The 72,089-nt window shown below is 36.3% G+C and overlaps 1 long non-coding RNA gene across 1 annotated transcript; it reads left to right on the forward strand.

Annotated features, from left to right (window-relative positions):
• The first annotated feature begins 6,095 nt into the window (after nt 1-6,095).
• Nucleotides 6,096-20,446, forward strand: LOC129038437 (uncharacterized). Its single transcript, XR_008503151.1, has 3 exons — nt 6,096-6,166; nt 9,003-9,078; nt 20,301-20,446. It is a non-coding gene; the product is annotated as an uncharacterized LOC129038437 (long non-coding RNA).
• The last annotated feature ends 51,643 nt before the right edge of the window (nt 20,447-72,089 follow it).

Below are 72,089 nucleotides of genomic sequence, written 5' to 3' on the forward strand. Positions count from 1 at the left end.
AGGGATCAATTCAACAAGAAGAGCTAACTATCCTAAATATATATGCCCCCAATACAGGAGCACCCAGATTCAAAAAGCAAGTCCTTAGAAACTACAAAGAGACTTAGACTCCCACACAATAATAATGGGAGTCTTTAACACCCCACTGTCAATATTAGACAGATCGAGACAGAAGGTTAACAAGGATATCCAGGACTTGAACTCAGCTCTGCACCAAGTGGACCTAATAGACATTGACAGAACTCTCCACCCCAAATCAACAGAATATACATTCTTTTCAGCACCACATCGCACTTATTCTAAAATAGACCACAAAATTGGCAGTAAAGCACACCTCAGCAAATGTAAAAGAAAAGAAATCACAACAAACTGTCTTTCAGACCACAGTGCAATCAAATTAGAATTCTGGATTAAGAAACTCACTCAAAACTGCACAACTACATGGAAACTGAACAACCTTCTCCTGAATGGCTACTGGGTAAATAACGAAATGAAGGCAGAAATAAAGATGTTCTTTCAAACCAGTGTGAACAAAGACACAATGTACGATAATCTCTGGGACACATTTAAGCAGTGTGTAGAGGGAAATTTATAGCACTAAATGCCCACAAGAGAAAGCAGGAAAGATCTAAAATTGACACCCTAACAGCACAATTAAAAGAACTAGAGAAGCAAGAGCAAACATATTCAAAAGCTAGCAGAAGACAAGAAATAACAAAGATCAGAGCAGAACTGAAGGAGACAGACAAAAAAACCCTTCAAAAAATCAATGAATCCAGGAGCTGGTTTTCTGAAAAGATCAACGAAATTGATAGACTGCTAGCAAGACTAACAAAGAAGAAAACAGAGGAGAATCAAATAGATGCAATAAAAAATGATAAAGGGGATATCACCACCGATCCCACAGAAATACAAACTACCATCAGAGAATACTATAAACACTTCTATGCAAATAAACTAGAAAATCTAGAAGAAATGGATAAATTCCTGGACTTTTTTTGGTTGGTAGGCTATTAATTATTGCCTCAATTTCAGAGCCTGTTATTGGTCTATTCAGAGATTCAGCTGCTTCCTGGTTTAGTCTTGGGAGGGTGTATGTGTCCAGGAATTTATCCAGATGGATTCACAGCTGAATTCTACTAGAGGTACAAGGAGGAGCTGGTACCGTTCCTTCTGAAACTATTCCAGTCAATAGAAAAAGAAGGAATCCTCCCTAACTCATTTTATGAGGCCAGCATCATCCTGATACCAAAGCCTCCAGAGACTCAACAAAAAAAGAGGATTTTAGACCAAAAGCCCTGATGAACATTGATGCGAAAATCCTCAATAAAATACTGGCAAACTGAATCCAGCAGCACATCAAAAAGCTTATCCACCACAATCAGGCTGGCTTCATCCCTGGGATGCAAGACTGGTTCAACATATGCAAATCAATACATGTAATCCGTCACATAAACAGAACCAATGACAAAAACCACATGATTATCTCAATAGATGCAGAAAAGGCCTTCGACAAAATTAAACAACCCTTCATGCTAAAAACTCTCAATAAACAAGGTATCGATGGAACGTATCTCAAAATAATAAGAGCTATTTATGACAAACCCACAGCCAATACCATACTGAATGGGCAAAAACTGGAAGTATTCCTTTTGAAAACTGGCACAAGACAGGGATGCTCTCTCTCACCACTCCTATTCAACGTAGTGTTGGAAGTTCTGGCCAGGGCAATCAGGCAGGAGAAAGAAATAAAGGGTATTCAATTAGGAAAAGAGGAAGTCAAACTGTCCCTGTTTGGAGATGACATGATTGTATATTTAGAAAACCCCCATTGTCTCAGCCCCAAATCTCCTTAAGCTGATAAGCAACTTCAGCAAAGTCTCAGGATACAAAATCAATGTGCAAAAATCACACGCATTCCTATACACCAATAACAGACAAACAGAGAGCCAAATCATGAGTGAACTCCCATTCACAATTGCTAGAAAGAGAATAAAATACTAGGAATCCAACTTACCAGGGAGGTGAAGAACCTCTTCAAGGAGAACTACAAACTACTGCTCAACGAAATAAAAGAGGACACAAACAAATGGAAGAACATTCCGTGCTCATGGATAGGAAGAATCAATATCGTGAAAATGAAAATGGCCATACTGCCCAAGGTAATTTATAGATTCAATGCCATCCCCATCAAGCTACCAATGACTCTCTTCACAGAATTGGAAAAAACTACTTTAAAGTGCATATGGAACCAAAAAAGAGCCCACATTTCCAAGACAATCCTAAGCAAAAAGAACAGAGCTGGAAGCATCATGCTACCTTACTTCAAACTATACTACAAAGCTACAGTAACCAAAACAGCATGGTACTGGTACCAAAACAGATATATAGACTAATGGAACACAACAGAGGCCTCAGAAATAACACTACACAACTACAACCATCTGATCTTTGACAAACCTGACAAAAACAAGAAATGGCAAAAGGATTCCCTATTTAATAAATGGTGCTAGGAAAACTGGCTAGCTATATGTAGAAAGCTGAAACTGGATCCCTTCCTTACACCTTACACAAAAATTAATTCAAGATAGATTAAAGACTTAAATGTTAGACCTAAAACCATAAAAACCCTAGAAGAAAAGTTAGGCAATACCATTCAGGACATAGGAATGGGCAAGGAATTTATGACTAAAACACCAAAAGCAGTGACAACAAAAGCCAAAATAGACAAATGGGATCTAATGAAACTAAAGAGCTTCTGCACTGCAAAAGAAACTACCGTCAGAGTGAACAGGCAACCTACACAATGGGAGAAGATTTTTGCAATCTACCCATCTGATAAAGGGCTAATATCCAAAATCTACAAAGAACTTAAACAAATTTACAAGAAAAAAACAAACAACCCCATCAAAAAGTGAGCAAAGGATATAAACAGACACTTCTCAAAAGAAGACATTTGTGCAGCCAACAGACACATGAAAAAATGCTCATCATCACTGGCCATCAGAGAAATGCAAAACAAAACCACAATGAGCTACCATCTCATGCCAGTTAGAATGGCAATCATTAACAAGTCAGGAAACAACAGATGCTGGAGAGGATGTGGAGAAATAGGAATGCTTTTACACTGTAGGTGGGAGGGTAAATTAGTTCAACCACTGTGGAAGATAGTGTGGCGATTCCTCAATGATCTAGAGCTAGAAATACCATTTGACCCAGCCATCCCATTACTGGGTATATACCCAAAGGATTATAAATCATGCTAATATAAAGAGATATGCACATGTATGTGTATTGCGGCACTATTCACAATAGCAAAGACTTGGAACCAACCCAAATGTCCATCAATGATAGACTGGATTAAGAAAATGTGGCACATATACACCATGGAATACTATGCAGCCATAAAAAAGGATGAGTTCATGTCCTTTGCAGGGACATGGATGAAGCTGGAAACCATCATTCTCAGCAAAGTGTCACAAGGACAGAAAACCAAACACTGCATGTTCTCACTCATAGGTGGGAATTGAACAATGAGGACACTTGGACACAGGGCAGGGAACATCACACACCGTGGCCTGTCAGGGAGTGGGGGTCTGGGGGAGGGATAGCATTAGGAGAAATACTTAATGTAAATGATGAGTTGATGGGTGCAGCAAACCAACATGGCATATGTATACCTATGTAACAAACATGCACGTTGTGCACATGTACCCTATAACAAAGTATAATTTAAAAAGCTCAAACTAAAATCCATTTCTTCTTCTCAACTATTTTTTTAAAAAAGATCTACTTCATTGGAAGAAAGATTGATATGTCTATCATCTCAAAGAAAATTACATAAAGATTGTTAGGTAATGGGACAGTAAAAGTATATAAAGGTAAAACATGTAGAAAAAAAGTGTTACAGAGATATATTAGACAGTTAATTTGAGATATATTAGACAGTTAATTATGAAACCATTCTAGTTTTTATTACAGTATCTTTGATTAATTTTAGTTTCTAAATTTTCTTTCATAACTACTTTTGTGTTTTTAAATTTTTCTAAAATTTCCTGTTTTAAAAAACTCAGATATATGCAAAGTTGCAAGTAGTGCACAAATAACTTATTTTTCCTGAATCCTTTGAGTTATTGACATTATGCTACATTATCCTCAAATACTTTCATATGTATTTCTTACATAAGAAAACGTTTTCCTACATAGTCATGATGTAATGGTCAAAATCAGAAAATTAACATCAATGCATTACTACCATCTAATCTTCAAACTTCACTTACTTTTACCCATTATCCCAATAATGACTTTGACAGCAAAAGGATCTAGTTTAGGATTATGTTTCATTTATTTATCATATGTCTTTCAATCTCCTTCAATCTGTAATAATTGCTCATCTTTTGGTTTTCATAATTTTATTTTTAATTTAAGAATCTTGGCACTTTTGAAAATCATAAAGCATCCATTTTGTAGAATGTTACTCAAGTTACATTTGTCTGATGTTTCTTTGTAATTACATTGTGACCAAGAGTTCTTGACAGCGATGTCACAGTAGTGACCTTACTCTCATTGGGTACTGTCACGCAGGCACAATTGTATTTTGTGTCATTACTGATGATATTAATGTTGATTACTTAAGATAGTGTCTGCCAGGGTCCTTCATGTAAAGTTAATCTTTTCTCTTTGTAATGAATAAATATTTTTGAAGAGATAATTTAAGACCCATTCCTCATCAATATTTCAATTAATTTGTTTAAGCTATATGGACTCATGCTTTTTCATGCAATTGGTTATATTCCTATATTATTATTATTTGTTTTGGTGCTTGAATTGCCCAATATCTGGCCAGTGAGAGCCACGTTTCACTAGCTTCTTTTCTTCTTTCTTGTGTCCTCATTATTCTTTGAGCACTTGTTTAGTTTCTTGTACAATGAGATATTCCAGGTTCATTTTCTATTTTTTCCCTGCCTTATTAGCTTATAATTATCCATTTCTTTCTTTCTTTCTTTTTTTTTTTTTTTTTTGAGATGGAGTCGGCTCAGGCTGGAGTGGAGTGGCATGGTCTCAGCTCACTACAACCTCTGCCTCCCAGGTTCAAGCTATTCTCCTGCCTCACTCTCCCAAGTAGCTGGGACTACAGGTGCGTGCCACCATGCCCTGCTAATTTTAATGTATTTTTAGTAGAGACAGCGTTTTGCCATGTTGGCCAGGCTGGTCTTGAACTCCTGGCCTCAGGTGATCCACACTTCTTGGCCTCCCAAAGTGCTGGGATTACAGGCATGAGCCACCGCTCCCAGCCTCCATTTCTTTAAGGAGCCCTGACTCCTTATTGTGGAAAAAAATATTTAGAAACTAATGTCTCTGCACTAGATGTGCTCATTGCTTTTGAGTATTACTATTACCTTTCTTCCTACTCTACTCTTCTTGTGCATAATCTTTTACCTTGCTCAGCTCCACCTAATGATTTAGACAAAATTGTTCAGGAAAGGCAGGTAAGAGGATAAGAAACAGAAGAGGAAGAGCCACCAGTTCGAATTATTTTTCTTAAAGAGGTTTTCCAAAATTGTATAATCTTCAGGCACCCCAAAGTTTATTTTACTATTTTACCGTATAAATTATTCTTAGTCTTTCTTGTTTGTTTCTTTTCTCGCTAGCATATCACTTCTAAGAGTGCAAGGATTATTACCTTTTTTGTTCCCTAATCTGTTCCAAAGAGATTTATAGTGAAAGGACAGCATTTGCTTCTTCTTGGTGACCAAAAGGGACCTTAGCAACTTACAGTTATGGAGAAAAAAAGCAAATAAAAGTAACATACAAATTATCTTGGGGTAGAGAGTGATTTTTTTCAAGATTAGAAAAAAATGAATTCTTCAATCTTGATTGGCATGGTGTATTTACCCCTTTTCTGCGTAAGGAATTTTTGCCCTTTTTTTCCTTCGATGATTTATAAAGATTGTCAGAAAAATTTGTATTAGTCATCTAGGGATGAATTTTTATTTTATTATGAAATTATTTTCACCATATATCCTAAAAACCAGCATTGGACTTATCTGATCCAATGATCTAGTCTTGGTTTCATTTGCCTAATTATCTTATAGCAGGAGAATGGCAACACATGAAGAGTAGGCTGTTCAAGAAGAAAGGCCCTGAAAAAAAGTGAAGATGAAAGGTAATTGATCAAACAGAAATGATACATTGTGAGTTACAGTTAATCAAAAGCTGAAGTAATTATGGTACATTATTGTTACAAAATTAGTATAGTAGTTAGGAGTCATTATTGGGATTACAATAGATACTCATTCAAGAAGCATTTATTGAAAACTTGCTTTGTTTTGAGCATTGTTCTAGAAGCTGGAAACGTGTAGGCAGATTAGATATAAACTCTACATGCAAAGACATCTAATCCAGAAGGGAACTCAGTCTATATATGAATAATTACTGGCAGGATTATAAATACTTGTAGAAAGGTGTCAGAATGCTGAGGGAAATCAAGACCAATTCATCCTCTCAACATATTGGGGTTATATTTAGCTTGGAGAAAAAATATACAGGTGCTCCAGGGTTTTATCTTGTCATCACTGCTATTGAGTAGAAAGAAATGTTTCTTTTATGATACTACCAGCATTTTAATGTCTATGGTTTATATGCAAATATCAGGCTATACTGGAGGTTGATTTTAGGGATATGGTTGAAGATTTTGGCCAATATATGAAGGTAATGAAGTAGTCAAAACCAGAATAAGTTAGAACTCATAGCAAGCTTTGGAAGAATCTGCAGTCATACAAAGCATATTCAGCATGAATACTTCAGAGTGGCATTTCTCCCATCCTTGCATATATGAAAAACCTGTCACAATCACAGTATTTCTAGTGAAAAATACTATATAATAACATGGTGTCACTCATTGGATAAATTTTGGAAGATTTTCCTGTTTTAAAGGATTTTATTTTATTTATAAATTTATACAAAGAAGCAGTTTCTTCACTTTCTTATAATTCTTAGGGATAAAATATATTCGGCAAGTAAATTATGTCTAAATTTGGGTTCACTGGGTGGAAATAAAAAAGGAAGCAGCTTATCTTTGTTACAGCAATTTTTCAAATGATAGTATCTTTTTACCTTACCAGTTTGTAGAATTACCTCAGTAAAAGAAAAGGTCTATGCCAAACATTTTTCTGCAATCTGGACCAAATGTCTGAGATGAATTAAAATAAGAGAGGTTGGAAATAAGGGTGGAATAGCAAATTTTGGATGTTTTTGTGCATACTTGTTTTTGAGATCGTGTAATATATGATAAAAAATACAAATACCCATTTTTATAAAATCAAGTTGAACTTAACTCAAAAATAATACATATTTGGGGGCAGATATTCAGCTTTGCCAATATTTAAAAATTTTTCATTCACTCGTGTGTTGAATTTAGCAATTGTCATTGTGTTTAGAACTAGGAATACAATGAAAAACCAGATAGACATGGTTATCTGACCATGGAGTTCAAAGTCTAGCAGGTAAGACAAACAAACTTGAAATTGAAATAAGTGTAATAAATGCCTTGATGGGGAGTGACAGAGGCGTCATGGGCGGGAGGACATAGAAGGAGATCAAGTCTTGTGTGTGTGTGTGTGTGTGTGTGTGCACGCCTGTTTGGTGTGTGTGTGTATCTGTGTACCTATGGAGATGTGCAGGTGTGTGTGAAAACTTTCCAGGAGAAATGATGGTTATGCTGGTATCTTAAAAATAAACACAAAATACAATAAATAGAATATAGTCTCCATCATCCATAATGCTAGGGGGAATTCAGAACAATAAAAGAAATAATGCCTTTGAAAGCAGTAATTGCTTGTGTGTCCTTAGGTAAGTAATTTAACAGATTAGATGTAATTTAAATATCTTTTTAACTTGAAATTCAATGACTTTATTAAATTAATTCTGAATGGTTAATTTTTTTTCTGCTTTGCAAATTTTATGACTGCAGATTATCTAGATACTTCATAGCTACAACTTATCCATTTTAATTCTGAAGACTGTCCAACACGTTAAAAAAACAACAACTCTATCTAGGGGAAATTGTGAATTCCGACTGAGCATAAAGCTAGAAATTCAATAGAAGGAGAGTTTTGACTTTTGAAAGATGTGTTGGCTGAAAAAATATACTCTGTCGTTTAGATTTCCTTTGTGCAGTGGAATAAATAGAGGGCATGAATTCTAGGATGATAGATGAAATGCAGTTTCTTTCAAGGTCTGAGGTGGAGAAAAGTTCAGTAAGAGAGCAAGCAACGGTGATATTATAGTGAATTCTGATCACTGAGGTAAACCAACTGGCAGGGCATTTATTTCTGTCATGTTATGAGAAGCATATCTAGGAAAAGAGGAAAAATATTAGAATGTATACTTTCATTCAATATTTGTTCCACAAATATTTACCGAGTATTTTCTGTTGGACAGATACCATGCTAGCCAAATAAGAAGCTCAAAGTCTACTGGAACTGACAAATATGAAAAATCAATTATTTCTTTAATAGTAATAGTAATAGTTAATGATAAACAAGGGCCTACTAGGTGCAAGACACTGTGCTAAGTCCCTCACATGGCTGCTCTGATTTAATAGTCACAAAAGTATTATAGATACTTTTTTATGGGTACATTTGCTATTTTTAATCTGGTTTTATAGAAAAGTAAACAGGCTAGAGAAATAAGGTCAGTAGCGTACCCCAGGTGATTCAAGTAGTATGGTAATTGCTATGAGAGATGTAAATGCAGTCTTTTTTTCTGTGAATATTTTAAATAAATATTTTGTTTTGAAATACATTTAGATAATACAAAGATAGTACAGACAGTTCCCATATATTGCTCACGAGTTTTAGGTATGAAATCTCCTTATGTTACCATCTTATGTTTCCATGGTACATTTGTCAAAACCAGGAAACACACACTGGTACATTGCTATTAACTAAACTCCAAACTTTTTTTGAATTTTAGTATTTCTTTTCTTTTTTCTGTTTCAGGATCCAATCCAGGATACCATATTATTTCATGCTATGTCTGAAGTCCTAAAACAGAGCACAAAGAAGGCTCACTAAGGTAGGACGGGTGTGGTAGGAAGAACAACATGGGGAAAGGATAGACAAATATATACAAAGAGGAGGTGATGCTTGCACTTGGTCTTAAACATTCAGGTGAAATCATTAAGGAAAAAGTAAGAGAAGGGCATTAAAGACAAGGAGAAAAATATGTTAAAATATAGTGTAAATGGATAAATTGCAAGTGGTTCAAAAGGACTAAATCATATATTTAGAAAAATGGCATGAGGCAGGACTAGGGAGTTAGGCCAGCAAGAAAACTTAAGGGCCCTGATACCATGTTTAAGAATGTTCCCTTTATGTTAAAGTTGTCAAAGCCATTGAAAGATTTAGGCAGAAGAATAACAGTCAGATTATGTTTGAAACTGAATTTGATAGCATTATGGAAGTATAGATGTTGAATGGACAAAGAGATTATTTAGAATCTATTATCATAGTCTGGATAAGAAATAACAGAAATAATGAAGTACTGAACAAAATCTATGCCAGTAGATATGGAGGAGTTATACAAAATGTGAATGAGTTTAAATTAATATCACTGGAGAGAGATTGAGGATTCAAGTTTAACCATTTGGTTGTTTGATGAATGGTTGTGCTATCCACTAAAATGGGAGATGAAGAAAGATAAATAGAAATTGGAATACAATTGTAAGTTCAATTTTTGACATCTTTTTTCTGAAAAGCCTTTGGTACCACCATTAGCAGGAGTCCAAAACACAATTAAAAACAAAAATATTGCAATCATATCTGAGATGATCATATAGATTTTAATCTCTTTGCATCACATCCATAATGCTAAAGCTAAGCACTGTAAGATTATAGGGTGACAGTAACAGAATCTAAGAACAACAAGGGATTCTATCATGGAAAAATCAGACTAAAGTGAAAAGGCAATACTGATAATGGACTGATGTGAAAGAGGGAGAAAGCTGCAATAAATGATGACAGAGAAGACAGAAGAGAAAAGAATTTCAAAAGGGAAATGTGGTCGACTTTGTCAAATGTTTTATAGTTGTTGAACAAAATAAGTGAAAATGAGGCACTTTTTGCTTTAGGTCCAACATGTGAGTCATCATCCCCATTCTTAAAACAAGAAAAAGGCTGAACAAAATGAAAGCACCAACTTTCTTGAACTAATTTTTGCGTGAAGTTTACAGGGCAAAAATTGTCACCCCAAAAGCTGGAGAGTTAGGTGAATACAGAAAGTGAAAGCTGCTCTATTACCTGAAGCAGAACCCACTGGAGCCATAATCTGGTAGGGAGACTTAAATGGGAAATTTGACAAATTGAGGAAGCTGAGTGGACCAGCCTGAGAGTAAGAAACTCCTGGGTTATCACATTTCCCTGGTTTCCTCTAGAAATGTCACCAGCTTCTCAAGGTAAAGAGTCAAAATAAATTCCTTCATGACTCTGGCAGGAGAGGGGAAAAGTAACCATTGTGAAATAAGCTCAGAGTATTTTTTGTAATAAAGGCCTACTCCATAAAAAACAAAAAAAAACAAAAACAGAACTCTATCCTACCTGAGGAAGAGGCATTTCCCAGATTCTATACCCTCTAGCCTTTTTTTGGTCTCAAATAGTGGTGAAAAACTAAGAAAAATTTGTGAAAGTAACAGCTAATATTTAATTTTAAGATAATATTTAATAATAAGATGATAGAAAGCTCACACACACCCCCGCAAAGAAAATTAAGGCACGCACTTTCCAGAGCCTGAGGGCTTTCTATATGAGGCTCTGACAAGTGACTGTGTCCCCAGAGTGGCAAAAACCCTTATGCTTTGGCTTGGGAGGGATGAGGGAGATTCCCCTTCCCACTCTGCATACTGCCATAGCAGTTGCTGCCACTGGGAGCCAGACAGGTAAGCCTGAGATCTGACTATTTGGGGTTGGCAGCAATGACCCCACCCCAACTGGTGGAACAGCCTCTGTGCTCTGGCTTTTGAGAGCATGATCTCCTCTTTCCCTCTCATCCCACTGCAGCTGCAGCTACTGCTGCTGTCACCAGGGGCTGGGTTGGATGAGGCAGAGGGCTACCTCTCTGAGGCTGTGAGTGGCAACCATGCCCCAAATTGGTGGCATGGACTCTGTGTTTTAGTTTATCTGCAAGGTGTGAGTCCTTCTCCCCTCTGAAGGGTGGGACCCCTCCTCTGCATGGCACTGTAGCACTGCTCCCACCAAGAGCAGAAGAGACTAAAAGCTGAATTTCTTGGGTTGTGGATGGCAACCCTGCTTCACAGCCACTGCCAATATCAGGAAGCACTGCTTGGGACCCAGAGAGTTGTCCCACCACTGTTGCTGTGGATTGCTCATACGACACTAGCTGCCTAGGGAGCTGAGAACTCACTCTTCCAGCCAGCTCACTGCTGCTACTACTGGCATCTGAGCAAGCTACTGGGAGGACCATACCGAAAAATAATGAAGACCATCTACGACAATCCCATAACCAATACTGCAACGAGATGAAGAAAAGTTGAAAGCCTGTCTTCTAAGAATTGGAATAACACAATAATACATAGCCCACCTGGTTGTGCTATCACCAGCGTTAGTGTATGCCAGTCTGGGGCCCTAATGAATAGGCATGCTCAATCCACTACTTTTATCACTGGGGCCCTAAGACTGGCCTACTTCAAGCCTGTGTCCCCAAGGAAACTTCATCATAGCCTCCACTAAGAGACACACCTCAAGCCATCTAGAAAATCACAAATACCACTGACATTGTTTACATTCAAAGAAATCATATGAAAACTACACAGCAGCATACACTCAGAATCAAAGCCAAAGGGCTCTACCCAGGCAACACCACTGATACCTCTTCAGGAAAAACTCATCCCATATGAAAGCAAATTTCAAAAATTGGAAGAAGTGACTGTCACACCAGATGTACATATTTCAATGTGAAGACACAAGAAACATAAAAAACCAAGAAAATATGATACCTCCAAAAGAATGCATTAATTCCTCAACCACAGATTCCAATAAAAAAGAAATTTGTAAAATTCTGGAAAAAGAATATAAAATTATGATACTAAAGAAGCGCAGTGAGACACAAGATAATTTTAAAAAATCAGAAAAAACAACACAGAACATGAGTAAAAAATTTAGCAAAGAGGTAGATATCATAAAAAAAGAACAAAACAGAAGTTCTGGAATTGAAGAATTCCTTGAATAAAATATAACATACAATTAAAAACTTCAACAATATATTAGATCAAGCAAAAGAAAGAATCTCAGAATATACAGATTTTTTTTAAATAACCCAGTCAGACACAAAGAAATAAAAAATAATAGAAAAGAATAAATAAAACTTTCATGATATATGATATACTACACAGCAACCAAATATATAAATTATTGATAACCCTGAAGGCAAATAGAAAATGTTTGAAATTGTATTTAATAAAATAATAAAAATTTCCCAAGTCCAGCAAGAGAGGTAGACATCCAGATATAGGAGTCCCACTAATCCCCAAACAAATACAGTGTAAAAGTTCTTCTCCACATTATAGTCAAACTGTCTAATGTCAATGACAAAATAAAATTTTGGAAACAGCAAGAGAAAAGTGTCTAGTCACCTATAAAGGAGACCTCATCAGACTAACAGCAGACTTATGAGCAAAAACCTTACAGGCCAGAAGAGAATAGGATGATGTATTGAAAATGCTGGAAAACAAAAAAACACTGCCACCCAAAGATACTATATCCAGCAAAATTCTCCTATATACATGAAGCAGAAAAAAAGTTTTTCCTAGACAAGCAAATACGGAGGGAATTCATCACCACCAGACCAGCTTTACAAGAAATACTCGGGGGAGTCCAAAACCTAGAAGCAAAAGGATGGTACCATCATGAAAATGCATATATATATAACTCACTTGTAATGCAAACACACAAATAAGGGAGAGAAAAGACTCAAACGTTGCCAACACAGAAAAGCAGCAAAACACAAGGACAAGCCATAAGAGGAAAAGGAATAAAGAACATACAAAACAGCCAGAAAACAATTAAGAATATAACTGGAAGTAAACCTTAGATATCAAGAATAACCTTGAATATAAATCGATTAAATTTTCCACTTAAAAGATACAGACTGGCTAAATTGATTAAAAAAAGATTCAACGTATGCTTTGTATAAGAACATACTTTACCTGTAAAGACACATATAGACTGGAAGTAAGGGAATGCAGAAAGATATTTCATGCAAATGAAAACCAGAAGTGAATATGAGTAACTATACCTACATCAAATAAAACACACTTTATGTCAAAAACAGTATAAAAAGACAAAGAAGGTTATTACATAATTATAAAGGTATCTCTTCAACAAGAGGATACAATTCTAAAATATATATGCACCCAACACTACAGCACCCAGATAAATAAAACAAATTACTAGATCAAAAGAAAAAGATAGACTCCAATACAATAATAATAGGGAACTTCAACACCCCACTCTCAGCATTAGACATATCATCTAGACAGAAAATCAACAAAGAAATATTGGATTTGAACTGGACTTTAGAACAAATGGACCTAACAGACATTTACAGATTATTTTATCCACCAATTGCACAATACACATTCTTCTAATTAGCATAAGGTACATTCTCCAAGATTAACCATATGTTAGGCCACAACACAAGTCTCAACAAATTTAAAAAAATCAAAATCATATCAAGTATCTTCTCAGATCATAATGGAATAAATCTAAAAATCAATACCAAGAGGAGCTTTGGAAACTGTACAAATACATGGAAATTAAACAACATGCTCCTGAATGACCAGGTAAATAAATAAATAAATAAAGATGGAAATTAAAAAATTCTTTAAACAAATAAAAGTGGAAACAACACATCAAAACCAATGGGGTACAGCAATAGCAGTGCTAAGAGGGAATTTTATAGCAATAAATGCCTGCATCTAGAAAAACAGAAAGAATTCAAATAAACAATCTGATAATGCACCTCAATGTACTAGAAAATTTAAAAAACAAACCAAAACCCAAATTAGCAGAAGAAAAGAAATAATAAAGATCAGAGCAGAAGTAAACAAAATAGAAACAAAGAAGCAACACAATCAATGAAACAAAAAGTTGGGGTTCAAAAAGTTAAGCAAAAGTGATAAACCAGCTTGACTGATCTAGGAAAGAAGAGGGAAGACCCAAATAAAATCACAAATGAAAAAGGATACCACAGAAATGCAAAAGATCATCAGAGACTATTACGACAAACTATACAGTAATAAATTGGAAAACCTGGGGAAAATGAACAAATTCCTCTAAACAAGTAAAGAAAACCCTAGGCATAGATGGATTCACAATATAATCCTGTGGAATGTATAAAGAAGGACTTACACTCATCCTTCTGAAACTATTCCAGAAAATTGAAGAGAAGGGAACTCTACACAACCCATTCTACAAAGCCAGCATTACTCTGATATCAAAACCAGACAAGGACACAACAACAATATCCCTGATGAGCATAGACATAAAAATCCCCAACCAAATACTATCAAACTGAATCCCACAGCACATCAAAAAGATAATACACCACAATCAAGTGGAATTTGTACCAGGGATGCAATGATGGTTCCATATATGCAAATTAATAAACATAATATGTCATATCAACAGAATGAAGAACAGAAACCATATGATCATCTCAATAGATGCAGATAAAGCATTTGACAACATTCTAAACCCCTTCATGATAAAAACTGTCAACAAAGTAGGCATAGAAGGACCATGCCTAAAAATAGTAAAGGCCATCTATGACAATCCTACAACCAATACTGTATCGAGTTGAAGAAAACTTGAAAGCCTAAGAAGTGGAATAACACAAAAATGCCCATTTTCACTACTACTATTCAGCAGAGTAGTGGGTCTTAGCCAGAGCAATGAGACAAGAGAAAAAAATACAAAGCATCCAAACTGGAAAAGAGAATGTCAATTGTCCCTCCTTTCAGATGACATAATTATATATATATATATAAAACCAAAGACTCCATCAAAAATTTTTATAACTGACAAAAAAATTCAGTAAGTTTGCAGGATACACAATTAACATTCAAAAATAAGTAGCATTTCTATATACCAATAATGAAGTACCCTAGAAAGAAAGAAAGAAGGTGATCACATTTACAATAGTTATAACATTAAGTAAAATTCTTAGGAATAAATTTAACCAATAGCTGCAAGATGTCTACAAGGAAATCTATAAAACGTGGATGAAATAAATTAAAGAGGACATAAATGAAACTCATGAACTCATGTTAATGATTTGGAAGCATTAATATTATTAAAGTGGCCATATTGCCCAAAGCAATATATAGATTTCATGAAAGCCCTATCAAAATTCTAACAACATTTTTCACAGAAATAGAAAAAAAAATTCTAAAATTCTTGTAATACCAATAAATGAGCCTGAATAGCCAAAGCAACCTTGAGCAAATAGAACAGATTTGGAGGCATTATACTCTGTGACTTCCAAAACATATTACAAAACACCATCATATTGGTATAAAAATAGACACATAGACTAATGAGACAGTGTAGAAAGTCCAGAAGTAAAAGCACATATTTTCAGCCAATTGATCTTCAACAAAGCTTTCAAGGACATACACTGGGGAAATAACACCCTCTTCAGTAAATGGTGCTGGAGAAACTGGATAACCACATGCAGAAGAATAAAACTGGATACCTATATTTCTTCATATTCAAAAGTCAACCCAAGATAGATTAAGGACTTAAAGGTAAAACCTGAAACTATAAAACTACTGGAAGAAAACAAAGGTAAAAGTCTTCAGGACATTGATACAGGCAAACGTTTTATGGTTAAGATCTCAATAGCACACGCAAGAAAATAAAAAACGGACAAATGGGACTATATTAAGTTTAAAAGCTTCTGCACAGCAAAATAAACAACCAACAGCCTAAAGAGGCAACATTTTGAATGGGAGAAAAATATTTGCAAATTACTCATCTGATAGGGGACTAATATCCAATATATACAGGCCACTCAAACAACTCAGCAGTGAAAAACAAATACTTTTATTTTAAAATGGGCAAAGGACATGAACAGACATTTCTCCAAAGAAGACATAAATGTTCAAAAGGTATATATGAAAAAATGACGAATTTTAATCATCAGGGAAATGAAAATACAATTTGTCAATTTTTGTAGAATGCAGAGAAAGCAGTGTTTAGAAAGAAATGTATAATAGTATATGTACATTAGAACAGAAAATATAGGAGATTGTAGATAACTTCAGGTAGGAAGCTTTTGTTAAATAATGATGGCAGTGCATTAAGGAGAAAGTAGATGGAAAATAATATATTCATGAGGATAAGCTAATCTTTTAAGAAACATGTTTTTTGAAACATAACTTGGAAGTGTTTGGGATGCTATGATATGAGCTGGATTCAAATAAATTAATCATCTAAAATACCTATGCATCACCTGCTTATAATGCCTTTGTCTTTTCATCAATTTAAATCTTGGAATACTATTTCTAAAATTGAAGGAAACACTCAGTAAATGACTAAGTGTTTCTGGTACAAATAGAGTTAACTATATTGCATACATAAGTAGATTCCTGAGGAAAGGAGGCAGGGGACATAATTCTAAAGTAGGTATGGCAGTTGGAGAAAGGGATGAGAAAGTGATCAGGGAAATCTGGAGACTGAGCCACTGGCCTGGGAAGAAAATGCCAAGGCCGATACCACACAGGGATGGGGCCTGGCAGTCAGCCTTGATTCCTGCATCTTCTTTCCCAACACATGCCATGCTTTAGTAATTCCTGCCAACTTTTTCTGTGAAATATGTCTATGTGTGGGCCTGCACCTCTCTGATTTGCTGCCACTGTCCTAGCCAAAATCACCATCTGGATTATTGCAGTGCCCTCCACACAGGTTCTGCCAACTTTCTCCCTTTCTCCTCTCTAATCCACTCTCTACTCAGCAGCCAGAATGATAATTTGAAAAGTTCCCACTCAAAATTCTTTTCCAGTTGAAATATTCTCACTGCTTGCCATCTCAGAAAGCATAAACCACGTACAACAAACCCACACCTAGTATCATACTGAATAGGGCAAAACTGAAAGCCTGTCTTCTAAGATCCAGAACGAGACAAGGATGCTGACTTTTATCACTTTTATTCAACATAGTACTGAAAGTTCTAGCCAGAGCAATGAGACAAGAGAAATAAATAAAAAGCATTCAAGTTAGAAAGGAAGCAGTCAATTAGAAAGGAAGAAGTCAAATTATCCTGGATTGCAGATGACATCATCTTATATTTAGAAAAATGCAGACTTTACCAAAAAACTATTAGAACTGGCAAATAAATTCAGTAAACGTTCAGTTTACAAAATCAACACACAAGAAATTAGTAGCATTTCTATATGCCAATAGCAAACAATTTGAAAAAAAACCAAGAAAGTAATTCCATTTACTATGGCTACAAATAAAATATCTAAAAATTAACAAAAGAAGGGAAAGATCTTTTCAATTAAAACTATAAAATATAGATAAAATAAATTGAAGAAGACACAAAAAATGAAAGATAGACCATGTTCATGGATTGGAATCATCAATATTGTTTAAATGTTCACACTACCCAAAGCAATCTACAGATTCAATGCAATCCCTAGCAAAATATCAATGACATTCTTCACAAAAAAACTTAACATTTATATGAAACCACAAAAGACCCAGAATTACCAAAGCCACCCTGAGCAAAAATAAGAAAACTGGAAAAATCACATTATCTGACTTCAAATTATACTACAAAGCTATAGTAACAAAAACAGCATGGTACTGGCATAAAAACAGACACAAAGACCAACGGAACAGAATTTAAAAACCCAAAAATCAATTCATGCCTTTCTACCAACTTGTTTTTGATAAAGGTGCCAAGAACATACATTGGAGAAAGGACAGTCTTCAACAAATGGTGTTGGGAAAACTGGATATCCATATGCAAAAGAATGAAACTAGATTATTTCTCACCATATATAAAAATCAACTCAAAATGGATTAAAGCCTCAAATCTCAGATGTGAAACTGTGAAACTACTAGAAAAAATAAATTTGGGAGTCATTCCAGGGTATTCAGCTAGGCAAAGATTTTTTAAGTAACACCTTGAAGGCACAGGTAATGAAAACGAAAATGGACAACAGAGATCACATCAAGATAAAAAGCTTCTGCGTAGCAAAGGAAACAATTAACAAAATAAAGAGACAACCCACAGATTAGAAGAAAATATGTGCAAACTAACCATCTGACAAGGGATTAAGAACCAGAATGTATAAAGAGCTCAAACAACTCAATAGTAGAAAAACAATCTGGTTAAAAATGGGCAAAAGATCTGAACAGACATTTTTTTAAAAAAGAAGACATACATATGGTCAACAGGTATAATAAAAAAATGCTCTTCATCACAAATCAGAGAAATAATAATCAAAACTACAATGAGATATCATTTCTCCCCCTGTTAAAATGGCTTTTATTCCAAAGACAGTCTATAACAGGCTGGTGAGGATGTGGAGAAAGGGGAACCCACATACACTGTTGGTGGGAGTGTAAATTAGTATGGCTACTATGGAGAATGGTGTGGAGGTTCCAAAAAAAAAACTAAAAATAGAACTACCATGTGATACAGCAGTCCTACTGCTGAGTATATACCCAAAATAAAGGAAATCAGTATATTGAAGAGATATCTGCACTCCGATGTTTATTGCACCAGTATTCACAATAGCTAAGATATGGCTCAACCTAAGTGCCCATCAAAAGATAAATGGATAAAGAAAGTACAATACATATACACAGTAGAATATTATTCAGCTGAAAAAAGAATAAAATCCTGTCATTTGCAGTCACATGGATGGAACTGGGGTTCATTGTGTTAAGTAAAATTAGGCACACACAGAAAGACAATGTTTTCTGTTCTCACATGTTATCAGTAATACGTGGGAGCTAAAAAAAAAAATGAATTAATGGAGATAGACAGTAGAATGATGGATACCAGAGGCTAAAAGCGTAGCAATGAGTGGAGGATAGTGGGGAAGGTTAATGGGTACAAATGAGAGTTAGAATGAATAAAGTCTATTATTCAGTAGCACAATAGAGTGACTAAACAATAATTTATTGTTTATTTTTAAATAATTAAAGTGTAGAATCGGAATATTCTGAACACAAAGAAATGATAAATGCTTGAGGGGTTGGATAGTTCAATTACCCTGATTTGATCATTACACATTTTATGACAGTATCAAAACATCACATGTATCCAATAAATATATACAAATATTATATACCATAATTAAAAATAAAACATATTAAAAATAATTGCTTTGGCCTATAAAGTGCTGAGTTAATTGAATATTTTTAAAATTTTGATATCATTTTCAGCCACTCTGCTTATTATTCACTCTGGGATTGGCTTTTTCTTCACTCAGCCCATTTCTCACACTTTCTTTCAAAACACTTCCCAATATTTGTAACTATATAGTTAACTGTTCATTCACCTTTTTATCTCTCTCTCTCCACCAATCAATAAACTTCATGAAGCCCAGTTTTATATTTGTAGCAAGAACAGTGCTCAATAATTATTTACTGAATAGATGCATGAACACCTGAGGTCAATGAGCTTGGGGAGTAGGGAAAGGGAATACTGAAATTTCTAGCTGGACTGTTTGCTGATGTCATTCTGAAAACACTCAGAGTCTTTTAGAGCTTTTGATAACTGAACAAACAAAAGGCAATCTAAATAAAAACTAATTTAATTACTATTTTCACTGTCTTTCCAAATTATTGGTAAAAAATTATATGGTATAACAGTATTAAATGTTTACCCAAGTCCATCCTATTTTTCATTGACTGTTCATGTATTAAGTATGAAATTTTAATTCTTTTTTGTAATAGATCTATTTCTACATTTTAGTTCATTTGATTTAAAAATACGAGTTAATGATTTGATAATGATAATATCAATAGATATTATTTATTTGAGTGTATTTTTCTGTACAAGATACTCTTCTTGAAGTGTGCTATCTCAATCCTCCTAACAACATCTAGCAGTCCACATTACTACCCTAAATAAGTATATGAGGTATCTACAGGTCAGAGAGCCTTGGTAACTTGCTGAAGATCACACAGCCAGTAGATGACAAAATCAAATCTTAAGCTCAGGGTTATTCAGCTTCAACATTTTTTTCTTTTTTCTCTGTACAGCCTTACCCCCAGCCATTGTCTTTGGGCAGAGATGATGATGCATTCTTGGATGGACTAGATTTTCAGCAAAGGAGCTGCTTTTCACATATGATATGTAAGAAATAAATATGAAGATTTCATAAAAAAATAAATTTTCTACTTGTGTGAAAGTTTTCATTTGGATATTTTATTTTATTTTTTTGAGATGGAGTCTCGCTCTTGTCGCCCAGGCTGGAGAACAGTGGCGCGATCTCGGCTCACTGCAACCTCCGCCTCCCGGGTTCAAGCTATTTTCCTGCCTCAGCCTCCTGAGTAGATGGGGATTACAGGCGCCGGCCACCACGCCCAGCTAATTTTTGTGCTTTTAGTAGAGACGGGGTTTCACCATGCTGGCCAGGCTAGTCTCTAACTCCTGACCTCAGGTGATCTGCCCTCCTCAGCCTCCCGAAGTGCTGGGATTACAGGCGTGAGCCACCGCGCCTGGCTTTGGATATTTTATTAAGAAATTTGAACATATCTTCATGTTTGCTCAAAGCTGAAACACCTAATTGATTCAGCCAGATCACTCCCAGTCAAAAAGAAAATGAACCACTGGAGTGAAAACAATTACTTCATTGGAATTTCCTCTCTTTGTTTTGGCTAATGCCATGGCTATGTATTTTGGTTATTAAAAAATAATCTCTTTCCTTTCACCTTCCCAGGTTGCAGCTCCCCTCTAAGTAGACAGTCCAGTTTGAGCTCCTCCTCAGCATGCCTGCCCTCGCCACTGTTCACTGTCTACCTCACCGCCAGCCCCACGGAAGCTGGGGACTACGTGTCTTTCTTTTAATCTCACATCACATTGTGGAATGCTGTAGTTGGCACTGTGGCTCTGAGGCTGCTTTCTGTCCTAACAACAAACCCTACATTGAGGTACCCATCCCAGGAGTGGCCTTTGTATCTTCACACACTGGGGCACTCACTCCAGGACGTTTAGCTGCTCTGTTATCCATTTATGTGAAGTGACCTGAAGTCCCCTGGGAATGGTAAGGGCAAGGTCAGAGCACAATGGCGTTTCCTTGAGAACGTGGCTGTCTCTCTTATTGTCTCTTCCTCCTTCACTTCAGTGATTATCAGCAGGCACTCTAATTCCTACTCCAAAGAGAACTGTTTTATCTCAGTCCTTAATAAAAGTTTAATAGCAGATAGAGCACTTTGGTGAGCTCACGTTAGTGAGATTTTATTTCACCTAATATACCAGCCTATTATGCACTTGAGTAATCTATGTGCCGTTGTAAATAAAGTAAACAACATATATTTACAGAACTAAGCAAACTACATTTTATGATGTTATCCTTGAAACTTTCACACTCTGATCAGTAATAGCTCTCCCACTCATTAATGTGCATCAGTGAGAAGCTCCTCTAATTAGCTATAAACTTACTGCTGAATAGCAGTCATTTCAAGTACCGTTTGTTATTAAAACAAATACCTGGAAATTACACTATTAGTACAAAAATCAATCCAATTTTAAGCACAACATTAAAGCAAACTTAACACCCTCACTCCCATATGCAACATGCTATCAGCAAGTTTTCTTTATAATTGAGGGCTTCTACTAAACCAGGACCCAGTAGAAACATTCATGGAGCCAAGAAGGGAATAAAGGCATTTCCTCAATTTTTACAATTACTTTGAAAGAAAGGCAGATTGACAACAATTTTTGAAAAGATGGAAATTCTAGTCTCAGTAATCCTGCTTGGATTCAGTTTTGTCTAACTGATGAATATTTTGAAGCACTTACTCTGTTCCAGGCATTGAAGCTGCAGAGATGATGAAGATACTTTCTTGGCTATCAAGAAACTTACCACATTATAGGGAGTGGGTTGGGGAGAGAGGGTTGAGGTGTATACATAAATGCATACATCATGATGGTGAAAAACAAAAGATGTCCAGAGATTTCTGAGCATTGGATTTAGCTTAAGAGGGAAAAGCTTGAGAAAGAAGGTTTGTAGGTTTATTTAGGCTTAATGTAATTAACAAAATATATGGCATTTGAAGGTAGCACAGCATAACTTAAGGCAATAGGATGGGCACAAACATTCAGTTTTAGTCTCGTCACCACCGTTTGTTAGCTATATCACCATTTCTACCATTAAGTAACTGGGTGGGCCATGAGTCTTGGACTTAGAATGTTTAACATGGAAACATTGTAGCACTAAAATGATGTAAGTAAAGCTTAAATCACAGTACCTGATGAGAGTAGGGTCTCATTAATGTCTACTCCTCTTCTTTCCCAATTCTTTCTCTGCTTCTCTACTCCATCTTTCTTCATCCCAGATATCTTAATCTAGAATTCCAGACCACCTCACTGCCCTCCAATCTTATGTAGTGTCCTTCTACCATATCCAAGGCATTTCTTCTGCTAGAAATGCCCTCCTTTTCCTTACCTTCCTTGGCATGTTAGAATTCTATTATTTCCTGTGTGCCGTAAATGCTGCTTCCTCAACCAGGACTATCCTGATCTCGCCAACTGTACTTTTTCCTCCTTCTGAATTTTCATTGCATTTTGCATATCTTTCTTCATTCCTGTCACATTGCATTGTACATTGTACTTACCTATAGGCACATCTTATTTATTTTAAGCACATTAGGAATTGGGGTTAAATTGCTTGATACATCTGTAGCACGTAAAACAGTGCAGTAGGCCAGGCGGGGTGGCTCATGCCTGTAATCCCAGCACTTTGGGAGGCCGAGGTGGGCGTGTCACGAGGTCAGGAGATTGAGACCATCCTGGCTAAAACGTGAAACCCCGTCTCTACTAAAAAAAAATATACAAAAAATTAGCCTGGCGTGGTGGCGGGCGCCTGTAGTCCCAATTACTCGGGAGTCTGAGGCAGGAGAACGGCATGAACCCGGGAGGCGGAGCTTGCAGTGAGCCGAGATCGCGCCACTGCACTCCAGCCTGGGCGACAAAGCGAGACTCCGTCTCAAAAAAATAAAATAAATAAAATAAAATAAAATAAAACAGTGCAGTAAATATTTAAAAGTTATTTCATAATTATTTTTAAGCTAGTATAAATTCTTCTGTTAAATAAATTAGTTAAATGTCCTTGGATTTAAAATATTTGTACATGAAATTTACCTCACAGAATAGTATGAAAATCAGAAGACTGAAAGATTAAGTGTATATTGAATCACTGCAGGACCAGCAGGTTGGCTCCATATATTCTTAAACAGATGATAAAAAGGTCTTTGTTCATAATCACTTTAGTATTAGACAAAGAGCTCATTATATTTATCTCCTAAAATTTGGCTTGGGCTCAGGAGAGTTGCCCTAAATTGAGAGAAAAAAAGGAACTTGCCAGGCGACTGGACACTACAAGCCACTGAAAACCATATATTTAAAGGATATTCAATGACATGGGGGAAATTCTATGAAATATTAAAAAAGTTATAGGATGCTAAATTTTAATTTTAGTATATTATTTAAATTTTATTATCGGACAAAACAAAGTGTACTGAAATGTAACCAAATCTTTTAAGTAACTACATCTGGATAAAATAAAATATTGATGATTTTTATTTTGTTTTATTTTTCTGTAGTATATATATATTTTTCAATAAATGATTATTACTTTTATAATCAGGAGAACAATAAAAATGTATTTGTAATAAAGTAGTGGTTTTTCAACCAGGAGTGATTTTGTCCTTAAGGTGTTTATTGCAATTTCTGGAGATATATTTGTCATACCTGGTTGTGCTATTGGCATCTAGTGGGTAAAGGCTAGTGATGCTGCTATTAATATGTTCCTATGATGTACAGGGCAGTCCCCACAACAAAGAATTAGCCCCAAATGTCAATAATGCTGAAGTAGAGAAACCCTGAAATACAGAGAATGCAACCAAAATATACGGAATGAGGAAATGATTTACCAAATAATGGTACAACATTTAATATAATGGACTATTATGCAGGTCTTAAAACTTACACTGCCAAAATGTTTATGGAGATGTCAGTCTCACTAAGTCTTTTTCACTCTGAGAAGTTTACATTTCCTCATACAACAGCTCTTTAGTGTATTCTAAGTTATATTATCTTTTGTTTTATACATGTTCTTTTATGTTCCTAGCAAAGAGGAGGATTCTTTAGAAGTAGGATCCCCATTTATTTACAGTTTTTCTCAACGTCCCTTACACAGTGCTAATATAAGAAAGACAATCTAGTTGTTGTGGTTATTCATCATAACCCTTGAAGTAAATGCTCTTTTAGTTGTATATGCCTGAACTCCAACTCAAACAATATTCCTCAATATTATGTCAAATAGGCATATATGTTATGTCTGTATGTCTATCTATCTGTATACCTACCTATCTATCTACCTATCATCTATGTTTTGTCAGTCTATCCATCTATCTAAAAATACTGTAGTAGTTTACAGGGCAAGAGGAAAAGTTGCAGAATTGAGCACAGCTCCTGGGATCTTAGGAACTCAGGATGCAACAGAAGCAGTGTCTTTACCTCTCATCTCTTTATCTCCCAGTGTGTCAATTTAATTCTTTCAGGCTTTCCTATATAGTAAGGCTACAACATTTATCAGCTCTGGTGTCATATTTTATATGCTCATGACAATGAAGGAATGAAAGATTCTTTCATGATGACTTAAAATTCCAGCAGAAAGATCTTGGAGAAAGCCAATGACTTACCTTTGTTATATACCTATCTTTAGACCAAACCATGGAGAGGGATATGGGTTATCATTAATGCCAAACCATGCTAGTGTTTGTGGTAAGGTAAGTTAGGGTCTGTCATTTGAAGAGAGAAGAGGCACTGGGTGGTCAAAAACAATAGTATGAAATTGTACCGAAGATATTTCACTTAGCATAAGAATGGCACTATGCACTCCAGAGTTCAATGCCCACACGACAGATACCCCCTCCGTTCCTTGAAGATGGTATTTGATTTCTTGGGAGGACCTTTTTGCTTTCATTTTATCTGTTAGTATTTGGGAAAAACTTAAACTTTAATGTCATCTTGTTGTAGTTATTCATTGATAGCATACCAATAAGGCATTCAGCTTAATGTTTCAAGATTATTTGTTTACTATTATGTAGGATTATAAATATATGACAAATGTGAACACTCAGTTACACTGAAGTATTATGCACTGAAATATTATCAAAGCCATTCCAGAAAGTGTACCTGTCCCTTGATATTTCAGGAGATAATGTGAATGTGCTGTACAACCCCAAGCCAATTTGAGGATTTTGTATTGAGGAAGAGGCCATATTTATCATTAGCAAATCCAGACATTACCAAGATTGAAATACAATTTCCTGAGATCTTTTCTTGACATCGTTACAAGCTATGTTTAGAGGAAAATGCCAGCCCAGATAATCAAGAAACGTGCTTTCAAATAATCCTTTAGCGCTGAAGCAATGCTACTTGCTAGCAGTGTAACTGATTGGTGGAGGTGAAGGACAGTAATGATGACAAGAAACCTGAGTAATATTGAAACCATTCCATTTAAAGCAATGATTGATATAGTTGGATTAATAGCTACTTTGTTTGTAATCATTTTCTGTTTATTACACTTATTCTTTGATTTTTTTCCTTCTGCTCTTTTGCTGCCACTTCCGTATAAATCGAACATTTCATATAATTCTATTTGTTCTCATCTCTTAGCATATCAATTATTCTTTAAAAAATTTTAGTAGTTTTTCTAGAATTTGAAATACATATTTATAAGTAATTAGAGCCTAGTTTTAAATGCTATACTGCCTTACATTTAGTGCAGGTACCTTATAACAAAGTATATACCATTTCCTACCTCCTGTGTCTTAGAACAGTTCCATCATTTACTTTACTTATCCACATGCTGTAATCACCCAACAAATTGTTACTATTATTACTTTGAATAGTCACCTATTAGATCAATTATGAATAAGAAAAATAAGATTTCATGTTGCAATGGCTATGGAGGCTAAAGTTTTCAAATACCTCTAGTGTTCTTATTTTGGTCTCCCTTCTTGACTTTGGGGCTTACCTTCGTACTGCTTCTCAAAGGGTATTGGGCTCCTTGCAGCTCTTTGAGCTATGATCCTCTGTTATCTCTTGGACTCCTATTGATATGATATGGGGGAGAGAAAAAATTTTATAATTAAATATTATTCTTTTAGTGGGCCTGTGTCCCTAGTTTATGACCTTCACAAGTATTTCTTAGTTTCCCTCCCATTCTCCAGTACGGAGATAGAAAAGTTAGAAGGTGATCAAGGAAGTACCCATCCATCAACTGGGATAAGGCTCTGGTAACATCTGTTACCCTGGAAAGTAGGCTTATCTGTGTTATTTGGAATACTCTGGGCCTATTTCAAAATGGTTACTTCCTCTCCTCATTAGAAAAACAAGGGATTTTTTTTTTCTATGTCCTTCACTGCAAAAATCTGTTGGGGTTTTTGGAATTTAACTTTATGAAAGTTTCTTAGGGTTTCTCCCTAAGTCTACAGCCCCAAGGAGTTTCTCATTCTCATATTATCTCACACTCACCCTCCAATAATTTGTCAACACTGTTATTTAAGAGTTCTCACCAGTTTACGGCTCCCTCTGCTTTTGCTCTATATAAGCTGATCTCTATTGTGATTCTCTTTACTCATCTGACTCTCCAAATTTTGGGGTGACAATTTGCCTTGCCACCATCTCACTTTTCTGATGTTTCTAAGTGAAGTGATAAATTTCACTTTGTTCAGTTTGACTCTTGTAAAGACAGGAGTGACAACTTCTAAGTTCTTTCCATGTCAGAATTAAAACCAGAAGTCCTAAATAATCTTTAAAGACATTTTAATGATTATTAGGTTTTTGTTTCAATATCCACTGGAATATGTATCAAATTTGGTACCCATGGTAATTCTTATTCTTTTCTCAAAAATTGTTAAACATTTAACAAAATGTTGCTTAATAACAATGTTTATTTCCCTGTATGCGATCTCCAGAGAGCTATCAGACTCTTTTCGTGATTATTGTACCCATGGTAACTCTCATTCTATTCTCAAAAATCCTTAAGTATTCAAGAAAATGTTACTTAATGGTAACTCTAATTCCCCAATATGCAATCTCCAGGGAGCTATCAGCCTCTTTTTTTGAATAAAATTTTGATCACTGTTTATAAGGAGGAAGAAATTAATAAACAAAAATCTTCTCATTAGTTGAGGCTTTGAGATTTGAATCTTTCTTTGCTGAAAGTAATTCCAAATAATATAGCTTCCTAAAATAATTTGTTGCAGTCCTCAACAGGATCCCTACTGTTTTACTTTCTTTATTTTGCAAATTTTTATTATATTACTATTTTTTACTTCCCTTTCATTTAAAAACGTACCATTTAAACAAGTCAAATACTATAAAAATGGGGAGGAAGGAAAGAAAACTAATTTCTTAAAAGATTTGTTAATATTTATCATCAATTCACAAGATTTTTGCAATTTACTTTGCCAATTGTACTGTTATTGGTATTTTAAAAAATAAATCTAAGCATATAGTTTTCTTTCTAAAATTTGTTTGCAATAAGAATTATTTGGCAATATACTCATGTTAAATTTATTTTCTAAACATGCAATGCATGGTTCTCTATAGTTAATTATATGAAAAGTAATTATATAAGACCACTGTATAATTGTAATTTTATATACTTATTCACATATCCTTAACATAATGAAATGGCTACTCTGTCTGGGGAATACACCCTGGGGTTCGTTGTTGCTCGCCAAAAAAGAATTCAGGACATGGACACATGTGGGTGGGTTAAGGACTGGAAAGTTTAATAGAAGAAAGGAAAGAAGAGAGCAGCTCCTTTCGGGAGAGAGAGACGTCCGAAAAGTGGGGAGGCAGCAGACGGCAGCAGATTTTAAAGGCAGGCTGGATTGGTCTGATCAGGTATGATATCTACATAGTGCGAGGGCAAGGCTGGTGCCCCACCCTAATCTTATTATGCAAATCGACTTTCCAATTGATAGGTGCCATCTTGTCTGCTTCTTACTGTACATGCTGCTGACAAAGAGAAGGGAAGAGGGAGCCACCATCTTGAGCATGATTGGCACAACTGCTGGTATCTATGTCTGGAGCTCATTTTACAGGCTGCCCTTCGTTAGAAAGGAAAATAATTTGGGGCTGCTTTTCATTAAAACGAAAAGCCTTACCGAGGACTCCCATACACTTACTATCTGCCTAGGTAATTTATTCTTAACTCCTATATCAATAAGGTTTAGCAGAGATATAAATTTTACAATTTATAGTATTTATAAGATTATATTAATTACTATATTATTTTTCTGTCCTTTCTATTTTGTAAATAAATATTAAGAAGTAATAGTTAAGTGGAATATACTGTGTTAAATGTTTTCATAGGTTGTACTATTTAATTTCATTAATCTCTTCAAAACTGTTTTTTCTTGCAAAAAAAGCATTGCCAATTATAAACAAGTTGAAACAATTTACAAGTGGTTCTTTGTACATTTTTATATAATTTAATTGATATATTTTATGTATCAATTTATTCTTTGCTTCTATGTCCAATCAGATTTATATTGAGAGCTTGGGAGTCAAGAGTTTTATATTGTTTTGTCTGCATGGTTCATCTGTGGAAAATGTATATCTCAACATTCTTTTCAAGTAAATGCAAAGCTTTTATGAAGATAGATATATTCTGGGCCATAAAATGAGCGTCATAAACTTAAAGAGCCCATTTGTACAAAATATGTTCCCTAACCATAGAACATTAAATTATAAATCAACAACAGAAAAATATATGTGAAATCTAGAAATATTTGGAAGCTAAATAACAAACTTCAATCTAACAGGTATTTCAAAGAAGAAAAGAAAAATGTTTTTAAGTATATGAAAATGCAAGCATGACACATGAAAATTAAGGCATGCTATGAATGCAGTAACTAGGTGGAAATTATAACCACAAAAATCCTACAGTAGAAATAAAAAAAGTCTCAAATTAGTGTCCATAGCATTTTCCTTGAGAAACTAGAAAAGCAAATTGAACCCAAATTAATCAGAGAAAGAAAACAATAATAAAGGCATAAATCAATGAAATAGAAAACAGTCAAAACAATAATGAAATCAATGTAACAGCAATTCCGTGAAATAATCAATAAAATGGATAAACCTCTATCTATCCAGGCTAAACAGGATATAAGGAAGGAAGACACAAATTATCCATACCAGGATTGAGAGAGGTGGCATCAATACAAATTCTACAAGCTATTAAAAGGATAGTAAAAGAATATTCTTAACAACTTTATGGCCATAAATTCAACAACTTAGATGAAACAGACAAATTTCTTTAAAGGCACAAACTCTCAATACTCGTACAATAAAGTCTTCTCTATGTTAACAAATATTCTGAATAGAACTATATCCATTCATTGCATTTATAATTGCAAACTTTTCCACAAACTCCAGGCTCTGATCACTTCATTGGTGAATTCTTCTAGACGTTTAAGGAAGAAATAATACCTAAACAAATGTTTCCAGAAAACTTAAGAGAAGTTAATACTTATTCAACACATTTTCTGAAGCCAGCATTACCCCCATTCCCAAACCCAAAGACATCACAAGGAAAAAATAACTACAGACTAATATCTTTCATGAATATAAGTGTAAGCAATTCCTAATGAAAACTTAACAATTAAACATAGTATTATGTAAAAATATGACAGCATAACCATATGGAGTTTATCTCAGGAATTCGAGGGTAGTTTTATATTCAAAAATCAGTCAATATAATTAATATGTCAACAAACTAAAGAAAAACATATGATCACTACAATAGATACAGCAAAAGCACTTAACACAATCTCAAATTCACCGCTGATATAACATTGTTCAGAGAATGAAAAGACAAAGCAAAGATCAGGAGTGCTGATTCGTGCATTTACAAACCTTGAGCTAGATACAGAGTGTGGATAGGTGCATTCACAATCCCTTTGCTAGACATAAAGATTCTCCAAGTCCCTACTAGACTCAGGAGCCTAGCTGGCTTCACCCAGTGGATTTCGCACCGGGCAGCAGGTGGAGCTGCCTACCAGTCCCAGGGCGCCGGCACTCCTCAGCCGTTGGGCGGTGGATAGGACCAGGTGCCGCGGAGCAGGGGGCGGCGCTCCTCGGGGAGACTCAGGCCGCGCAGGAGCCCATGGCCGGGGTGGGGAGACTCAGGCCTGGCGGGCTGCAGGTCCGGAGCCCTCCCCGCGGGGGAGGCAGCTAAGGCCCGGCGAGAAATCTAGCGCAGCGCTGGTGGGCCGGCACTGCTGGGGGATCCGGCGCATCCTCCGCAGCTGCTGGCCCAGGTGCTAAGCCCCTCACTGCCCGGGGCTTGCGGGCGGGCCAGCCGCTCCGAGTGAGGGGCTGTCGAGCCCACACCCACCCGGAACTCGAGCTGGCCCGCAAGCGCAGTGTGCAGCCCTGGTTCCCGCCCGCGCCTCTCTCTTCACACCTCCCCGCAGGCTGAGGGAGCCGGCTCCAGCCTCGGCCATCCCAGGAAGGGGCTCCCACAGTGCAGCGGCGGGCTGAAGGGCTCCTCAAGCGCGGCCAGAGTGGGCGCTGAGGCCGAGGAGGCGCCAAGAGTGAGCGAGGGCTGCGACGGCTGCTACCACACTGTCACCTCTCAGTTCTAGGCAAGTACAGAGCTGCAGCCGGAGATCCTGGGTTGGGGGTGAGGTAAGGGGGCGGCTGGGGTGCCAGGTGGCGAAGCCCTGCCCAGCAAGGAGTAGGAGGGGCGGGAACCTGCATGGAAAACAGTCTGCCACTTTTCCATGAGGCAGCTACGCTGTGCTAAGGGTCTGCGTTAGTCCCTAATCACTGCCCTCCCTCATGAGGCTGAGAGCAACAGAAGTGCAGCCATGATTCCTATTTTATTAATAATTGTGCTGATGGTTTAATGCATATATTCATAGGTCAGAACATTAAAGTGTACCTTCAAAATGTGCTTTTATTTTATGTCAATTATACCTAAATAAATAAATATTTATAAAATCTCACCATGCAAATAACATTTAGCATAAGAAACATTATGTGGAAATACGAGAGTCTACTCAAATATATGGCTGTCTGTGATGTGTGCCTTTCCCCCTCTGAATTTACTGTGCATATTTAATGTTATGTATGTCAGTTAATTTATTATTTTTAGTAACCTATATTCTGCTCCTTGCAATCTTCTTATTTCTTATCTCTGGCATAGTTTTGATTTGTCTTCAGTTTATTTCTTTATCTCAAAGTGTAGGGCGTTTTTTTTTAAAACTCACTGTTTAAAAAAATCAAATATATGGTCAGAGTAAGTTTTTTCCTAGTCTTAGATGTAATTTTCAGAGATTATTTTCTATTCCTTGGTTTTGTTTGTTGTTGATGTTTCAGTTTTTTTTTTTCTTTGCTTTACATGATGCACTTTCCTCTAATTGTTTTCTCTCTCTTTTTCTGCGAGAATGTTTAGTACTGGCAGCTGCATTTTTTTAATATTGTGGGCAGTAAATTATCTTGATTCCATCCCCTCTTTCTTGAGATCTATCTTCTCCTTAGAGTGTGAGGATTTAAGTATATCTTCTATTTCAGAAAGTTAATGGCAAGGAAGAGATGACCTTAGTTGGAGTTATATAAAGCCCTAGAAGAATTGTGTTTCTACTTTTCCTTTAGATGTTAAATTTCCTGTCATGGTTCACTTCCCGTACTGGAGCTAGGCCTTGGAGTAGGCAGTGATGTAGTGTTTCACGATGTGGGGTGTGCTTTAGAAGCATTTCTTTAATTCAGCTTGATACTTTGTAGCTTGTACTTCAGTCAGAGAAACTTGTCTCCAGGAGTTGCTTGCTTAAAAGCCATGTTTACTTCCTGCTAGTCAGGTAGGGTAATTTGTATGTATTACAAGAATTCTGACGATCATTTAGATTCAGCATTATGATTTTGGGGCAAAGAAAATTCAGAGCCATGTCACGCAAAACTTTTAGTATCGTTTTGTGTTTCCTTGTTTTGAGTTTTTGACAAATGAGGTATATTATTTTTAGTAGTACTTTTTTTGTAGCTATTTTATATTTGTATAGGGAGAATATTTTACCAGGCTTGACTTCGCTATCTTTATCCATAAATTCCAAAGATAAACTCCATATGTAAATATCAGAATTATCATTTAAAATAATTTACCAATACATCAATTACTTAAAAATGTGATTTTAAACATATAAAATGGTTTGAATTTTAACCTAAAAAAAATAAATTTTGCCCTGAGTGGATAGATCTATTAAATGAAATTCCAATGAGAATTCCTAAGAATTTGTCTAAGAAAGAGCTCTAAATCCTGGAGAGCTGATATAAAGTTAATTTTTTAAAATGTCTTCTCTGAGCTTTCTTTATTTAAATTTTTCAGTTTGGGGTGGTGGACCTAACAAATATGTACGTTGTTATTGCTGGAGTTCGTGTTCTCTTAGAATGCCCTTGGCAGAGCAACATATTTAATGAATAATGAAACTGGTGAAAAGGGGCAGTGTCCAAAGATTAAGACGCTCTAAGTAAGGTGACACTAAATTCCTCATTTGCTTAATCCAGCCTAAAATCATATACATTTTTAATATTAAAATTACAACATATTCACCATCTTTTATACCATCTTGAGAATTGTGAAAAGGGTGAAGAAACAGAGTTAGATCTTACATATTGAAAGATCCTATTTCTAGTGAGAAATTGACACTATTAAGACTATTTTTACATTTTTAAAAATTATGATGATCAGTATGCTTTGGCAAAGATCAAGTCTGGTTGAATATCATTAATCACTGGATAAATTTAATCTACAATGACTTTAATAAAGCTTTTGATATATTCTTGAAAGATGCTTATCAGTTAACCAGCATAATATCATATGTAGGATAATAAAATATAGAGCGATAATTTTTCAAAATTTCATTTATTTTGTTTTATGTGAGGAACCTACTTGTTTCAGGATTGAGAATTTCATCTCTTTTTTTGCTTTGGGTAATTTGGGGTTGTAACCACTTGATTTTTTAGTGGCTCTGCATGAAACAGGTACAGTATGATTCCATATCAGGATTTAGGGCAGCCTCAAGAGCAAAGATTTTGAAATCATGCTCTGAAGATCCTTTGAATTTTTCTTGCCATCATATTATTATCAAAAGTGTCAAGTGGGCAGGAACATCTGTTAATGAGAACAGCTCTTTTATTAATGTCTTATATACTGGGTTTCTTAGTTAAATGCAATAGCACAAAGAGTTGTGCTCCTACAAAATTAAACCTAAACTCAGTGACTACACAATGTCAGTGAGGGAGATATTTATTAGATGAGATGATCACATCCAGAGTGGACATGGATCTCTGCCTAAATTCTATTCTGGAACTACAATATTTTAACATTAGTAACCTATATGAAAATAATTAATATATTTTGAAACAAAGTAGAAGGGGTGATAGTTATTAAGAGAAAAGCTAACATAATTCAGAAATATTCTATAAATATCAAAAAGAATAAGGCTGCATATGGAAACTTAAATGGTAACATGACAAGGGCAGGAGACATTCTCAAATTAAAGATGGCTAATGATAAAGTATGGCCAAGTGTCATCACAACCTAACCATCAAAAAGAATCTTCTGTAAAGAATGCCTTACATTTAAGCATGATATTATGTAATCAAAATATAAATACTAAAAGTAAACCAAAATTCACTAGGCATCTATTATGAATTATATTAATGATAGGTAACTTGGTTTTTTAACTTTGGAAATTAAATATAAGCATTGAGAGATAATTATCTAATTGGGTGATAAGACACTATATTCATTGGTGGAATCTCAAAACTAACAAAGAATCTGTACTTAGAAATTACTTATTAAATGCTCACTGAAGTGACAGATGGGAAAACAAACTATGAGAAAAATAGTGAAGAATTTTTAAACAGATGACCAAGTTTAAGAGTAATTCCAAGTAACTTGCTAGACAAAGGATGATGAATGAATGTTAATTTTCTCTGCTGAAAACCAAACTGACATATACAGAAACACACACCAAGTCTTGCACAGATATGCAGAAGTGTTGTGGGACTTCAGTTAGACATCTAAGGGATAAAGTGAAAGTGAACTTTACCATGAAGTGGCCAAAAGCACCAAGAATATATAAAGTTTTGTTTTTCTAAATTTTATTGAAATTGATTTTTTTTGCTGAAAAGTGGGATGATAATGCATAGTACTTTTATTGAATATTAATATATTTTTTAAAATTTCTCATAAATAACATATCAGACAAAAAACAGAAGAATAGGGAGCAAGAAAGACAGCAATATGTGAATAAATGGATATTATTCTGAGTTTAGAAATTAGATCTCATTTCTAGTTAGGGAACATTTTGAGCAGCATTTGTTTGCATTCTTGGGCCCTGTCATGGACAGTTTGGGTTGCTATTAAAAATGGAGAAACCCCGTCTCTACTAAAAATACAAAATTAGCCGGGCATGGTGGAGCATGCCTGTGATCCCAGCTACTTGGGAGGCTAAGGCAGGAGAATCGCTTGAACCCAGGAGGCAGAGGTTGCGGTGAGCCGAGATCACGCCATTGCACTCCAGCCTGGGCAACAAGAGCGAAACTCCATCTCAAAAAAAAAAAAAAAAAAAAAAAGTACTATAGACTGGGTGGCTTAAATAACAATTTTTTTCCTCATGGTTCTAGAGGCTGGAAAGTCCAAAGTCAAGGTGCCATAGACCTGTGTGAGAATTAGGATGTTGGTCTCTTCCTACCCAGAAGTCCCAGACACCTATTTACCTACTCACTAGTGACTAACTATACATCCTAAGGGGAGGGTCATATTTTGCCAAAGTACTAAAAGAAAACAGAAGTGTTTTCCCTTTGAATAATAGATTTCTTCTTATCATAATTTGGCTAATAGAGTCTTTCATAGGATGTTCATTCCAAGTTGACTTGCGGTCCTTTACTCTTAGACATCAGATAATATAATTTTGTGGACACCTTTCAAAGAATTGCTTAATCTCATTGACTCTGCTTTAAAAGACACCCCATTATACCAATAATATTCCCAGTGGGACAAGCACCCACATATACACACAGAATTGGCTGTAAGATATTATATTCATTTGCTAGGGATGTCATAACAAAATACCACAGACTGCATGGCTAAAACAACAGAAATTTATTTTATCACAGCTCTGGAGTCTGGAAGTCTGAGATCAAGGAGATTTTTTTCTGAAGCCTCTGTTTGAGTTTGGCTTATAGATGGCGATCTTCTTGCTCTTTGTGTATGCAAGTTTTTGGCCTCTCTGTGTGTGTGTGTATGTATGTGTGTGTGTGTGTCTCAATCTTCTCTTATAAAGACACAGTCATATTGGATTAGGGCCTACCCTAAGACTTCATTTTAATTTAGTTACCTCTTTAAAGCGCTAACCACCAACTGTGATTACATTTTGAGGTACTAGGATTTAGAACTTCAACATGATTTTTTTTTTTTTTTTTGGTGGGAGGAGCACTGTTAAGCCCATAACAGAGATAAGAGTATGACTATGAAAGGAGAAGTGAGCTGGTGTCCTTAAATTACAGTGTTACAATGAGAGTTCTCAGAGGTCACATGTGGAAAACTATTCCATGAGTCAAGCTGCTGAAACAATGAATGTACTTACTGGCAGATTTTATTATTGGATGCTGACTCTTGGAATTATACTGATTATATTATCTCATTGTAGATTTGATGAGATGATTTTTGAGGGCTCCTCTTAGTCTATAAGTACAGATGAAAGGAAAAACAGTGAGGAGACAAAGGGAAGAACTGAATGACTTAAATATGTACTCAGCTTGATCCACTTGCTGAAATGATTATTATTGTCTATCATTACTATATTATTTGCCCTTCCTCATTTCCTCCTAAGAATTTATTTACATGTACACATCAAATGATAGCATAAAATATCCAGGACTATCTAACAATAAAATTAATTTGCTCTTTTCCTGAATGTCAAAGGTAGACATTTGTGGGGGTGAATTATGATATACCACCATTTTACTCATTTTATAATGTAATATATGCCTTAAACTTTTAAATGTTAATTCTGTACCAATACTGTGGAGGAATTTTTATGACGTGAAGTTTTAATGATCTTTCATTGTGATAAGCCAATAAAAGGAGAAAAGGCAAAAAACCAGGTCTAAAAATATAATAAACTTCAGAGCCTCAGCAGTTGCGACTATAATCATGCACCACATAATGATGTTTCAGTCAATGACAGGCCGTATAGAGGACAGTAGTCCCATAAGATTATAATATCATATTTTACTCGACCTTATCTATGTTTAGATACACAAATACTTACCATGTATTATAATTGCCTACAGTATTTATCACAGTAACATGCTGTGCAGATTTGTAGCCTAGGAGCAATAGGCTATACCTTATAGCTTAGGTGTGTAGTAGGCCACACCATCTACGCTGGTATAATCTGTGATGTTCACACAATAACAGAATCGCCTAAGGACACATTTCTCAGAATGTATTCCGGTCATTAAGCAACACATAATACTGCATTTATTGTCAATCTTGATAATGAGCTGATATAGGGTATTTGGTATAAGGAAAGTTTCATGCATACCACATTCCAATATTATAACACAGCCACCTTCCTCTCCACTCAGGTTATTTGTCTGGATAAGCTAGGTTTTAAAGCTTTTGTTTACTTTTTCTGTAAAAAAAACCACTACCTTCCATTTGCAGTAATTTAGAAGCAGAATGTATTGAGTTATATACTGTGCAATTTCATGTAGCAAATGAAAACAAAAACATATTTTGATGGGTATTTATAGCCTAAGTAATCTCATTTAAATTATGCCCTAGTTTGGTTTGGGAGGTTTTTTTCTTTCTTTCTTTTTTTTTCTTTTTACTTTGAAGGGTAGTATATGCAATGGCATTTATAATAAGATATTCCCAAGCGTGAGGAAAAAAAAGAGATAAAAAAAGAATTTTTCTTTATCAGTAATTCAACAGAACTCAAAGAATGTACAATTGCAGAAAAAAAATGGGTCTTTTTGATGGTTAACTTAGCAAGAAAATGGAATTTTAACATGGATACAATTTTTTCCAAATAAGAATCTCTTGCTTAAATCTCTCATTGAGAAAAGTATCAACCAATATAATAACAGAATTTATAGCAATAACAATAAAACATGTATTTGTTTTGCCTTTTATTTGCTTCCAAAAAGCTCATTGTCCTTTATGAATCAGATTTTTAAATCTCCATGGTCAGTGGATTACTCTGAAGTGGGTATTAGTCTTCATTTTATAAGCTGCAAAGACTCATGTGCTGAGAGGAGGCTTGCCTGAGATCATGTAGAAAGTCCATAGAACTAAAAGGATTCAGAATTTGGGGCTCACAAATCAGTGCATTACTCTTTAGATAATACTGTTTCCCAGCAAATCTAACTTGTGTGTTAACTAAAAATTTGCTGTTTTGAAGTTTTTATTCACTGAAATAACTAACAAAATGGAAAATGCATAATAGCTCATTTACAGAACATTTTATATCCTGTAATTAAGACTCTATGAATCAAATTATACAGTGTCAGCTCTATTTCTTTTAGCAGATATCATTGAAAATGAGGCACTTAGCATCTGCCACTGACTTTGACTTGGAGGCAGCTAAATTAACCTTTTGCTTTTATAACAATCCTATTGGCTAAAAATATAGATACTTTCATATAGAGTGAGTATAGATGTCTGGCAATAGTAACACATAACCATATTATTTTCTCATGCACTAGTTCTTTTATGATTCAGTAATTAGTGAATATAACTGTCAACTTCTTAGGGATATGCTTGAAAACATACAGTAGTTACCTTTTATCCATGGTTTCACTTTCCATGGTTTCAGTTACCCATGGTTAACCATGGTTCAAAAATGTTACATGAAAAATTCCAGAATTAAGCAATTCATACATTTGAAATTGCATGCCATTGTGAATAGCATGATAAAAATCTAATGGCATCCAGCTCTGTCCCACCTGGGACATTAATCATCCTTTTGTCCAGCATATCCACGCTGTATACAGTTCCCGTCCCTTAGTCACCTAGTAGCCGTCTGTGTTACGGGATCAACTGTGGCAGTATCACATTGGTTGTGTTCAAGTAACACTTATTTTACTTAATAATGGCCCCAAAAAGCAAGAGTAGTGATGCCAAAGAGAAGCCCTGAAGTTCTTCTGTAAGTGAAAGGTGAAATTCTTGACTTAATAAGGAAAAAACATAGTGTGTGTAACGCTATGGTGGGAGTGTAAACTAGTTCAGCCATTGTGGAAGATAGTGGAGATTCTGCAAAGACCTAAAGACAGAAATACCATTTAACCCAGCAATCCCATTACTGGGCATATACCCAAAGGAATATAAATCATTCTAATGTAAAGATACATGCACCCTTATGTTCATTGCAGCACTGTTCACTATAGCAAAGACATTCAGTCAACCTAAATGCCCATTAGTGATAGACTGGATAAAGAATATGTGGTACGTATCCATCATGGAATACTATGCAGTCATAAAAGAGAACGAGATTATGTCCTTTGCCAGGACATGGATGGGATTGGAGGCCATTATCCTTAGCAAACTAATACAGGAACAGAAAACCAAATACCACATGTTCTCAATTATAAGGGGGAGCTAAATGATGAGAACACATGACACATAGAGGGGAACAACACACACTGGGGCTTTTCCAAGGGTGGAGGGTGGGAGGAAGGAGAGGATCAGGAAGAATAACTAGTGGGTACTAGGCTTAATACATGTGTGATGAAATAATCTGCAAAATAAACCCCTGTAACACAAGTTTACCTATGTAACAAACCTGCGTTTGTACCCTTGAGCTTAAAATAAAAGTTAAAAAGAAAAAAACATGTTGTATATAGGCTGGGCTCACGCCCGTAATCCCAACACTTTGGGAGGCCGAGGTGGGTGGATCATGAGGTCAGGAGTTTGAGACCAGCCTGTCCAACATGGCAAAACCCTGTCTCTACTAAAAATATAAAAATTAGCTGGGCGTCGTGGTGGGCGGCTGTAATCCCAGCTACTCGGGAGGCTGAGGCAGGAGAATCACTTGAGCCCAGGAAGTGGAGGCTGCAGTGAGCTGAGATAGTGCCACTTCACTCCAGCCTGGGGGACAGAGTGAGACTCTGTCTCAGAACAAACAAACAAAAAAACAAACAAAAAATAGTATATATAGGGTTCAGTACAATCTGTGGTTTTAGGCATCCCCAGAGGGTCTTGGAACATACTCCCCACAGATGAGGGTTACCTACTATAGTTTCAAATTACTCAAGTCATTTTAGCAGGATTCCTAATTTCTTATATTTTACTAAGTTTTGTCACTCTGGCAGTTGTTTTAAATCATGAGGAAACTGTGATATCTATCAGATATCTAACTGTGATATCTATCAGAGCAAACTGTGACCACTATCAGAGTCAGGTCAGTATATAAATGTATGAATTAGATCTGGGACAATAACAGGTAGGGGTGAGGGTTTGACTGAGCTGAAGAGTTTATGCCTCCTCTGTCAGAAGTCTAGTTCAATATATATATTTTTTGAGACAATGTCTAATTCTGCCTTCCAGGATGGAGTGCAGTGGCACAATCATGGCTAAGCACAGCCTCAAACTCCCAGGCTCAGCCTCCCAAGTAGCTGAGACTACAGGTGTGCACCAATGTGCCTGGCTAAATTTTTTAGTTTTTGTAGTGATGAGGTTTCACCACATTGCCGAGGCTGTTCTTGAACTCGGGCTCAAGTGAATTTCCCGCCTAGACCTCCCAAAGTGCTAGGATTACAGGCCTGAGCCACCATACCTAGCCTTAATTTTTATTTAAGACTTTGTCAGCTTGAAAAAGCATTGTATATATGGGCTGTATCTTGCCCGCTAATTACCACAGGGCAACTCCTTCAGTGAGCACTTGGCATGGTGTAATTGCCACTCCAGGACATTTCTATTCTAGTGACCTGAACATTTTAAACCCTTATTTATGGTTGCCTAACTTCAAACTTAAATTGGAAGAAGCTGTAACATTAATATAGAAAAGCCATTAATGCAGCAAAAAATCAATTGTTACACAATTGCTTTAGATAAAAATCCCATGCAATTTGTGTAATCCATATGAATTGTATTTGACATTAGAAAGGTGATTCAAGAAAAAATCTTTCAGAGAGTGGTGTGAATCATAACTTGTTACCATTTCTCCCATCCAACTACTAATCAGGCTTCACCATGCTTAGCTTCCAAGATTAGGTGTGTTCAGGGTGGTATAACTGTAGACAACTTATCAACATTTCTGTTCATTAAATTTTCTTTTTCTGCTTATATAACAAAGTTATGGAAGCTATGAATATTCACCAGTGACACTGGGAATTGGCTGGTCTCTGGATTTTAGTTTAAATGCCTCATCATTCCAGAGTTGATAGTCTCCACAGTGGCAAAAATCCTTCCTCAAGTTATGTATTATTGTGCACAGGAAGTATATACATCCAGTGCCAAGATCTCTCTGTATTAGTTTGTTCTCACATTGCTATAAAGAACCACCTGAGACTGGGTAAATTATAAAGAAAAGAGGTTTAATTGACTCACAGTTCCACAGGCTGTACAGTAAGCATGGTTGAGAGACCTCAGGAAACTTAAAATCATGGCAGAAGGGTGAAGGGGAAGCAAGCACATCTTCACATGGTGGTAGGAGAGAGAGAGTGAAGGAGTGATGTGCTACTCACTTTTAAACAACCAGATCTCACGAGAACTCACTCACTATCACAAGAACAACAATGGGTAAATCCACCCCCATGATCCAATAATCTCCCAACAGGTCCCTCCCCCAACATTGGGAATTACAATTCAATATAAGATTTGGGTGGGAACATAGAGCCAAACCATATTCTCCAAGGAAATCGTGACTCCTTAGCACTTCCACACATATTAGGAAAGAAGAAAAATACCATTTAAATCAATTGTACACATGAGAAAACTTAAAGGGAGGCTACGGTTGTTTTCTAGTATCACACAATGAACACAAATTAGAATGGTAGACTTTGGTCTCCTGGTTCCTCCTTGAATCATCCATTCTGTAGGTTTTTTTTTTTTTTTTTTGAAGAAAACATTTGTGGAAGTTTGTAGCATAAACAATATAAAAGAAAAGAGAGACGCATTTCCTAAAATGATGGAAACAGATCTATTATGTAAACATTAATTGATGGAACCAGGAGTGACCTGGTTGTTCATTCCTATGGAATAACTGAGCATGCCTTATGGCAGAGCACATTGTAGTGTATCAGAGTGTCTGCATATTTTTTAATAAAACAGGTTTACTTGATCTGTCGTTTACATCTAACCATCTCTCCAAATCTATAATCTATATCTGTATCAGTCATTTATACATATCAATCATCTATATTTATTCATCTGTCCTCTGTATCTCTCAGTCATCTATTTGTCTGCATCCATCAATTCATCCATCTATCTATCCAACCCTTTATCAATCATCTTATCTTTTTTTAATAGAAAAAGAAGTTTACTTATGAAGCCTTGAAAAGGGGCATGCTTTAAGTGGTGTTCAAATAAATATTCCAATTGGTTTTAGAACCTTGAAATTGTGAAGTTGTGGAGCTGGCGGGAGGCCCTTTTTACCTTCATGTGCTTTAGCTTTCGAGGCTACCCTCAGGTGCCATGTGGATGCTATTCTTGCCTGTCTTGGGCTCTGATTCCCCATAAAATATCCTCTTCTGCTGCTGATACTGATGCCATCTTCACCCTGTCTGGGCTCTGATACCCTTCACAAGGGCACTCCTTTAACAGATATCTTCCTCACCCTATTAGACTGTAACTCCTCATGCTAAGTCTTCCCCTGCATGGATGTCTTTAACTGAGGCCCATGCAGGCTGTTCTTTTAGTAGGACATTCTCTTTGCTCTCTTGGACTCTGACTCCCTGCTAGATCATTCTCCAGAATGATGTCCTACTCATCTTGACTGGACTCTGACCACCTGTGTATAGACGCTGCAGCTATTTCCCCCCAACCACCACTACAGACGCCTGCCTTTTGTATACCACATGATAGCTGTAGAATGGAATTGCTTAGGAAAGGAGGGAAAGAGAGGATTAAAAAGAAGGGGGGGAGAAAGAGAAAAAGGAAGCTAAAATATACTTAATAAAATACTAGTTCAGATAATTATGAATGCCAGTATTTTATCTGCCAGCTACATTTACACAGAAGTTTGGCTTTGGATTTAGGGCTTATCAAATAGATGCTCTGGGGCTTTGGTCTCAGATTCAGCATTTGGAAAGCTGAAGACCAAATGCATGTTCTGCTTTAATTTTTGGTACCTCTGAACCTGTTTGTGAACAATAATCATATAATTATGTTAGATCATGTTTAAACAGCATTAAAAAGTAGTCATTGAAATATGCCGTCTGAATTTTGCTCAAATCTTATAGGTTAATATCTTGTAATTCCTTCAATTATAAATAAGAATTCCAGCTGTAACTTAAAATGAAAATCTCAAGTGCTTTATATGCCGAAATTCTATTAGTTGGGTATATATAAATGTGTATTTATTATTTCCACATTTATTGATGATTATGAAAGTGGATAATTTATGTGTAAATATTATTGGGCATATTTATTTTAAATAATATACATAAATCATCCACTTTCATAATCAATAATTAAAATAGGACATTTTAATTTAAATAATTAAATAATAATTATTTAAAAATGTTAAATAGGACATTGTAAAACAATGTTTTGCAAAACATTGTTGGACAATTAATATGAATATTATGTAGCACAGTGCTAAAATACTGTGAGGACTTTAAATCCTTTTTGAGCCTTATACCCATATAACCTTACATATCCATGAGTAATAATTTAAGCTGCAGTGATGGAGGTTATCTTATTATCCATATTCTAATCTTTGTGCTAATATTTATAACATTAACCAGAATAACTTTACAATTTAAGAATTAAAGTTTAGCTATTATTCCATTCAGGCCTGAAACATCAAAGAAAAAGTCCTATCTAGATATACTTCACATTATAAAAGAAGAAAACTTTCACCTCTCAAAAATTTATAAGAAAGGAAAATTTCAAAATCGAGTACAATTAATAGTCAGGATAAGTCAATGTTGATAAAGAAATAATCAAGCATATAGGGAGTTTAGAGATTTAAGAAAACGAAAATATTACAAAAAAACAAAGTATTCTTCAAATAGCTGACTCTTCCATGGCCCTTAGGTGAAAATAAGCACCTGTAAGTACCATTTTGTACTACCAATCTTCATTAGATACTGCAGAAATCTAACTGTTGAAGGTGCTGAGAAAATATTGTTCCTGTATTACCTGCATTATTAAATTAAAAATCAACTTGTTAAAAAATTGTTTTTTAAAAATATTTAGATTATATTTAAAATTCAATCTGTATTATATTATTACTTTCTCATTCATTCTATTCATAATGATTTTGGCTTTGTCTTCATTCAGCCATTCAACATTAATCTAAAATGTGTATTAGTGGGGGCACCTCTAAGCCATACCTTTGCTTGAAAAGAAATCTCTTTCAAAACATAGATAGATGCCTATCATTTTCTCACATCACAGATTTGCTCCTGACTAATTTGTGTTTATTAGGACAGTAGAAATTGCATTGAACCAGTTTGGCTAAGCTACTGAAATTTCTCAGATAAACTGTTTGTTTTGCAAATTGTGTAAATGCAGATACCCTCAGAGGATTTCTGATACTTCCTGATTCTAGTCTCTTCCCAGAGCATTTGTAACTTCTGTAGGGTGTATTGTTTTATGTTTTCATCAAAGCTTCACTGGAATCATAGGGCACAGTCAGGGTGACACTGATTCAATAACCCTTCTTTCCTTAGTACTTTGTAAGAATCACTCTCTTTTATTGCATTTGGTTTCTTTGAACTTTCAACAATTTCTCTTGGGCTTTCTGGAATATATTAAGATGTATAAAACACTAAAATATGATGTCTGAAACCTAACAAATGAGAAAATCATACTGGCTTCCTACGATAAATGTACTCAAGATGAATATAAGGGTTTAGTTTAGATATCCTAAAAGAAATTTAAACAGTAAATCACTTTAATGTGAATTATTTTCTGAAATCTTTGTCATTGTGTAATCTTTGCAAATCATTCAGCAATTGCATGCCTGAACTATTAATTTTTTAAAGTGTTAGACATTTAATGAATCACGTAAAATTTATTGAGTTTCTTTCTATATGTTATCTAATTTATTCATCACAACTCTGTGGAGTCAGTACTATTAATATCACTATTTTACAAAAGAGGAGATTGATGCTTAGTGAGGCTATTATGCCCCAAATTATGCTGGAACATGTAGAGCTAGATTTGAACTTAAAGAGTCTCATTTCAAAGCTCGGCCCTTTATTCATATGCTACTCAGAATATAGTTAGTGAAATCAATAAAATATAGTGGTTTACATAATGGTGATTCTTAACTCTGAGCAATTAGATTCCTAATACCAGTAAAGACAGATAATATGTGGCTTAGGATGAACATACAGTCATGGAGGAAGTGATTGGGACAAGGTGGGTGGTAGTAATATTGGATAATCTCAGAAGCTTTTGTATACCTTACATAGCTCATTAATGTCTCTATTTTTAATCATTTTCTTGTTTTTTAATTAAAATAAACTTTCAAATTAAATCATAGTAAACTATGATTAACATTAAAGTTACCATTTTAAAGTTGTACAATAAAGTTTTTAGTATATTTACACCACCACCACCACTATCTAATTCCAAAACATTTTCATCACTACTAAAGAAACCCTGGGCCCATTGAACAGTTCTCTCCATTCCCTGCTCCCTGCAACACCTGGTAACCTCTGTTTTACTTTATGTCTCTATGAATATACCTATTCTAGATACCCGATATATGTGGAATCGTATTTGTCCATTGATGTCTGGATTATTTTAATTAGCATGTTTTCAAGGTTCATTTATGTTGCAGCATGTATCCCTCATGGCTTTTAATGGCCAGTCTTTCATTGTGTGTGTCTGTGTGTCTGTGTGTGTACACACAGTACATTTTGTTTATCCATTCACCTTTTATTGAACACTTGGGTTGTTTCCACCTTTTGGGCATTGTGAATAATGCTGCTGTGAACACTGGTGTACAATTACCTGAATCCCTGTTTTCCATTCTTTGGGTATATACCTTGGAGTGGAATAGATAGCTCATACGGAAGTCCTATGTTCAGCTTTTTGAGGAACCACCAAACTTTTCCACAATGGCTGCATCATTTACTTTACCACCAGCTATTCAGGAGGGTTCCTATTTCTCTATATCTTTGATTACACTTATTGTTTTATATATTTGTTGTAGTTGTTATTGTATTATAGCCTTCCTAATAAGTAGGAAGCTTTATCTCATTGTAGTTTTGATTTACATTTTCATTATGACTCATGATATTGAACATCTTATCATGTGCGTATTTGTGTATCTCTTTTGGAAAAATATTTGCTCAGATCCTTTGTCCATTTTTGAATTGGGTTGTTTTGCTGCTGTTGAGTTGTAAGAGTTTCTGTATATTCTGGATATTAATCATTTGTCAAGGATGACTGTAGTCAACGAAGTTTACAATAATATATTATATGGCTTCAAAAAGCTAGAAGGAGAATATTGAATGTTCCCAACACAAAGAAATGATACATGTTTGAGATAATGGATATGCTAATTACCCTAATCTGATCACTATACATTATATGTATGGAATCATCACTCTATACCCTATGAATATACAATATGTACAATTAATTGTCAGTTAAAAAAATAAAATTTAAAAACATTAAAAAATTTTGTACTTCAAAGAACACTACCAAAAGAGTAAAAAGAAAATACACAGAATGGGAGAAAATATTTGCAAAGTACATATCCATTAATATATTTCACTGTTGACAATTAGGATGCCCTCAGAAACTTAAATGGAAATTGGAATAACAAGTTTCAAAATACAGGTTCTGAACTCAAATCTTGACCTTTCACTTTTTACTTACATTTGACATGTTACTTAACCATTTTGTGCCTCAATTTCCTCACCTGTAAGATATGATAGAACTTATATCATAGAATTACTTTCAGGAGTAAATAAAATTAATACACACAAAATACTGAAAATGATGCCTCCTCCATTGCAGCTGGTCTGTAAATATAAGCTATCATTAAATGTAGAATACATATTTCTGGGGCTCATAGAAGGTGACTCTTCTTTTGTTTATGTGTAACATATCCTCTTAAAGGAACAATAGTTGACATACATGGCTGCACATCACAACAAAATGTCCTCACCAAAAATGTGTCTAGATTTCCATAAAAGACTGAATGTAACATTTAACTTGAGCAAGGGATGTGGTTATATTTCCTCAGACAAACTCATCTTGGAGAGAGTTACTATGGGCTTTATGGAGCTACTTAGTGTACCAGCTTTATTTCCTTGGGGAATTGTAAAATACAAAACAAAACAAAACAAAACAAACTCTCTAGCTTGTCCTCCACAGCTACAGCATGGTGAAAAAGGTTTATTAACTTACTAGCACAAAGATGACATGGTTGACAAAAATGTGAAAAGGTGACAGTTCAGGTTCTAACTTAGTATAAGGTATATGTGTGTTTGGTAATCTCAGGCAGTGTTCTAATTTTTCTTGTTGACAAGAAAGATGTCCTTTTTTTATCACCACAACTAAAGTGTCTGAACTAAAAGCCTCAAGATTCAGATATCTTCAGTAAAATGAACACATGCAAATTTAGGTGGTACATTTCTTTATCTGTGTATGGACTTAGGTTCCCTGGAAGATGATTTGTTTCTATAGTGCTGACAGGGATGCTACTAGATTATTAAGGTCCAAGACAGGGTGATACAGATGCAAGTTTTGGGAAGAAAAGGATAGATTTATTTTACAAACAATTAATATATCTGATTGTGTAAAGTAAAAGGCTGAGACTGTGCAGCTGGATGAAGGTTGGGCTGTGAAGTCTTGTGAAGGGGTGTGACAGAATTCATTGATGAAAATCTCAGATCAGCAGGAAATAAATTTGAGTATAGGCTAAGTCTAACCAAGATGAGGAACTTGAGTTCATAAAATGGAAACTGGCATTAATACACTAGGATTAGTTTGGGGTGTCATGTGAAATAATTCTTAAGACAGATATTTAATGAATACTTTTTCAGCCTTACCCTTTCTAATAGAAACATTTAAGCTTTGTATTTATTTTTGAAGTCACCCTGTCCCACAAATTTTCATATATAATATTTGTAGTTTCATTGATTTTTGTATTTTTTCAAGTTTTCATTATGATTAATTTGCTGACTACTGTTTTTTGGGAAAATGTGCTAAAATATCCAAAAGTATGCCCTCTGTTAAGAACTTGTTGTCAAATTCTATTTGATATTTGGCATTGCTATATACAATATCAATGGTGAGGATTTTTCACTTTAATTCCTCTGTTGTCAAAAATCACGGTCTGTATGATACAGAACTTACCATGTGTTCTAGTAGATTATAAGTTTTCATGAGCGTTCTGTATATGTTGAAGAGGAATGCCAGTTTTATAGAGTTCTGTATATATGTATGTCCATTATACCAAGCTACCTAATTATGTTGTCAAATCTTCTGAATTGTCACTAATTCTTTGTTTGCTTCAAATTTTGATTACTAGAAGAAGAATGTTAAATTCTCTCACTAAAGTGGTAAATCAATTAAATCTTCTTTACATTGTGTCAGTTTTTGCTTTATATATTTTGAGCCTATGTCATTTCTTCAGATAAGTTTAAAATGTTTTTACTTCTGGTGAACACATCTTTTACATTATTTATTGAGACTCTAGTATTCCTCCTGATGCCACACTATATTTCTGCATTATTTTCTTAGTGTTTATTGCTATATAATTTTTATTCTTTTACTTAAAAACTTGTGATTTTTTAAGAGGAATTTATAAATAGTACAGAACAGAATTTTCTATTTTTAATTCCAATCTGATCATCTTTGCTTATTGATGCCTGAGTCGATTTACTTTTATTATGATATCTGATACATTATTGAATTATTTTACAATATTCAGTTTGCATACTTTTTTGATCATTTTATTTCACTTTCTTCCTTTTTGGGGTTGCTTTTATCGTTGTTGCTGCTGTTGCTACTGTTGTTACTTATTATTATTATAATTCCCTTAAACCAACTTTAGTTTGGAAGGTTTACTATGATAATTTAGACAAAATTAACTAAAAGCTTAGTTCACACTCTTCCTAAGCGATGAAAATATTAGAAAATTCTTGAATTCTAACTATACTCTCCACATATTGTGTGTGTTAATCTTGAGGGGGCTTTTAATCTCTTTGAGTATCTCATAAATTTAACATTGATATTATTTTATATACTAAATAATTGTTTGTATTGCCAAAATATATGAGAATATATTTTCTCACCATTTCTTCTTGCTATTCAGATCCTCCTTTTGGGATAATTTTCTTTGTTTTTAAATTATTTCCTTTAGAATTCCCATTAGCAAGATTCTGTTGTTGGCAAGATCCTTGTTTCCTTATCTGAAAATATTTTTATTTTACTTTCACTCTTGAAAGATAATGTGCTTGGCTTTAAAATTCTGATTTGCTTTTCTCTATGAATTTTGAAGATATTGTATTATTATCTCATATCTTTGATTGTTGTTGTTGAGAACTCCTCTGCCATTATAATTTGTGTTTCCTTGTAGGTAATCTGTTTTATATCTCAGCTAAGATGTTTTATTTCACCTTTTTCTTTCTGAGTTTTACTGAAATATTTTCTTTGAGCTGGGTTTATTTTTGACATAATTTGTTTTTCCTCATATATTATGATAATGACATTTTCTTCTTGAGGTTTGCTATGCATTTTAATCTAAATATTCATTTTTTAATTTCTGGGAAACACTTTAAAATAGTCTGTCTATTCCCCATTATCTCTGTTCTATCTCTGTAGATATCTGATTACATATATGTGTATTGGTTTATTTTCATGCTGCTGATAAAGACATACCTGAGACTGGGCAATTTACAAAAGAAAGAGGTTTAATGGACTTACAGTTCCACGTGGCTGGGGAGGCCTCACAATCATGGTGGAAGGTGAAGGGCATGTTTCACATGGCGGTAGACAAGAGAAGAGAGCTTGTGCAGAGAAACTCCTCTTTTTAAAACCATCAGATTTCCTGAGACTTATTAACTATCACGAGAATAGCACAGGAGACTCACCCCCATGATTCATTCACCTCCCACTGGGTTCCTCCTCCCACAACACATGGGAATTCAAGATTTGGGTGGTGATACCACCAGGCCACGTCATTACACCCCTGGCGCCTCCCAAATCTCCTGTCCTCCCATTTCCAAACCAATCATCCCTTCCCAACAGTCCCCCAAAGTCTTAACTCATTTCAGCATTAAGTCAAAAGTCCACAGTACAGAATCTCATCTGAGACAAGGCAAGTCCCTTCTGCCTACGAGCCTGTAAAATCAAAAGCAAGTAAGTTACTTCCTGGGTACAATGGGGATGTAGGCATTGGGTAAATACAGCCATTCTAAATGGGAGAAATTAGCCAAAACAAAGGGGCTACAGGCCTCATGCAAGTCTGAAATCCATCAAGGCAGTCAAATCTTAAAGCTCCAAAATGATCTCCTTTGACTCCATGTTTTGCATCCGGGTCATGCTGATGCAAGAGGTGGGTTCCCATGGTCTTGTGTAGCTCCACCCCTGTGATTCTGCAGGGTAAAGCCTCCCTCCTGGCTGCTTTCACAGGCTGGTGTTCAGTGTCTGTGGCTTTTCCAGGCACATGGTGCAAGCTGTCAGTGGATCTATCATTCTGGGGTCTGGAAGATGGTGGCCTTCTTCTCATAGCTCCACTAGGCAGTGCCACAGTAGGGACTCTGTGTGGGGGTTCTGACCCCACATTTCCCTTCTGCACCGCCCTAGCAGAGGTTCTCCATGACAGCCGTGCCCCTGCAGCAAACTTCTACCTGGATATTCAGGTGTTTACATACATCCTCTGAAAACTAGGCGGAGGTTCCCAAACCTCAATTCTTGACTTTTGTGCACCCACAGCCTCAACACCATGTGGAAGCTGCCAAGGCTTGGGGCTTCCACCCTCTGAAGCAACAGCGTGAGCTGTACTTTGACTCTTTTAGTCATGGCTGGAGCGACTGGGATGCAGGACACCAAGTCCTTAGACTGTATACAGCAGAGGGACCCTGGGCCCGGTCCATGAAACCATTTTTTCTTTCTAAACTTCCAGGCCTGTAATGAAAGGGGCTGCGGAAAAGGTCTCTGACATTTCCTGGAGACATTTTCCTCATTGTCTTGGTGATTAACATTCAGCTCCTTATTACTTATGCAAATTTATGCAGCCAGCTTGAGGCTTGAATTTCTTCTCAGAAAACAGGATTTTCTTTGCTACGGCATTGTCTGGCTGCAGATTTTCCAAACTTTTATGCCGTGTTTCCTTTTTAAAACAGAATGCCTTTAACAGCACCCAAGTCACCTCTTGAATGCTTTTCTGCTTAGAAATTTCTTCTGCCATATACCCTAAATCATCTCCCTGAAGTTCAAAGGTCCACAAATCTTTAGGGCAGGGGCAATATGCCACCAGTCTCTTTGATAAAACATAACAAGAACCACCTTTGCTCCAGTTCCCAACAAGTTCCTCATCTCTATCTGAGGCCACCTCAGCCTGGATTTTATTGTCCATATCATTATCAGCATTTTGGTCAATGCCATTCAGCAAGTCTCTAGGGAGTTCTAAGCTTTCCCACATTTTCCTGTCTTCTTCTGAGCCCTCCAAACTGTTCCAGTCTCTGTCTGTTACCCAGTTCCAAAGTGGCTTCCATATTTTCAAGTATCTTTTCAGTAGCATCCTGCTCTACTGGTAACAGTTTACCATATTAGTCCATTTTCATGTTGCTGATAAAGACATAACTGAGACTGGGCAATTTACAAAAGAAAGAGGTTTATTGGACTTACAGTTCCGTGTGGCTGAGGAGGCCTCACTATCATGGTGGAAGGTGAAAGCATGTTTCCCATGGTGGCAAACAAGAGAAGAGAATTTGTGTAGGGAAACTCCCTCACCCTTTTTTTTTGAGATGGAGTCTTGCTCTGTTGCCCAGGCTGGAGTGCAGTGGTGCAGTCTTGGCTCACTGCAACCTCTGCCTCCCGGGTTCAAGTGATTCTTCTGCCTCAGCCTCCCAAGTAGCTGGGGCTATAGGCACATGCCATCATGCCCGGCTAATTTTTGTATTTTTAGTAGAGACGAGGTTTCACCATATTGGCCAGGTTGGTCTCGAACTCCTGACCTTATGTGATCTGCCTGCCTCAGCCTCCTAAAGAGCTGGGATTGCAGGCTTGAGCCACTGTGCCTGGTCTCCCCTTTTAAAATCATCAGATTGGCCAGGCATGGGGGCTCATGCCTGTAATCCCAGCACTTTGGGAGGCTGAGGTGGGTGGATCACGAGGTCAGGAGATTGAGACCATCCTGGCTAACACAGTGAAAACCAGTCTGTACTAAAAATACAAAAAATTAGCTAGGTGTGGTGGCAGACGCCTGTAGTCACAGCTACTCAGGAGGCTGAAGCAGGAGAATGGCGTGAACTTGCAGTTCACGGGAGGCGGAGCTTGCAGTGAGCTGAGATCGCGCCACTGCACTCCAGCCTGGGCAACAGAGCGAGACTCCATCTCAAAAAACAAAACAAAACAAAAAAACCCCATCAGATCTCCTGAGACTTATTAACCACGAGAACAGCACGGGAAAGACCCATCCTTATGATTGAATCACCTGGCACGGGGTCCCTCCCATGACATGGAAATTGAGATGAGATTTGTATGGGGACACTGCCAAACCACATCAATATGTTATACCCTTTCATTCTATCCTTTAGAGCTTTTAACCTTTATCATGTTTCTCTCTGCTGGATTTTATATAATTTCTGTTGATCTATCCTTGAATGCAACAATTCTCTGTTTTTATATATTAAATCTTCTGTTAAACATTACTTCTAATTATTTAGTAGTAATTTCAATTAAATACTTCCAATGTTTATATTTCTACTCCTGAAATTCTGTTTCAGTCATTAACACTAGAATTAAATGTTGATCATAGCATATGTGTGTGTGTGTGTATACACACAAATGAATTACCACATAATAATAAAAGTGAGTGTATTACAGCTGTAACTGTGAACATATATGAATATCAGAAATACTAATTTTGAGCAAAATAAGAAAATAACCAAATGAATAAAGTACAGTTCTGTGTATGTAGAATTTAGATATAAACAAAGCTAAATATTATATTAAGAAAACTGTGAGTAAAATTAAGGGAATAATTATTCTATAAGTCAAGGTAGTGGTTACAATGATGAGGGGGAAAGATCTTGATTGTTAAGAATCATGAAAGGATCCTCTAAGGTTCTACAAAGGTTTTTTTCTTAAAAACTAAGTGGGATTTACATGGATATGGGCCTGTACATTTTATATGCTCTTATACAAAGATTCTGTTTTATTCTTTTAAAAGCATTTCCAATTTTGCTTGAAAATACCTTTTGTCTTATTCATGCTCTAAATTCATTTATTTTAAAAAGGAAAAATCAAATGCATTTACTCCAAAATGCACATTTGGTAGTTGGAATATCTAAACTCCTTGCTTGTCTAATTCAATCATATGTTCTTTCTGCTCACTACACCTCTCATTGGCATAGTTCTTTCTGTATTGTGAGTTCATGTCTGGTTGGGGTTTGTCTTTTTGTTCTGCATGTAGTCTCAGTGGCTATGAATCCTTATAGAGAGGACTTTGGAGCCTACCAACACAGGACGAACTTAATTGTTTAACTAGAGTTTAATTAATTGCAAGAGCTATAAATTCAAATCCCTATCAGTGTAAAGGCAGGCCTGAGTTACACATTTTTAGAGCAGATTTTTTCTATTTCATTATATTTTTCCACCAAGAGTCCTTTCTAAGACAGATAAGTTTCCTGTGACATCTCCTTCCTGGAGGATGGATTTTCCTTAGTCCATCTTCACACTGAGCTTGAAGGCCTTTCAATGCTCCAACTTTATTCAGGCGGTATTGAATAAATTGTCTGTTTGGACCATGACGTCTTATCTTTCTTCTCTGGCTTTGCTCCTAACATTCAAGATTCTAGATTATTGGAATAGTAAGTATCCCAAGACTGCGGTGGCTTCAGTGCAGCTTCCCAGTTTGGCATCCTAAAACCCTTTAATTTTTGATCAAAAATGTTGAGATTATTTACCTTTTTCTATTTACTTAAAAAGCATGTTTATTTTTATTTTATCTAGCATTTCTTTTTTTTTTTTTCAGGAAGACTGTTAATATGTAGTCACAAATAAACAAGAAATAGAAGATACAGCCAACCATTGTTGGTTTGGAATCTGCCTGTTAAAAGCCATGAGCCAAGTATTAGTAAGCAACTACATGATGACCACAGAATATACCTTGAAGGCAGAATGTGGGTTAAATCTGTAGCAAATGTTGCAATCCTCAAGTCACTTAGATCAAACTAAATTTTAAAGAGTCCCTGACTCACCAGACCAGATTGCTGAATAGAGCTTTACACTTAATATGTAAATATCTCACTATAAGAGTAACATTTTTGGCCAGGTGCAGTGGCTTACACCTGTAATCTCAGCACTTTGGGAGGCCAAGGCAGGCGGGTCACTGGAGCTCTTGAGTTCAAGACCAGCCTGCCCAACATGATGAAACCCAATCTCTACAAAAAATAAAAAAAATGCTGGGGGTGGTGGTATGTGCCCATAGTCCCAGCTACTCGGGAGGCTGAGGTGGAAGGATGGCTAGAGCCTGGGAGGTGGAGGTTGCAATGAGCTGAGATCATGCCTGGGCCGTAGAGCCAGACCTTGTCTCAAAAAAAAAAAAAAAAAATTTCACTTTTTAAGGTATGGCATTAAAGACTATGTCATTATCTACAAAAGACTACCATTAGATTTCCATGGGTTACCCTATAGGGGTTCACTTTTGTTTTCTAGGGAAAACAGTATACATAGCCTCATTATTTTTAAGTCTACTATATGTAAATGTAATAAGATATGTATCTCATATATGTCATATAGAGAAAGATGATTTTTGGTATTGATAACTTTGAACCAGCTCCTTTTTATGCTTTAGGATGCTGAATTATCTGGAGGAGATGAGATCCTTATTGGGGCAGAGCTAAAGAAGTAATGCAGTGCTTGTACTTCAATGATGTATTTGTTAGCTAGGGCACAAATGTGCTTACTGAAGGGTGGGAGACTAGTGAATGAGTTTTATTGAGCTGGGGATTGTCAGGAACAGAGAATATGCCATCTTGGTGACTGTGAGGTGGTAGGATCTCCAACATCTGGCAAGTCTCAGCAGCACAGTTGTGCCTTCAATGACCAGCTAAACATCTGATTCACCCAGCACATTTCTTAAAGTATATACTGTACTCTGGGATGTAAGCAGCTCTTGGACAGGGCAGGTCAATCTGTTTACTTAGGACTCTCATGGAGATTTGGACACAGACTAGATAGCAAACCAGCTTTGTGCCTACAGTGTCTTGTCAAGTGCCAAGGATCCCAGAACCTACTGCGCTCCATGATTCCAACATAATAGGTTCACAGCCCTGCATTTTGGAACCCTTGAAAAGATGAACAGGCCTCAGGAATCATGAGCACACCACTCACCAATAGCCCTGGGGTCTGCAATTAATTGCCACTACTTGGGCCTGCCACAGTCTGGTATTTATGGGTCTGTTTCACCCTGTGTTACAGTTTGCCTTGTTTATGGTCAAATGGGAACCTCTTTTTCTCCCTCTTCATTTGCCAAACTTGTGGAGGGCAGAATCCAGACCTTGTTAAAAATTTAATCCTCTGTAAGAATTCAAGAACTACTTTCTGAACTGAATTAAATTTTAATTGTTGTCATTTTCTCAGTTATGCTCACCCAATATCCTGATTGGTTGTTTATAATAACAATAAATCCTGTGAAGCACATAATATGTAGCTGTAGGCTCTTTTTGGAACTAACACCACTTACTATTTTCTGCTGCTTCTGCAAGCTTTGTGGAGTGGCACTGTATTTTTTTAGTCTATATTGACAGCATACAATATAATGGTTCATTTAGGATGAGGTTTTATGGGGCCTGTCAAGATTTAGCTGTTTTGCATAGTAAACCTAATATTAAATGACAAAATGCATCATAGCAGATACTTCACAACCATTAAGGTGGAGGCAGCGAATGTGTAGAAGATTACTGTGCATTGCAAATGGTGGAGCAGCTAAGATAATAAATAAAGTATAATTAAAATCCAGGGGGCTTTGAATATTAGTGGTGTAACAACTCTCTGATCTACAGTGTGTGTGAGAAATGCTGTAGGAAGATTGGCTGCAACTCATGTGTGTTGGTCTCTTTGCACAGCAGGTGATGTGCTGAACTTAATAACCCACTGTTCAATTTTTTATTTAAAAAATAAGATGGGAGCTAAGTCACAATTGCTTTGGGCAAGTGTCTTATAAAAATGTTTGTGTTTAGAAGTGAGCTAATTTGATTAGAGAGCCATGAAATCTGTTCAACAGGGTAATGGAACGTCAACTAAATCTAAACTGGCAAAAACCCAGGACTTTGAAAATTAATGAATATTCAATATTGACATGCTCTGAAAATAGATGTCTTAAATATGAAGAAGGAAAAAGGGCAGGAGAGAGACGGAGAGACTCTACAGCATTTGTGACATTTCCATTTCTGTCATAAAGTGTTGCGGCAAAACAATCACACAGGTAAGTCACCGTAACAATTTATAACTCTGTGAGGTCAGGGAATATGTTTAATTTATTTTAGTAATTCCTGACCCTCAAAATCCATATCTCATGCTTTTCACCTAGCAATATTTCATACACTTGCTACATTTTTGCCAGATAAGGAATAACATCATCTATCAGGATGTACTTCATATTTATTGGCTACAGAAGCCAGTTAGATACAGAACAGGGAATTAGGTTTTAATGGCAAATAAAGGAATGGCCCCTGCTTTTAAAAAAGTAAAATGAATGGGAAAGACATTACTTATATCTGTAAAACCAATTGCTAAAAACATGAGAGTAAGTAGAGCGCTGGTGTTCACTTGCTTTGTTAGAGGTCAGACACTGACCTGGGTTATCAAAGTGTTATTAATACATAAAAAATTCCTCCATTTATTTTTATTTATTTTATTTTATTTATTTATTTATTTATTTTTGAGACAGAGTCTTGCTCTGTCACCCAGGCTGGAGTGGAATGGTGTGATCTTGGTTCACTGTAACCTCTGCCTCCCAGGTTCAAGCGATTCTCCTGCCTCAGCCTCTTGAGTAGCTGGGACTACAGGCACCACCATCACGCCCGGCTAATTTTTGCATTTTTGTAGAGACAGGGTTTCACCGTGTTCGCTAGGCTGATCTTGAACTCCTAACCTTGGGTGATCCACACGCCTGGGCCTTCCAAAGTACTGGGATTACAGGTGTGAGCCACCGTGCTCAGCCCATTTATCTTATTAAAATAAAAAAGAAGAATATTTTCCAACACCTCAAAAAAATCTCCTCAAAAATAAAGGTTTTAAAAAATATTGCATATAAATATGTAACACTACTTAATCAGTGTCACAACAAAACCTTTGTCTACTCCATTGCTCAGTAAAGATATGAGACCTTTATGTGCGACACAGTTAAATTAATTTATATTTTGGCTCACTTTCCTTTTTTCTTTTTTTTTGAGACAGGGTCTTTCTCTGTCACCCAAGTTGGAATGCAGTGGCACAATCAGAACTCACTACAGCCTTGGCCTCTTGGGCCCAAACAGTCCTCCCACCTCAGCCTCCTCCTTTTTAGCTGGGACTACAGGTGCACACCACCACGCCTGGCTAATTAAACAAAAATTTTGTAAAGGTGGTGGCCTTGCCATGTTGCCTAGGCTGGTCTCCAACTCCTGGGCTATCCCAAAGTGCTGGAATTACAGGTGTGATCTATTGCACCCGGCCTCCAGCTCACTTTCAAGCAACACAGGAATCTTACTATAGCTCAGTCCCTGGCTGACATTAATTCTTAGACTCTTCTTTATTTCTACATGGCAAAGCATATTGAATAGTAGCAGGCTTTGTTTAGGTGAAGGATGAGGCATGGCAAAGCCACGGCAGGACAGAGACACAGTAACAAGATGCACTATTTAGGTGGCCTTAGTAAAACAAATCTTTAACTCAACAAGTATTTATTAGCATCTTTTCCATATGCAGCATTATGCTAAACCTAATGGTTTACAAAAGTGAATCAGAAGCTGGCACTGCCCCAAAGAATCTTAGATTGCAGTGGAGAAAATAATTCACAGACATAAATAGTTAAGAGGGAGAGAATTTCTACCAAAGAAATTACCTCCGTGGTAGAGCAGATTCATTGTTTATGTTGACAAGATTTCAATTTCTATTTCTTGTCTCATGTTCTCAACTGACCATTAGTTTGGTCTTGTACTATCAAATGCTATTTGAGCTGGGAATTTCCAATCTTATGTCCAAAAAAATGGCCCTTTTATCTCTTTTTCCAACTCCCACATACTTAACTTTATTGCTCAATTTCTCAATTGCACAAAAATGAAATCTATTTCTGAAGAATTCAGGTTTATAATCTAAAAATGGTTTATTCCTAAACTGACTATATGTCTCTGTTTGATGGAAACCATCCTGGAATATACCTATTTTCTTACCTTAAATATTAATGGAATTTTTTAAAATCTCTTCCAAAAGTGTTCTGCTTTGGATAAATTATGTGATTACCCTATAAATCCCATCCTCTCATGTTTCTTATTCTCCATAATTAAGAGATCCCATGTGTCCTTTGTGATTCATCTTTACTTTTGGTCAGCCTCATGACTCAGGCTTGTATCAGTTTTTGCCCAGATGTCTTTAGGATTCTCTAAATTATCTTTGAATCATTCAGTCTTTTCATCATTTTACTGTAAAAAACAAAAGGAATAGGCTGGGCACACTGGCTTATGCCTGTAATCCCAGCACTTTGGAAGGATGAGGTGCGCGGATCACTTGAAGTCAGGAGTTCAAGACCAGCCTGACCAACATGGTGAAACCTCACCTCTATTAAAAATACAAAATTAGCTGGATGTGGTAGCACGTGCTTATAACCCCAGCTACTTGGGAGGCCGAGGCAGGAGAATCGCTTGAACCCAGGAAGTGGAGTTTGCAGTGAGCCAAAATCATGCCATTGCACTCCAGCTGGGGCAACAAGAGCAAAACGCTGTCTCAAAACAAACAAACAAGCCAAGAAACAAACAAACAAAAAGAAAAGGAATTTAATGAAATCGTACTTTCAACATGCTCTGATTATACTTATAAAACTTTTCTGATTTTTTTTTTCTTATTAATCAAACTCTAAAGTCCTCTGGATTTGGGGCCTTCATTAACTGCACTTCTCCTGGTGATTCCACTTTACTTTTCACTTTCCTTAATATTTCTGTCTAGTTTAGTTAGGCCAGTCCCAGTTTTTGCTAAGTACAACTCACTGTTTCCCATATTGTTCCTATATCCTAACTGACCTTTGGTGTCATTCATGGTCTTGACAGGAAGTGGATCGCACATTCTACCAGGTGGGTTGAAGGAGTTGAGTTAGTGGACTATGAAGTGTGTGCATGACTTAAATAATCCAACATTCCAGCCCTTGGGCTAGCCAGAATAGGAAGCCCCTAATCCTAGCTTTGAAATAACTAGAGACAGGAAGAGTTACTGGAACCAGAATAACTCTATGAGAAAGGCCTGTTAATTAGAGCAGTGAAATTGTATAGAGGGACACAGCCGACCCATGGTGAATTACTAGAGGAGAGAGAGCTGGGGAAAGAATTTCTATGACATTACTCTCTACCTCCCTGCTTATTTCCTGCTGGTGCCTCTTAATGGCCAAACCCAACCAGGAGTCAGAAGAGCAAAAGAATAGATTCAGTCTATACAGATTAGGTACTGGAACACAAGCCAGGGTGCAGAAATGAAGGCAGTGAATCTGGAGGAACAAACGGAAAATATCCAGCACAGCTCTAATTTGTGCAATGACCTCTTCTCTACTTAGTGAAGCCTTATTATGTATGATTTTGCATAGAGAATCTGAAGTTACAAACACCCTTATGCCAGGTTAATTTGTACCTGTTCATCTATTCACATATTTTATGTACCCACTGACTTATATTTGGACTCATACTAATTAGCTCAGGGGCCCAATTAGAAAAACAGAGAACCGAAAACTGAGGAACTGAAGCATGTGGTTTGCTTTGGAAAGGTAAGAGAATTGTGGAATATAATTTAATTAGTGGTGGGGCTGTATGCATTATTATCTCATTCTACTATTGGATAGAAAGCCATTTACATTTGAGATTATTTTTTAAGTATTAACCAGTAGAGTACATTATCAAAGGGATTGTATTCAGTGACTTCTTGGGTCATTTTCCATGAATATTGGAACTCTAAATTGTCAGGAGAAAGGGAGAAGGCAGCTTCTTGTAAGAAACACATTTGATGATGAGGCTCTTCACGGAAGGAATGAGAATTGGCTTAGTAGTTTTGTAGACTCTGATTTTTACACAAATGATTTTTCTATTAATTGCTTAAAAGACAAAGAGACGATTAGTGAGAAGGTAGAAATGTTTGACACAGTTACACACATTTTCTGTTAGACACCAGCATCCATTCCCCTTTCCTCTTGATAAAAGTATATTCTTCTTTTTATTGGGGTTTTGTCGTTTCCCCATGCAGCCCATAAATTTCAGAGGAAACTAGATGCCTCTTCAGCCACAGAAGTAAGGCCTCATTGGCTAAACATAATCTACCACATCTCTTCCTCTGTTCAGAGTGATTGATTCAGGGCCTATATTCTAAATGTGAGCAAGGAACTGAGGGGTAACAGTATCTGAAATTTCTGGAAAATATACTTTTTCACTATTCTGACAGAACCATGGTAGAGACATTTGCTCTTATCTATGTGACATAAATGAAAAAGAATAGAAGCCTGGGAGACATTGTAAGACAATGTAAGACCACAAGGACAGAAAGTTGCTAAGAATGGAGTGAATACCAAGGAGGAAGAACTGGGAAAGGAGAGGGTTTTGGTCAGAAATGTGAACTGCCAAAGCAAGCTTTCTCCGAATATAGATAGAAAAGTTCATAACATTTTACTTAGGTGGGCCAATATAATTCTTTTATAGTTTGTGCTATTTTGACTTGAGTTTTCTTTGATAACAACCAAAAGATTATATGCTGATATTGAAGAGTAGAACCATAATAGTAACTTAATTTTTGGCATCTTCTTTCCTCATTTTGGAATACTGCTTATTTGATATGATTATTTTTTATTTCTGTGAATTAATCATTCTTCGCCTTTTAAAAGAGTTATATGTATTAAAATTTAAATGTAAGAACCATTTTGAGTTTTGCTTAAATCTTATATTAGTCTTTCCCTTATCTGCAGATAACTGTAAATGCCACATATTCCTGTTAACCAGTATCAGGGACAGACTGGGTCTGGGCAGATTACATTAAATGGAGCCTCACCCGACCCTAATTACCACCCAAAGGTCCCGTCTTCAAATGCCATCACATTAGAGGTTAGAGTTTCAACATACGAATTTTGGAAGGATGTAAACATTCAGCTCATAAGAGCAGGCCTGAAAAGTTTTTATTTAGCCAATGCAACTTATATTGGCCCCAACTAATTTTCCTGGCACTCATCCCCAATCTTTCACTGTTTCTATATACATCACAGCAAAACTGGTGATAACTTAATGTAAGGGACTAGTGCCTATATAAGAAGAAACACCAGAGAGCTTACTATCTCTCTTTCTTTTTACCATGTAAAGACACAGCCAAAAGGTGGTTGTCTGCAAGCCTGGAAGTGAGCCCTCACTAGGAACTGAGTTGACTAGAACCTTGACCTTGAACTTACCAGCCATCAGAACTTTAAGAAAATAAATTTTTTGTTGTTTAATACATTTGGTATTTTTTTTGTTATGGCAGCTTGAGCAGACTAGGACATCACCCTTTCTTCATGAATATTTGGCCATGTTTTCATTCGTATTTTAATATTTTAAAATTTTAACCGTCACTTTTGAATTTTTTGCAGAGGGATGATGCATTCTTCAAGGAGGTTATATATGACAGCAATAATTTATAAATGTTAGTCATTATGTGAAATCCATCAGTCTTTACTGGGCTTTTCTATTCCTTTAGAAGCTGGACAAGTGGAAAAATATAACATTTCAATAGAAAGAAAACCTATGGATTTGCAGAAAAAAATGTAATTCACTTACATACACTAATAAAAGTTTCAGTATGTTAGTATAGCTGACAATCAAGATATATTAAATTCTTAATTTGAGGAGTGAATATTGTTAGGATGAATGATAATCATAATAATCAGTAATTCTCATTTTGTAGCATAAAACATTAAAAACATTCATTTCCTCCAAATGGCTGAGCAGTTTTATGTCAACCATAACAAATTTAACCATGAAAATCTTTTAGCAAATTTCATGTGTATTAACTTTAAAATGTGTAATGAAAACTTTAGTTTACAACAAAGAGCGTCTTAATTTATTAAATTAAATAAGGAGTGCTAAATATAATAATATATACTGCTCGAACAACTAACAATTGAGAAAAATTATTTATGAATGTTTTGTCAATTACTTGCTAATCTGCAAAGTTCTGTAATATGGCCTCCTGCCATAGTAAATTGAGGTTTCAGTATAAACTAGATGATGCATTCTTCTGGAAATTCCTTTTACAACACAATTAACCTCTTCACCTTGCCAAAAACACATTGTTACCATATTGGGATGCTATTTAATTTAATATGCTGTATATGGTACTAATCAGTGCCAAATAACATTTTTAATTTCCCTAAAATTTATTTTACATTTGTTAGGCTTTCAGCTACTAATTACACCATATTTCAGTTTTTATACAATGCTTTGATCCAGTATATAATAATAATGTGATAAACATTAACTGCAGGGCATTCTGGTGGTGGAATCTGTTTTATCAGATGTTAGTGAGTTGTTCAATGAAAAACCAAAAGAAAGTCACTAGGAATAACTACATGATGTATCTTGCATGAAACTACCATTTCAAAAGACATGCCAAGCTTTTTCTCTTTCAGAAAATGTTTCATTCAAGAAGTAATAAAAGTGTTTCAGAAGCACATATGAATAATGAATAAAGAAAATCATAAACAGGAACAAAAATACTAACACAACAGCAAGCGAATGCTTTAAGAAGGGGTTTATTTTGTAGCTTTAACTATAAACTATATTATTTTAGGGCTTATGTTAAAATTGGAAGTGCACTTAGAAATGATTCACTGCCACTCTCTAGCCTCATATCAATCCCTGTTATAACAATGCCATTGAGTGGAAGGCCAGCCTGTGCTTGAACACCTCCAGGGAGAGGAAATTCATTACCTTATAGGGCAGCTCATTACCTTGCCATGAAATATTCCTTCATAATGTATAAGGCTGCATATATGTATGCCACCCTTCTTTGATTGTAAACTAGAGATAGAGACTAAGTCTTATTCATATTATTATCTTGTCATAATATCTAGCACAGGGCCACTTACATGAAAGGTGTTCAACTAGTGTGTTAACTGGATGCTGAGCTAAGGATGGATGTCTATTCTAAGTAGCTTTAAAAGAGTCCTAGCTGTGATCTCTTTAAAGAATCTCAGAAAGCTTCCCTAGAGTGTCACCACAGATATGTGTAAAAATAATAGATAACCAACATGTGTTTTTATTTAACTCTACTGCCAGTGTGATTTTATTTCATGAATTCTCCTTTTGTTGCTCATCCTTTTGCTGATGCTTCTATTAAATGTGTCTGAACTAGATAAATTGTGTCACAAAAACTTTATTTTACCATATTTAGGAGGAAAACACAAACTGAGACACTGGTCATAAAAATTTACTATTTCAGCAGCTGTTTGGTTATAAAATTATTGTACTAAAAGCTTATAAATATGTGCTGCACATTCATTTAGGGGGAAAGTAGCACTTTATGGCTTTTTATCACTTTTTAGACATGATATTCAGTAATGAGTTAAAGCAATTTTTAGGAAAACCACTTTTATGAATTTGCTCCAGAATCACACTGTCTTGTCAGAGTTAAGGCAGGGAAGAAAAGGAATATTGACCCAGAGTCCAAGGTCTGAGTTTTGAGTACTGATCTGCTACTTTTTACCAAGTGACATTGAAATATCATTTAACTTTGAAAAGATTCAGCTTTCTTATGTGTAAAATGATGAAAAGGCACATGCCCTGCCTATTCAAAGGGTAGCAGCAGGATCAAACAAATCATTGTGCTGAAAATTACTTTGTGAAATAGAAAGCTCTCTATGTGCCCCTGATGGACTATGTCCTCCCTGCAGTGTCCCTGCTTTCCCCACTGGAGTACTTTTTCTGACAGCCTCCCACCAGGGTGTGTTTGTCCACAACCCCACCGCCATTCCCCAACCACCAGAGTGCTTTCTGCCTCTGCCATCCCCACTTCACCCACCAGAAAGCTTCCCCCCAGCACCCCTGCCACTCCTGATGGAGTACTGCTGACAGTGGTCTGGGAGCACGTTGGCCTCTCCAGCCCAACTGGGACTTGACCTCAAGAGACCAGAAGACAAAGTCACAGGTCCAGTTCCAGCCACCCAGGGTTAGAGAATGCATCCCAGGAGTGAGGAGTTGAGCTTTGGCCCTCTGAAATGAAATCATTTAACTATACCCAACTTGTACGATAGTCAAACCCTCAAGTACAATAAAGAACATAAAAAAAAAAGCCCCATCTAAAAAATAGCAACTTTAAAGGATAAAGTAACATCAGCCCTCACACATGAGAAAGAACCAACTCAAGAACTCTAGCAACTTAAAAAGCCACAGTGTCTTCTTATCTCCAGATGATTACACTAGCTTCCCAGCAATGGTTCTTAACCAGATTGAAATGGCTGAAATGTCAGAATTAGAATTCAGAATCTGGGTGGCAGGAAAGCTCATCAAAGTACAATAGAAGATGTAGAAATCCAATCCAAGGAAAACAGTAAAGTGATCCAAGATTTGAAACATGCCACAACCATTTTAAAAAGAAACCAAACTGAACTTCTGGAAATAAAAAGTCACTATAGGAATGTCAAAATACAATTGGAAGCATTAACAAAAGAATAGATCAAGGTGAGAAAGAATCTCAGAACTTGAAGACCACTCCCTCAAAGCAACACAGCAGACAAAATTTTTTTTTAAAAAAGTATTTTTAAAAAATGAACAAAACCTTTGAGAAATACAGGATTCCAAAAAGAGACCAAATCTAGGTATCATTGGCATTCCTGAAAGAGAAAGAGAAAGAACAAGCAATTTCGAAAACTTACTTTTGGATGTAGTCCCCATGAAAAATTTCCCAATATTACTATAGAGGTCACCATGTAAAGTCAAGAAATTCAGAGAAACCTTGTGAGATTGTGTACAAGATGACTACCCCAAGACACATGGTCATCAGAGTCTGCAAGGTCAACATGAAAGAGAAAATCTTAAAGGCAGGCAGAAAGAAGGGGCAGGTCACTTAGAAGGGTAAACCCATTGAGCTAACAGTAGACCTTTCAGAGGAACCCTTACAAGCCAGAAGAGATTGGGGGCCTATTTTTGACATCCTTAAGGAAAAGAAATTCCAACCAAGCATTTCATATTCTACCACACTAAGATTCGTAAGTGAAGGAGAAACAAAATTCTTGTCAGACAAGCAAATGCTAAGGGAATTCACTACCATTAGACCTTTCAAGATGTCCTAAAGGAAGTGCTAAACATGGAAATGAAAGAATAATAGTTGCCACCACAAAAACACACTTAATTACATAGTCCATTGACATTATAAAACAACTATACAATCAAATCTACATAACAACTAGCTAACAGCATAACAGGATTAAATCCTTACATATGAATACTGACCTTGAATATAAATGGGCTACATGCTGTACTTAAAAGGCATTGAGTAGCAAGTTGGATAAAGAAGCAAGATCTAATTTCTGCTGTCTTCAAGAAACCTTTCTCACAAGTAATAACACTTATAGGCTCAAAGTAAAGGGATAGAGGAAAGATCTATCAGGCAAACAGAAAACAAAAAAGAGCAGAGGTGGCTATTATATAAAGTAAAACAGTTTAAATCAGCGTGATCGAATAAGGCAAAGAAGGGCATTATTACATAATGATAAAAGATCCAATCTAACAAAAGACTTACATCTTAAATATATATTCACCCAACATTGGAGCACATATATTCATAAAACAAGTTCTTAGAGATCTATGAAGCAATTTAGATAATCACACAATAATAGTGGGGGACTTCAACATCCCACTGATGGCAGTAGAAAGATCATCAAGAAAGATAACTAATAAAGATATTCAGGACTTCACCTCAACACTTGACTAATTGGCCCTAATAGACATCTACAGAACTCTCCACCCAACAACAAAATATACATTATTCTCATCTGCCTGTGGCACATAATCTAAAATCAACTACATGCTCAGCCATAACACAAGTCTGCACAAATTCAAAAAAAGCAAAATTATATCAGCCACACTCTCAGCCCACAGTTCAATAAAAAAAGAAATCAATACCAAGAAGATCTATCAAAACCATAAAATTACATGGAAGTTAAACAGCCTGCTCCTGAATGACTTTGGGTAAAGATCAGAATTAACACAGAAATCAAAAGATTCCTTGAAACTAATGAAAACAGACACAACATACCAAAATCTCTGGAACACAGCTGAAGCAGTGTTAAGAGGAAAGTTTACAGAACTAAATGCCTACATCAAAACATTAGAAAGATCTCAAATTCACAACCTAATGTTGCACCTAGAGGAACTAGGAAAATAAGAACAACCCCAAAACTAACAGAAGAAAAGAAATAACCAAAATACAAGCTGAACCAAAAGAAATTGAGATGCAGAAACTGACACAAAAGCTTGAGAATGCAATAGCTGGTTTGCCTAAAGATTACAGAAGATTGATAGACCACTAGCTAGATTAATAAGGAAAAAAGAGAAAATATCCAATTAAACACTGATATGGTCTGGCTATGTCTCCACCCAAATCTCAGGTTGAATTCCCACATCTGTGGGAGGCACTCGGTGGGAGGTAATTGAATCGTGGAGGCAAGTCTTTCCCACTCTGTTCTCATGATAGTGAATAAGTCTCATGAGATCTGATGGCTTTATAAGGCAGAGTTTCCCTGCACAAGCTCTCTTTTTGCCTGCTGCCATTCAAGTAAGATGTCACTTGCTCCTCCTTGCCTTCCATCATGATTGTAATGCCTCCCCAGCCATGTGGAACTGTAAGTCCATTAAACCCTTTTTCCTGTATAAATTATCCAGTCTTGGTATGTCTTTATCAGCAGTGTGAAAATGGACTAATTGGCACCAGTAGAGTGGGTGCTGCTGAAAAGATACCTGAAAATGTGGAGGCAGCTTTGGAACTGGTTAACAGGCAGAAGTTGGAGCAGTTTGGAGGGCTCAAAAGAAGACAGGAAAATGTGGGAAAGTTTGGAACTCCCTAGAGAGTTGTTGAATGGCTTTGACCAAAATGCTGATAATGATACAGACAAAGAAATCCAGTCTGAGTTAGTTTCAGATGGAGATGAGGAACTTGTTGGAAACTGGAGCAAAGGTGACTCTTGTTATATTTTAGCAAAGAGTCTAGCAGCATTTTTCTCCTGCCCTAGAGATTTGTGGAACTTTGAACTTGAGAGAGATGACTTAGGGTATCTGGCAGAAGAAATTTCTAAGCAGAAAAGCATTCAAGAGGTGACTTGGGTGCTGCTAAAGGCATTCAGTTTTATAAGGGAGGCAGAGCATAAAAGTTCAGAAAATTTCCAGCCTGACAATGTGATAGAAAAGAAAATCCCATTTTTTGAGGAAAAATTCAAGTTGGCTGCATAAATTTGCATAAATAACAGGGAGCCAAATGTTGATCGCCAAGAGACCGGGGAAAATGTCTCCAGGGCATGTCAGAGGTCTTCATGGCAGCCCCTCCTGTCGCAGGCCCAGAGGCCTCAGAGGAAAAAGTGGTTTCATGGGTTGGGCCCAGTGTCCCTGTGCTGTGTACAGCCTAGGGACTTGGTGCCCTGCATCCCAGCCACTCCAGCCATGGCTGAAAGGGGCCAACATAGAGCTTGGGCCATGGCTTTTGAGGGTGCAAGCCTCAAGCCTTGGGAGCTTCCACATAATATTGAGCCTGCAGGTGCATGGAAATCAAGAATTGGGGTTTGGGAACCTCTGCCTAGATTTCAGAGAATGCATGGAAATACCTGGATGCCTAGGCAGAAGTTTGCTGCAGGGGCAGGGCCCTCAGGAAAAACCTCTAGTAAGGCAGTGCAGAAGGGAAATGTGGGATTGGAGTCCCCATACAGAGTCCCTACTGGGGCACTGCTTAGTGGAGCTGTGAGAAGAGGGCCACTGTCCTCCATTCACCTGGAAAAGCCACAGATACACAATGCCAGCCTTTGATAGAAGCCAGGAGGGAGGCTGTACCCAGCAGAGCCACAGGGGTGGAGTTGCATAAGACCATGGGAATCCACCTCTTGCATCAGTGTGACCTGGATGTGAGACATGTATGTAGTCAAAGGAGATCATTTTGGAGATTTAAGCTTTGACCTCCCTTATGGATTTCATACTTGCATGGGGCCTGCAGCCCCTTTGTTTTGGCCAATTTCTTCCTTTTGGAATAACTGTATTTACCAATGCCTGTGCCCTAACTGTATCTAGGAATTAATTAACTTGCTTTTGATTTTACAGGCTCATAGGTGGAAGAGACTTGCCTTGTCTTGGATGAGACTTTGGACTGTGGACTTTTGAGTTAATGCTGAAATTAGTTAAGTCTTTGGGGGACTGTTGGGAAGGCATGATTGGTTTTGAAATGTGAGGATGTGAGATTTTGGGTGGGGGGTGGGCAGGGGCTGAATGATATGGCCTGGCTGTGTCCCCACCCAAATTTCATCTTGAATTTCCACATGTTGTGGGAGGTACCTGGTGGGAGGTAATTGAATCATGAGGGCAGGTCTTTCCCATGCTGTTCTCATGATAGTGAATAAGTCTCATGAGATCTGATGGCTTTATAAGGTGGAGTTTCCCTGCAAAACCTCTCTTTTTTCCTGCCACCATCTATGTAAGATGTTCCTTGCTCCTCCTTGCCTCCTGCCATGATTGTGAGGTCTCCCCATTCATGTGGAACTATAAGTCCATGTACAAATTTCCTTATAAATTGGTTATGTCTTTATCAGCAGCATGAAAATGAACTAATACAAGCACAATCAGCAAAACCAATGTAACATTACAATTGACTCCACAGAAATACAAAAAATTCCCAGGCACTATTGTAGACATCTCTATGCTACAAACTAGAAAACCTGGAAGAAACAGATAAATTCCTGGCAAAACACAGCCTCTTGAGATTGAACCAGGAAGAAATTGAAATCCTGAACAAACCAATAATGCATTCCAAAATTGAGTCAGTAATAAAAGAAACTACCAATCAAAAGATGTCCTGGATCAGTTGGATTCACAGTCAAATTCTACCATATGTACAAAGAAGAGCTAGTACCAATCATGCTAAAATTATTCCAAAAATCAAGAAGGAGGGACTCTTCCCTAATTCATTCTATGAAGCCAGAATCATTCTGATGTCAAAACCTGGCAGAGATACAACAACAAAACAGAAGCTTTAGGACCATATCCTTGATGAGCATAGATGCAAAACTCCTCAACAAAATACTAGGAAAATGAATCCAGCAGCACATCAAAAAGTTAATTCACCACAATCAAGTAGACTTTATTCCTGGGATGCAAGGTTGGTTCAACATACACAAATTAATAAATGTGATTCACCATATTGATAGAATTAAAAAGAAAAACCACATGATTATCTCAATAGATGCAGAAAAGACTTTCAATAAAATTCAACATACTTTTGTGTTAAAAACCCTGCACAAATTAGGCATTGAAGAAAAATATTTCAAAATAATAAGAGCTATATTTGACAAATGACAGCCAATATCATACTGAATGGGCAAAATCTGGAAGCAGTCCCCTTGAGAACTGGAACAAGACAAGGATACCCAGTCTTACTACTTCCATTCAACATACTATAAGTCCTAGCCAGAGAAATTATGTAAGAGAAAGAAGAGGTCTCTATATAGGAAGAGAGGGAGTCAAATAATCTCCCTTCACAGATAATAAGATTCTCTACCAAGAATACCTAGTAGGTTTTGCCAGAAGGCTCCTAGAACTAATAATTGACTTCAGTAACGTTTCAGGATACAAAATCAATGTACAAAAATCAGTAGCATTTCTATGCCACATAAACGTCCATGTCGAGAACAAAATCAAGAATGTGACCCCATTTATCATAGCCAGAAAAAGAATAAAGTACCTAGGAATACAGCTTACTAAGGAGTTGAAAGATTTCTACAATGAGAATTACAAAACATTGCTCAAAGAAATCAGAGATGAATCTGGGCTGTCATTGTAAAATGGTGAAGCCTTTGCTGCTGAGCTACAGCATTGGGTGATTTCCATTGCCCTTCTCAGAAGGAGCCTAGAGATCCAGTTTGGAGCTTGCAAAGGCTTTTAACTGCTCAAGATAATTTTTAGAGCTAACTATGACATGAATTCCAGAATTCCTGTTCTCCAGAAGGCAGAGACCAAAAGAAAGTACCACCATGTGGTTATGAGGTCAAGCTCCCAAGGATGTAGAACAGGAGGAGAGGAGAGCCTCATCCAGATTTTTTTTTTTCAGGAACCTACAGCAAAGTTTATAACTGACTAGTTTGCTGGGCTGTCTTGAACAGCAGGTTACAAGGAATCCTAGGACTACATTCTATCCTATGGTACCCCTCTTTTATGACAGAACAATACAGAAAGACACAAAAAGCACACGAGGTTTGCTACAACTTAAGACTGGCCTCACAAATCCTTTTTCCAATTGCTCAAAACTTTGCAAGAGATAGTGATTTTTTTTAACCATTCATTCAATTGTTTTGCACAGAGAGAGAAAGGAAAGGGAGGGAGAAAAGTATTGCCTGTGGCAGGGTGGAGAAATTGAGGAGCTCAGGAAGGCCAGAGAAAGGCCTACCCATTGTAAGCTCAGACTGAATCAAAAGTTCAGGTGGCCGCTTATCAGTTGGGAAGGGATATTTTCTAGCAGTCCCATCAGCTCTCAAGTTTCCCCCTTTAGGGAGAGAAAAAACTCCCCATGTGCCATGATCATATTCCAGCTTAGGGAATGAGTTTTCTTCTGGTTTGATATCTGTGTGACCTTTACCATTTGTTAATTCTCTTCCCCTCCATGAACTGTCTTGAATTTTCCTTTCTCTGAGCATGGAAATGCTGCCTATTTAGACTGGATAGAGTCTGTTAATAAGAGATATAAAAAAAGCTTTTTAAAGAGTTAAAAGCCAGCTTAATTAAAAATGAATATTCAAGTTCTAACAGCCTGGGACTCCTTGGTAAAAACAAAGGAGGTGCCACAGACTCTGTTTTGGGAAAAATCTGTTTTACTCATAAAACCCCAGAAATTGGAAGCAAATAGATTCCTCACAATACAAGGCTCTCTTCTGTTCTGTATTGTGTTAGCTGATGTTTTTTAGTTCTGTGGGTATCAGAAATTATTTCACATTGTGAGAGAGCTTTATTGTGTAATAAATTAGGTAGAAAAATTACTTCTGGAGATGGCTAATAGCAGTTGTGGAGGGATACTAGGCTTCTTGCATGTTTGGATCAGAGATGCATGCTCTTGACCACCAAGGAAATATGGAAATGTCCCCACTCCCCACTGAGAGATAAGACTCCCACAGAGTTGGGCTGATTCCCCTTTTTTGGATCCAGGATTTGTTATAAAAGTGGGACCCTTAATTTCTGAGACCTGCTTTGCCTTCCAACTCTGCCTGCTTATTAGGCCCTAGAAACCGTATGCTTTAAAGAGAAACTTAGAAACTGGCAAATGAAAAATATTACAACTACTGGATCTTCTGTCTGTCTGTGTGTTTATATGTGTTGTGTGTGTGATATAAAAGAGCTTCAATTTGTTTAAAAATAGTAAGTGTTCAAATCAAATATTTTGTCTGAAAAAGTATAAAGTATAATGTCTTAGTTCACGTGACTTAAGTAATCTTTGGGAAATAGAAACAGTGTTACATGCAAAGTGTGTAAGGAAAGTGAAATGTGTTTTTGTAAAAAATTACAAGAAGGCATGGGAATGTGGATTTTTTCCCTAGACTAAAGAGTAAAAGGATTGTTTTAAGTGAGATAGGGAATATTCTAAAGGTGTAAACAAGTTGTAGAAGGTTTATAAAAATATTAATGGTAAAATTCTGTGTGTGAACATATTGGCTAAAGTTAAAAGGGTATTCAGTTTTTCTGTAAATTAAACATTGGAATAAAAGCACAACAGGTTTTTTGTGAGCACTGATCTGCTCTTCAACAAAAGCTTGTAAAGGGTTATAGAGGGTTTGTGAGAATCTTACCTTTTGGTCAGACATTAAAATTTGATACATTTGTCTATAAGATTTTATTAAGAATTGGGTTTAACATTAATAGTACACTAATGTAAAGGTGAAATTTGGCTTGTTTAGTATTAAAATCATACAGGAACCATTGTCAAATATCAAATGGTC

Source organism: Pongo pygmaeus, chromosome 5, assembly GCF_028885625.2.
Source record: "Pongo pygmaeus isolate AG05252 chromosome 5, NHGRI_mPonPyg2-v2.0_pri, whole genome shotgun sequence".
NCBI classification, from domain to species: Eukaryota; Metazoa; Chordata; class Mammalia; order Primates; family Hominidae; genus Pongo; species Pongo pygmaeus.